The sequence below is a fragment of the Ochotona curzoniae genome, unplaced genomic scaffold (genome assembly GCF_017591425.1).
Source record: "Ochotona curzoniae isolate NIBS_2020 unplaced genomic scaffold, NIBS_Ocur_1.0 contig_3432, whole genome shotgun sequence".
Taxonomy (NCBI): Eukaryota; Metazoa; Chordata; class Mammalia; order Lagomorpha; family Ochotonidae; genus Ochotona; species Ochotona curzoniae.
The window spans coordinates 21,109,966-21,181,266 of NW_024465859.1; the positions used below are offsets into that span (position 1 = coordinate 21,109,966).

The 71,301-nt window shown below is 50.9% G+C and overlaps 1 protein-coding gene across 1 annotated transcript; it reads left to right on the top strand.

The window, feature by feature from the left end:
* Positions 1–50,997: 50,997 nt before the first annotated feature.
* SLC35C1 (solute carrier family 35 member C1) lies at positions 50,998–55,418 on the top strand. The gene is made up of 2 exons (XM_040980154.1): positions 50,998–52,033; positions 53,957–55,418. Exons 1-2 carry the CDS (start codon positions 51,496–51,498, stop codon positions 54,514–54,516), a joined length of 1,098 nt encoding a protein of 365 aa, XP_040836088.1. The 5' UTR covers positions 50,998–51,495; the 3' UTR covers positions 54,517–55,418.
* Positions 55,419–71,301: the final 15,883 nt, after the last annotated feature.

Consider the following 71,301-nt stretch of genomic DNA (forward strand, 5'->3'; position numbering starts at 1 on the left):
AATTCTCCACATGCAGTAACTCAACTGTCTACCACAAGCCCCCCCAAAAAATGTACCCTGAAGCCCCACCCCACTGTCCAACAGTGTCCCAGCCCCTAGCAACCACCGTCCTACTCTCCGCTAATAATAGTTCAACCTCCCATAGATTCCACATGAAAGTGAGCTCATGCAGTATCTTTGCAAAGGAACTGCCTGTTCCATATGCTATCTGCTTGCCAGAACAAGGCTGGAAAACTAAGTATGAGCCAGTTTTCATCATTCAACAGGTAAACAGCTGATGCTCACAGCTCAAAGAAAAACAGGCCACCCAGATACTGTTACCCAACCTAATAGAACCATATTCCAACTCTGGGTAATGCGTTCAGATGGTTAAATTCTGTAAGAAGTGTTGCTGCACACTTTTGAAGAGCACTCACCTTTTGCCGTGGCTTGCACTTGTGTTGCAAACTTACATGCCAAATGCATGTGTTGATGGCATTTGAAGGTAGGCCCTTTGGAAGGTCCCCAGGATTGAACACAACACTTTTTAAAATTTATTTATTTTTATTGGAAAGCTAGATTTTACAGAGGGAAAGAGAGACAGAGTGATCCTCCATCTGCTGGTTCACTCCCCAAATGGCTACAATAGTCACAGTTGAGCTGAACCACAAGCCAGGAGTTTCATCCAGGTCTCCTACAGGGGTGCAAGGACCCAAACACTTGGTCCATTCTCCATTGCTTTCCCAGGCATAGGAGCAGGGAGCCAGATCAGAAGTGGAGCACCCAGGATAAGAACCAGCGCCCCTGTGGAAGGACAGTGTCTGCTATGTCATGATACCAGCCACAAGGGTAGCATTGAAGGTGAGAGCTGTAAGCAGAGGTCACACAGCCCATTAATAGAGCGCCAAGATTCACACTCAGGTCTGTGCGACCCCCACCACGTCATTCTGGAAACACCTACCCCCTGACATATGTACACACACACAGAAACACCCACACCCACTCACACTGTGCTGAATTATTCAGAGAAGAGGTTTTTCACCTGCATGCTGTACTTCACTTTGCCTGCCCAGCCGCTGCCTCTCAGTGACACAATTCAAGACAGTAATACAAACGCTGTTGGTTCAGGAAAGCTGAGCCATGACTCTGAGCTGCTAAGGGGATGTATAATATTTATAGCAACTGAGAGTGAAGTACTAGACAAAAGGCGCTCAGGATGGTAGCAAAGGCCCTCGGGCCAGGGTTGGGGAGGGGAGCGAGAAAAACATCTCGGTGAGAAACTGTGGGATGCTTAGCAGACGGGACAACAAGCAGAAGGGACAGCTCGATGAGTCTGCATCCCAGTTAAAAATAATAATGAGGAGGAGCCAGCCTCACCCACTCCTACAAGCAGAGCTCTTCTACGCTTGCAATGCAACCACAAAAGGAACCCCATCCATGGCTGGGTGAGTTTCTAAACCGACACCCTAGCTTTTCACTGTTTTAGCTGGGCAAAGGTCAATTGATTTCCATCTATCTCCTTCCACAAACAACTGGAGGCTGCTTGTTCCATAGCGAAGACCATGCCAGATTGCTGATGTTGAAATCCAAGTGTTTTTATTGCCTCCGGGTAACCTTGCCCTTGGGTCTAGTAATCCCTTACTGACTCCGGACTGGGTCCTAAAGCTTGACTGGAATGACGGCAAACAAAGAGGCCAGCACACGAGCTGGAAAAACAGACACAACGGAACCAAGTCACTGAGCCAAGACCCTTCCAGTGCAGCCAGCTGCTAGTCAATCTTTCAGTAACCACAGGGCCCAGTGGAAAGCTGTGTCAGCCTTGGCTCGGGTCAACAAAATGACCCATAGACCCGTGAGAAATAGCAGATTGCTGTCTGAAGCCTTGGGTTTGGAGCTGGGCTGTTGGAAAACAGCAATTAACTGATAATAAGGACTCACGTTCCAAAAACACACAACCAGCAAGCACAAATGCTCAATTTTAAAGGGAAAAATTCTGCCATGTCCTAAATTGAATTCCCAGGGGCCACAAGACAGAAGGGCTGAATGATACAGGAAATTAATTAATGCCAAGATACAGGTCCAGAGAACAAAAGGCGTTTTTCACTTTCTTGCACGGATGCTAAAACCTTAAGACAAATCCCATCACTACCAATAGTCAGGCCACTGTACCTGATCATTTATAAACTTTCTGAACTGTTAACCCCAATTGATCCATAAATAAGTCTCCTTATGGACAGACTTCCTCTCCCAAAGCTCTCCCACTCCCCCATAAACCCCGCCCTCCCAGCTCAACCAAGACAGACTCAAGGTAAAGCATCTTGGCCTGCCTTCCTCCAATGTTTGTTAGGAACAAAATGCTCTCAGTTTTATTTCAGCAGACCTTTTCCAACTGGGGCTCGCTACTGGAAGTTGCAGCCAATCGTCTCAGGGCACTTCTTTTTTCCTGGCTGGCATGTGTAATGACTCAACAATCCTCAGAGATCCCTCAGCCACTAGAATCTGAGGTTAACAACATGTTCGGCACTGTCATCGTCCTGGGAAATACAAAGGGTGTGTTGTTTAGACACAATCACCTCTCAATGGGAGCTTCCTAGTTATCTGTGGCAAGACAGACCAAAGAAAAATACCAGCCGGGTCTACTTGAGCCATGTGAAAACTGTATACACCCTACTTCCTTGACAAGACTGAACTCAAAGTCTCCCATTCTTTTGACAGCTTCTAAATTGAAAGGTTAACTGGTGCCTCCTCTGGGATACTTCAGACCTTCATTTAAATCCCTACCCAGTGCCTTTCGTGGCTGGAGTCATGGCTGGCTGAAAAGGTCTCCTCCACTCATTGTCCAACCAATCAGTTCTTGCTTAGTCATCAAATAGACCTTTAACATCTGGTACAGCAATGTGAACCACTAAAAGAAATCTTGATGTTCAGGGACTAAAGGAATGAATGAATGCTCTAAAAGAAACCTCAGGTACAAGTGTGGTAATCAAGGAGGACTTCATGAAAGAAGCAGGAATGCAGATTGTTTACTGGAGGCTGAAGTCGAGAGTTCAGCACCTGTGGACAGAAGGCAGGGGGCCTGTGGATCGGAGTACGGAAAAGTTTGCATCCATATGCTGTGACAGTAAAATGGAGACTGCACCAAAAGTAACATGGAGCAAGTTTTTCCAAATGATGTTGGAAAATCAGGAAGAGGACAAGCTCAGGCACCATTCCAGCTGCTTCCGGGAACATGACCCAAGGTCACCTCTGCCCTTTCCCATCAGGAATCTGGAATGACTGGACCAACCAGAGAATTCTACTGTGCTCAGGAGTTCAAGATGCCTATCAACTACTGGGCTCCTGTCTCGTGGACATTTCTACAGTCCTTATCGTTGGTCTGTCATGTAGCCCTGTTTCCTTCTCAGCTTTCAGCATCCCATACAAACTCCCCCTGCGGCTGATTCAGAGCCAATTGAAGCCCTGTCTGGGGAAACGCAATTCCCAACCGTCCCAAGAAGTCCCTATCCCTTTTGCTCTGGGTTAAGGCACAGTACCACCTGTCTCTCGCTGAAATGCAGCATGTCCTGCCACTTGAGAAATTCAAGCTACAAACCGCAGAGGTTGAGAGTTCAGATTTTAATTTTTTTTTCTAAAACATGTAATGTCACAGCTGTCTCACAAACATCTTTCTTGTTCATGGCTGTTTGACATGATGGTCATGGCTGCACGTGTTCATAGAGAAGCCAGTATTCCTCCATCACAAACCTACTTCCATAAATATATATTTTTTAAAGATTTATTGTTGTTGGAAAGACAGAGTTACAGAGAGAAGGAGAGACAGATTTTTCATCTTCTGGTTCACATCTCAAATGGCCACAATGACTGGAACTGAGCCCATTCAAAGCCAGGAGCTTCTGGGTCTCCCACAAGGGTGCAATGGCACAACCATATTTTGCTATTTTCTCAGGGAGCTTGATGGGAAGTGGAGCAGCTGAAACATGAACTGGCAGCCATATGGAATGTGAGCACCACAGGCAGAAGATTAGCCGGGAATGCCACGGTGCCAGCCACTGCAAATATTTCTAATAACAGCTTTTGATCCCATTCCTTTATAGCCCTATGTATTTTTGAAAGATTTATTTTATTTTTAATGGAAAGCCAGATATACAAAGAGGAGGATAGACAAGAAGGAAGCTCTTTCATTCGTTGATTCTCTTCCCAAGCAGCAGCAATGGCCGGAGCTGAGCCAATCTGAAGCCAGGAGCCCAGAGCCTCCTCCAGGTCTTCTACACAGGTGCAGGCTCCCAAGGCTTTGGACTATCCTCAACTGCTTTCCCAGGCCACAAGCAGGGAGCTGGATGGGAAGCAGAGCCACTGGGATTAGAACCAGCAACCATATGGAATCCTGGCGCCTTTAAGGCGAGGACGTCAGCCACTAGGCTACCATGGGGGAGAGGGATATAAATCCTACGTGTTTCATGTTATGAAATCCTTTGTTCTTTTCTGAACTAAGGTCAGTAGTTTTTGTGAGGCCACCACACAGCGTGCACAGCACAAATACAGCCAAGGCTCTGCTCCCTCCCTTGGCTGGCTCATAGATTATCACTGCACAAAGAGTGACCAGCACAGACGTGGTGTGGAGTGCAGTCTTATACGAAATTCCTGGCTGGACAGAATGTTCCTTCCACCCTGCCTAGAGGACACGATGAAGTAAGAAGATAGCATTGTAGCATCACAATACGTCAGTGGGAAAAAAAAAAAAAGGAATCCCTGAACTATTAGACAAGCTCTAAGAATCTAGAAAATGTCAATGCTGGAAGTCTAACACCTCCTCCCAGGGTGGAACCCCAGGCTCTGGGGAGAGGACAGAGCCAGGGGCCTCCAGGAACCACACCCCACCACCACCACCACACACCACACACCACACACCACAGGTTAGTCCACATCCCAGATCAAAACTCTGGTTGGGCATCCTGGCTTCTGCTCCAGCTCCCTGCCAAGCACCTGGGAAGGCAGCGGATGATGGTCCAAGTCCTCGGGCCCCTGCCAATCACACGGGAAACCGAGCTAGAGTTCCTGACTCCTGGCTTCAGCTTGGCCCAGCCCTGCCTGCTGCAGCCATTTGGGAGTGGAATCTCTCTCTCTCTCTGCTTTCCCAATACATAACTAAATGAATATTTAAGAGAGCACACGAGAGAGAGGCCCTCAGGACAGCAATGAGGCCAGACACACTGTCAGTGGCCAGGCCCTTGAGGGGACAGGCCCTTTGGCCTCTGAGTTTCCGTGGCCATAAAAACTCTCCCAAAAAATGTGGGAGCAATGACGTGGCCTCCCAGATGTTGCAGACACAATAAAGGAGCGACCGTGTCTGTTTGGGAGCAGCGTGGAGGCCACCCTGATTAGATCAGTGGGCGTAGGGCTTGGCCCCCAAGGAGTTCTAGCTGAAGGAAGGTGGGAGAGGGCAGGACTAAGGAGGGGGAGAGCGGCTGAGAGTAATGAGGACCGGGAGCTAGAAGGGGACAGGCTGGATCCATCCAAGAGAGGAGGGCAGCTTCAAGACATCTCAGGGCAATCATCCAGGCATCCAGTGGGGCCTCACGAGGAGGACTCCAGCAAGAAGGGCAGGGGGACTGGGCCAGGGAGAGGGTGGAGTGTTATTCAGACCCTGGAAAGAGCGGGCAGGACTAAACTGCATCCATTGAGCAGACAAAGCTCCTGCAAATACTAACCAGCATTCAAGGAGATGTCTTTGAGGTCCAGAAGCCAGACTTTTCAAGAAAGGGGCTTGGAGACTGGGCCCAAGGAAGGAAGTTGCACAAGGCCTCTGGCCGTAGCCACCTGGGAGGGGCTGGGAGAGTTGTTAGCCTGAGCAGGCAGTTCCCACGGAGGGAGGGAGCTGGGCAGAGCAGCCAGGGGGCTGGGGAAGTTTGGGGCCAATGAAAGGCAAAGAGGGGGGGAGTGGGAGGAGGAGAGGCAAGGGAAGCTAGGCCCTTTGCAAAGCAACAGCAGCCAATTAAGTTTCTTTCCTCCCAGATGATCCAGTTTTTCATTAGAGAAAGAAGGAGACTGCAAATCTAGGGGATTTAAAGGTCGTGCACAAATCATGGAAACCTCGGGTTGAGTCCTTTCCCACCTAAATAATTTTTGTTTAGAGAACAGGCAAAACCATAGCAAGTCCCAAAATGGAACCGCTCAGCCACCCCTGACTGAGTGGCCTGCGGGTACTGTGAGCCCCTTTGCTAACACACAGCTGTGCCCACACCAAGCCCAGAGCCACCCAGGAGATGCTATGTGGACAGAGGAAGCAGGACAGAGGGAAGAACAGCCAGCCATGCCCCACTAGTCTACAGCTCAACAAAAGGACCCAGCGTGCAGTAGCATTGGCACTTTGCCTGTGCTTTGAACCTTAACCAGTAAGGCAGTCATGTCTCCCAGAAGCTCAGTGGTTATAAAGGTTTATCCCTAGGGGAGCATGACAAAGTGGAGGTGGTGGAACCTAACAGCAGTGTCCACAGGAAGGCGCTCTCACGTATGTTTTTTTCAAAAACCAGAGTTTTCATGGTGCTGTAATTTGCTGTTGATGTTGTTGTTGTTGTTGTTGTTGTTGTGATTGTTCTAACTCATACCAGTTATTGACCTTGTTTCATGGCTTCTCAATTATGGGAAAGTATAGTGATGGAGTACTGGGGTCTGTCATATACAGATGTGGGGGTATAATGGAACATGCATCCCTGCTTCTAGACAAAAGATGGAGTCCCAATGAAGCTGTTGGACATGCGTAGACAATGGGATGCTGGACTGTCTGACATTGTACCAACAATGTCGGTGCACACTTAAATAAGAGACTGATAGAATTATGATTCCTTATGAAGGACTATACCACAAAACCAAAATATAGGGGGCCAATGCTGTAGTGTGATGAATTAGTGTCATCTGCAGCACCACAGCATCCTATATGGGCACAAACATCCAGCTCCCTACTTGTGGCCTAGAAAAGAAGTCGAGGATGGCCCAAAGTCTTGGGACCTTGCAACTATGTGGGAGACCCAGAAGAAGCCAGGAGCTTCCAGAAGTACAGGATCCCAAGGCTTTGGCCTGTCCTCTACTGCTTTCCCAGTCTACAAGCAGGGAGCTAGAAGGAAAATAGAGCAGCCAGGATATGAACCAGCACCATATGGGATCCTGGCACATGCAAGGTAAGGACTTTAGACACTAGGCTACCATGCCAATCCCAAGTAAATACAATCATTTAAAAAGAGAGAGAGAAAGAGAAAGAAAGAAAGAAAGAAGACTCACCTGGCCATTTCTCAAGGTAAGGTGGGACCATGCTGTGCTCGTGGGGCCCTAGGCCCCAGCACTCAGGCCTCTGCCAGGAGGAGGCCTCAGGATGCCCTGGGCAGGCCATGGGGAAGGTTTTGCTCTGAGCATCAGCATGCTAACCTTCAGGTTAGTTTTTGCTTTTATCCAAAAATCATTCATCAGTCCTCTGAAGAGCTACACACAGTCCTCCCTCCACATCCATGAAGGGTCAGTCCTAGAGGTTGGCTCCGCAGGTGCCAACCTCATGGCAGCTCAAGTTCCTTGGATAAAATGCATTGTCTTCACCTACAAGGTAACACAGCTCCTCCCTATGCTCTAAATCTGCTCCAGTAGACTTAGCACGTCCAGCATCCTGGAAAGCTGGTTAAGCACTTGTTAGTTACATCACAACATTTATGGAATCCTGACAAGAACTGCAAAGTCTGGGCTGGGCACTAGGCCTGGCGGTCAAGACACTGAGTAGAACCTGGGTCCCCTCTTCATTTCCTGATTCCAGATTCCTGCTAATGCACACCCTGAGAGGCAGCAGGTGATGGTCAAGGAGCTGAGTCCCTACCTCCCACACGGGAGACCCAGATTAAGTTCCCAGCTCCTGGCTTTGACCTGGACCAACCTCAGCCACCATGAGCCTATAGGGAGTAAGCCAGCATAGGCAAGCTGTATCTCCCTGTTCAGACTCTGTGTGTGTCATTTGTAAAATTCTGTATATATTCAATACAATTGGATCCATGGTGGCTAAATGTGTGGACATAGACTGCGCGGCGAAAAGTCTTGTAGTGACAGCAACCAAGCTCTGGCTCCTATCACCCACCATGTCCCCAAAAGCTACTTCTCCTCTTCCCTGTTTCCCTATGTCTACACAGCAAGCTCACCCTTGTTCTTCCAGCTCTTGAATCTTCATCTTAACCTTAAGCTCAACATCTCAGTGCAGTACATGAGTTTTTCTTCTATTCCCTCTTTCCTCCCCATCCCTGCACCCCAACCCACCCTTCTGGTTCCAGAAATAATCTTATCTCAGTGGTTTTCAATCTATGGTCTTCATGTTCACTTTTACCACCGTATGAATCTATTTTATTGATTGGGCCAAGCCATTGACTATGATCCTATTTCCCTTCCTTTTGTTGTTGTTGTTGTTGTTGTTTTCCTGTTAATGATGACATTTTTCATCAACTTAGGTTGTTTGGCTTTATTTCTTTTAAACAATGAATCAAATCTTTCCATGACCTCAATATCGTTTTCCACATGACCAAACCTGTCAGATCATTTGTCAGCCTCGTTTATTTTCCTAGGGATAAACTTCCTCACCCCTGAGGCCTTTCTGACATCCTGTTGTGTTCGTCCAGTTTGCCCTCTGGACCCCAGCCCAGCTGTCCCCTTAACATGCCCAGCAGCGTTATGCCCATGTTCTCCTCCCCTCCTTCCTCCTGTGTTGGGAGTCCCGATTCCGGGGCCCCTCTTCTGTCTTGGCCCCGGTTGTAGTGGAGTAGTTTCCTGAGAAAAGCTATACGGGAAGCAAGTTCTTTATGGAAAGATCTTTCTCTCCCACTCCCTACCCCATTCATTTAAGAAGCCAAGCAGTAGTCAAGTTGACAGGGAAGGCTACGTGGAAGAACACCTCAGAGTTTTAAAAGGCGCTGCTCCCTTGTCTTCAAACTTCCACGTGCTGCTGTAAGGGAAATCGATGTTAGGAAAGTTACCAGAATCAAAATGGAGTGACTTGCATCAAGCCCTAGCCAAAGTCAATGATCTAAGCCAGGAGATGGTGAAGGAAGAACTTTATTCATGCGTGCTCACTCCCAAGAGCTCTGCCCTGGAGACTGCCAGAACCACAACCTTACCCAAAGACCACTTCCACCTTCCACCAAAAACAAGTCAACATCTTGCCCTGCATTGTGTTGTCTGGGATTGTTGTTTCAAAGGATTTCGTGGATTTCACCCGCTCGCACTGCAATGCTCAGCTGCTTCCAAACAACCTTAAATAACCTTAATTAGAGCACTGCTCCCTGATCGCCACTTTCCTCAACCACACCATCATCCTTCTAGATCCTTCCATCCTTGGTGTCCAGGGCTGGGAGGCAGCAGGGTAAGGCAGGTGAGGCACTCATTTAAGGTAGAAGGGAAAAAATCCAGCCATTCAAATGTCAATTGAATAAGTAAGAAAAAAAAATAGATCCAACCCTGACTCAGCCTGGCTAGTGGCAACTTGTCTTTATTTAAAATGTTACTGTTTTGTTCGTGATAGGTTCTTCATTCCTTTTTGAAGAGTGAATAGTGTGTGTATATGTGTATGTGTGCTTTAATCATGAGTTTTTCAGGGCACTTTGAATGCCCAAGGCAAGTGCCTGTCCCAGTCAGCTCGTTCCAGAAACTTCTCAGAATTGCTCTTGATTCCTGCCTCGAAGAGTCTGGCATGACAAGCCTGAATGCAGGGAAATTTTTGTTGTTGTTGTTTTGTTTTGTTTTTTTGCCTGCCTGTGTTGGGTACTTGGAAGACCCAACTGTCTGGGGACTCCTGTCCTTCATTTCCGGGGGATTTTCTTACATTGCTTCTTGCTAATTTCATTCCTGTTGGTGTTTCTGGATCTCTTGCATCGATGTTCCTACTGCGCATGCTTCTGGTGCACTTTTTCATCTGGCCCTTCTCTTTATCCTGACAGCATTTCGAGAGGATCTGTGATCCCATGGCCAGACACCCGGAGCCGGAGCGAGCCCTTCAGAGGACTTCATTTAGCCCTGCTCAGTCCTCCTGAGAAGGAACGCGGGAGGAATCCATGTTTCCTCTCCAGGCCTTGGAGACTATGGGGAGCACCAGGGCTCTCTGTGGCCTCCCGGGCTTGGCAGGAGCCTCGCTCCTCCATCACCTGTGTCCCTCTGCTCTTCTTCACTAAAACAGAACACCTGAGACTGGGGGCTTGTCAGGAAAATGGGGTTTATTTAGCCCATGATTTGGGAAGCTGAAAAAAGGTCCAACAACACAGCACCAGCTCCAGCGAGGGTCCCCTTGCTGTGCCAAGCCAGGCAGCTGCTGGCAGCACCACCCTGGCAGGAGGTGGTGGGAGGTGCCAATAGGAAGCCAGAGCCAAGGAGAGGAGCCAATAGGAAGCTAGAACCAAGGGGAGGTGCCCACAGGAAGCCAGAACCAAGAGGAGGAGCGGATATGAAGCCAGAGCCAGGCTCTTGCCCATGTGCTAGGCCCCATCCCCCCAATAGCACCACATTGGGGGACAAACCGCTGACAGAGGAACTTTTGGGGAGACTCACTCAGGCCAAAATCAAACCGCAGTACGTGGGGCCCTACACCTTCATGAGGCCAGGCTGTCACCTCCCCCACCTGCCTATCACCCCATCCCCTCTCCATTAGGACTCCTCAGAGATCTTGGGATCAAGTGCCGGTCGGGCTGAGGGCAGTGGCTTTCCCACAGGGAAGCTGGGGGACCCACCAGCAGGGTTGGGGGAAGAGGAGTGGACCTGTCCGTTGTTATGGCAACCGGGGCTCCCAAGACGGAGGCAAAAGAAAAGGCAGCCCTGCTCCAGAGTCGCCATGGCAACCCAGCTCCTTGAAGCCGGTGTTGAAGACAAAAACCACACACACACACTCCTACCCCCATCCCCAACATACACACACACTTCACTAAAGAAAGTACCCATGCCGCCTGTGGGTCCTTGACGCTTCAGAGAGGCCTGTGGAACAGATTGAGGTTTCCTGCACTTGCCATGAACTTCACTGCCTTCCACATGTCCCTGTATCACAGAAAGCCAAGGGTGGCTTTCCAAACACAGGTGCACATCCCCTTCCCCCTCATTCCTAGAACTCCGCCAGCAGAAATATCTGCTTCTTGATTTTGAAGTCACCAAGTGTCGCCAAGGACTGGATCACAGGAATGTATACACACATGCACAAGCTGGACACACAAGGACCCAGGCGAGCCTGCCCATGGAGCCCTGAGCTCACTTCACTCTTACTCTGAGCCCTGGGAAACGCTGCACGAACTGGGGACTACTTCTGCAATGTAAAAAAAAATGCTAAATATTTAGAAATGTGTAGGATGACTGGTCCTATAATGAGAGGAACGGAGGTGGACGACGAGTGTGCAGTGGGCTATAATAGGTGCAATGCCACAACCAAGGCACTGATGACAGGAACACTGAGGGAGAGAAGAAGCAAAAGGAGGAAGAGGAAGATGAGTGAGAAGAAGTCAGGTCTCCCAACTTGAGAAAAATTCCATCAGGCGAAGAAGGCAGGTGGGTTGGGAGGAGGCATTGCAACCAGAGAGGCACCAAGACTCGGAGGCAGGATGCTCGAATGTGAGCCTGGGCGGCTGTGCTATCGGCCACAGTCTGTGTGGGGCCAGAAGGGAGCTGGGACAAAGGCGTGCTGAGAGAGGACTCTCTGGTGGATGTGAGGGGAGAAGGACCACAGGAAGTTGTTGCAATCCCGATGGGGAGACGGGACGAGGCCCCCACACAGTGATGGGTGCTGGGCAAGAGACAGAGTAAGACAAAGTATTCCAACTAGACTGGCTAGTAATTCATTTATTGTTGTATTTATTTATTTTATTTCTCTTTTCCTTCCTTCCTTTCTTTCTTTCTTTCCTTTTTCAGATTTATTTCCTCATTTCCAAGGCAGAGAGACATAGAAAGTTCTTCCATCTACTGGTTCACTGCCGCCAAATGCCTGCAACAGCCAGGGCTGGGCCAAGCAAGGAGGCAAGAGCTCCATCCAGGTGTCCCCTGGAATGGCTTGGGTGCAACGACTTGGGCAACACCTGCAGCCTTCCGGGAGGCTTGGAGCAGAAGGCAGAGGAGGATTGGCCCCCCAGGCTGGCAATACAGGGTGCAGGTACCCCAGGCAGTGGCAGAACCAGCTCCACACAATGTCTCCCCACCCTCACTCCATGGGCTTAGAATCCATCACAGCTAAACAGGACTTCTCAGCTCCCAGATGTGGAAACCAGCCCAAGCTCGGGGAGTGAGGTGGGTTTATGACTTGTGGCTTTCTCAGGGCCTCTTGGGGAAGGTGGCTCCATCCTCCTGAGATGACGTTCTCTGCTCCTGATTTCAATATTCTCCAACAAAGTGGCAGGGACTGGCGAAGGAGCCCCGGCAGGAAGAAAGGAGGTAAGGAAAGCAGGCTTGATGTCCTATTTAGGTTTAAAGATAGATTCTATTCATTTGAAAGGCAGAGTTACAGAGAGAAGGAGAGACAAAGAGTTACCTTTCCTGTGCTGGTTCACTCCCCAAGTGGCCACAATGGCAAGGGCTGGGCCAGGCCAAAGCCAGGAGCCAGGAACTCCATGGGAGTCTCCAAAGCGCATAGACCATCCTCTGCTACTTTCTCAGGGGCATTAGCAGGGAGCTGGATGGGAAGCGGAGCTGAGGGGACGGTGATTTAATGTGCAGGACGACAACGCCAGTCCCATATCCTGTGATGTCTAGGTGATACAGGTCACTCTCTGAGATCCATGCCTCCTCTGAGGCAGTGCTCCAAGTAATTGCTTCAGACAGACAGTACAGGCCTGCAGAGACCTGGGGCAGTGCTGGGTGTGGGAGGAGTGGCTGGTGGTGGGCAGTGCTGGCCTACGAGATGCACCTGCCACCTGCTTCTCTGGGGTACCCTGTACTGCTATATACCAAGTCCCTATAATGGTGCCAGGGCAGAGCACTGGATTCAGGAGTCAAGTATCCCAGAAACTATCCTGCCAGTCAGCAGCAAAGCTTGGCACGGAGCACTCCCCCAAGGCATTGGGCCAATGGAGGTCCCGCACCATTGGGGGAAAGGCGGGACCCAGCACCCTTCTCCCAGAGGAGAGAGTGGGATGAGCCCAGGGGAGGGTGCACACGATGCTGCACTGCCCATGTGTCTGTGTTGGCAACATTGGCTAAATGAAGATACGGGGCTTATCTGGTCTTTCCTGAGTGGCATGGGACAACTCCACTCGCAGCATCCCCCAGCAGGCTGAATTCTTTCATGTCACTTGCCCAAAAGCAACCCCCAGGACAGATACTCCACAACCCAGAGGAAAGGCACGTATTCAGACTCAATTTATACTGCCTACCTGAGGCCAACCCCTCGGACGGAGCAGCCAGACCGCACCTGGAGCCACCCACACTGGTCCATGAAAAAGGTACCACACAAGGCCTGGTTCATGGTGTAGCATAGTGAGGCACCACCTGCAGTACTGGCATCCCATATGGGTCCCTGGTTCAAGTCCTGACTTCTCCATTCCCAAGCCAGCTCCCTGCCTGGGAAAGAAACAGAAGATGGCCCAAGGGCTTGGGTCCCTGCACTGACTACCTGAGGGTCTTGGAACAAACTCTGGCTCCTGACTTTAGTCCTACCCAGTCCTATCTGTTGCAGCCATTTGGGGGAGTGACCCAGTAAATGGAAGACCTCTTTCTCATTCTGTAGCTCTGGCTTTCAAATAAATAAAATATATTTTTTAAATGGGGCCCACAGGAGAAAAGGGCTGCTCATCAAATTAATCTAAGAACCGTATTTATGATTCAAGGCCCCTAGAAGTCCCTGTATTGACAACAGTTCCCAAACGTATGGCCATGGAACACACATTCCCCTCCCTGCCTTTTCTAGAAGCTTCTTTAATAGTCTGCAGAACTTGGCTCTGGGATGACACATTTTGGCAAATACTGACCCAACTGGCAGCCACAGAGCAGGAGCTAAACGAAGGACGCAGCCTTGGACCGAATCCTGCCCACATCGCTCAAATCACAGCCGAAGCAGCTGCCTCCTCCCGGGGCCTCCAACTAAAAGCTGATGAGGCCAAGTTGAGCAGGGCTGGCGGCCACGGCCCAGGGGGGCTGCCCCATCAAGGACTGAAGCTTGGCCATGACCACAAAATGTGGCTAGAGCTCAGGGAGCCAGCCGTGTTCAGGTGGGCGGCTGGGTGAGGCATCTGGAACAGGCCAGGCACAGATGTTCCGGCCATAGTTGGCTCCCAGCCTGGGCTGCTGCTCCCTTAATTCCAATATTTGGCTGTCACTCTTGCTTAATTCATATTCCAACGTCAACACTGCATAATCTCTGAAAGCCACCAAGCTGGGAAAGGGAAAAGGACAGGCTGATGAGAGGGGGTGGGAAAAAGACCCCAGGGGACAGCAAAGGGAGGGGAACAGGAAGCTCCCCCAAGACCCCAGCTCTGCCTCCACGGAGAGAAGAGGCGGGAGTCCCCTAGGCCCTCAGAAGCCACTGCATGAGGCTCCAGGCCAGAAGCCTTCCTACACCCAGGGAAGGGAGCAGTGGCGAGGCTGGACTGCCTGGGAGGAGCCCTTGGTGGGACCCTTGGGTCTAGCTGCTGCTCTGGCCCCTAATGAGCTGTGTGGCCTTAGACAAGCACCCGGCCTCTCCAGACTGCATCCATTCAGTGGAAAGGGTGATACATGGTGGGGAGGAGGCAGAGGAGCGTCTGACCTCCAGCACCCCCTCCCCATAACGCGGGGATTGGCACCCCACCTGGGACAGAGTCAGCCAGAGCAGCCAGAACAAGTTGGAGACTCTCGCTGCCCAGGCCCAGGCTTGCCTCCTCTCAGAAGGGTCACACAAGTGCTCTACAAGGAAGGGGAAGACTGCCATTAACCCATTTCACAGGGAGGAAACAAACTGCACACTGGGCCCACAGTCACACAGGGTCTGCCGGGTGAGGGAACCTAGCTTGGCTCCGGGTCTAACTGGTGATCTTAGGACTAAGCCACCTACCGTCCAGCCCCCTCCTTCCTCTTCTCTTTTGGGCGGCGGGAAGGGGTGCGGATGGGGGAGGGGGGTGTCAGCCTACTGCAGAAATGCGCTCCCTAGTGGGGACTCCTGTGCCCAATGTCAATGGGACCAGCTCTGTCTTAGCTGGGGTAGCTGGTTTTGGGTTTTGGTTGACTTCTGGGGTTCAGGATCAGGAAATCACAGACTTAAGATCTGTTTTCCCAAATTAGTTTCTCCAGAGACCATTTAAAAAAAATAGTTCTTCAACTGACTGCTTGTAAACACCTGAGTTTGTAAATGTCCCTTTCAACACTATTTTTGCTACAGTTCATAGATAATGATGTTCTAGCTTTTATCGTAATTTCTACAGCACCGCATGGATCTTGCAGTAGCATCTATTTCTTTTTTTTTAAGGTTTATTTATTTTTATTGGAAAGGCAGATATACAGAGGGGAGGAGAGACAGAGAGGAAGATCTTCCATCTAATGGCTCACTCCCCAAGCGGCTGCAACAGCAGGAGCTGAGCCAATCCGAAGCCAGGAGGCAGGAGCTTTTTCTGGGTCTCCCATGCCAGTACAGAGTCCCAGTGCTTTTGACCTGTTTTCCCAGGTCACAGGCAGGGAGCTGGATGGAAAGTAGGGCCACCAGGGTTAGAACTGGCACCCATATGAGTTGCCGGCGCGTTCAAGGCAAGGACTTCAGCCACTAGTCTATCACGCTGGGCCCAGTAGCATCTGTTTCTACAAGATGGTTTTTTATTTCCTTTTTCATCACTAGCAACAAAGTGGTATTTTTTTTAAGATTTATTTTATTTTTATTGGAAAGGCGGATATACAGAGAGAAAGATCTTCTGTCCGATGATTCACTCCCCAGGCAGCCGCAACGGCTGGAGCTGAGCTAATCTGAAGCCAGGAGCCTCTTCCGGGTCTCCCACGTGGGTGCAGGGTCCCAAAGCCTTGGGCCATCCTTGACTGCTTTTCCGGGCCACAGGCAGGGAGCTGGATGGGAAATGGGGCTGCCAGGATTAGAACCGGCGCCCATATGGGATCCTGGCACATGCAAGGCAAGGACCTTAACCACTGCACCATCGCACCGGGCCCCAAAATGGTATTTTTATAGCATGTTGGTTAACTTCATGTTGATGAGAACTTTCTGGTTTTCTCCCTGGACTGTTTTCTGGCTGTGTATCTAATGAGTTGTATCATAGAAGTGTAATGGAGGTTGACATGTCCAGATGTGGAAATATAGTGCAGTATGTCTCTCTGCATCCAGACCAAAGACGGACTCCCAGTGAAACAGTTGAAAATATCCTGACAGTAGGATGCTGGATTCTCCAACACTGTCCATCCCTACCGTGTCAGGAAACACTTCACTATCAATATGATGGATTTATGACTATTCATGAAGGACCACCCATTGTATCACTAGAGGGGAAGTCAGTAAAGGGAGGAGGGAACTTGGAGAGGGGGGATGGGAAATTCAAGAGCCTATGAAACTATATCATAAAACAATAAATAAAAGTAATTTTTTAAAAATAGTTCTAATTCACGGCCACTCATTTCATTGTACTTCAAAGACAGAGAACTTTCATTTGCTGGCTTGCTTTCCAAATGCAATAGCCAGGACTGGGCCAGGTAAAGTCAAGAGCTCAAAACTGAATCCAGGTCTCCCATGTGAATGGTAGGGGCCCAAGACGCTCAGGCCGTCACCTGCTGCCTCCTCGGGTGTGCAGGAGCAGAAAGCTGGGTAGCAAGCAGAGAAGCTGGGACTGGAGTCAAGTGTTGTAGCAGGGGATGCAGGAAGTCCCATGTGGTGGTTTAACCACCGTGCCACACACCAGCATGTCCCAGGAGAGAGGTCACATTGAAATTCACCTGCCAGAGCCCTGTGTCAGCCTCCCTGTTGGTTCTGAACAGGTTTGGGTAGAGGGGTCCTTTTTCCTGGCCCTTTGGACCCCTCCATTCCCAAGGTGGGCTTTGGCACAAAATATGGTTTGTTTTGAATGAGATAACTTCACAGAAAATGAAAAGTTCACAGAAAATGGAGTCAGAAGAAATTCATTTGGGTGCCAAATAATAATAATAATAATAAAGTTGGGGTTGGCATGAAGATTCCATTAGCTAATCTTCCACCTCCAAATGCCGGCATCCCATATGGGTGCCGGTTCACGTCCTGGCTGCTCCATTTTCCATCCATCTCCTACTTGTGGCCTGGGAAAGCAATAGAGGATGGCCCAAAGCCTTGGGACCCTGCACCCACATGGAAGACCCAGAAGAAGTTCCTGGCTCCTGACTTCGGATCAGCTAAGCTCCAGCTGTTGCGGCCATTTGGGGAGTAGAACCATTGGACAGAAGAGCTTCCTCTCTGCCTCTCCTCCTCTCTGTATATCTGCCTTTCCAATAAAAATAAGTCTTTATAAGAAAGAGAGAGTTCGGGCCCAGCGGCGTGGCCTAGCAGCTAAGTCCTCACCTTGAACGCGCCAGGATCCCATGTGGCCGTCAGTTCTAATCCTGGCAGCTCCACTTCCCATCCAGCTCCCTGCTTGTGACCTGGGAAAGCAGTCAAGGATGGCCCAAGGCTTTGGGTCCCTGTACCCCCGTGGGAGACCTGGAAGAGGTTCCTGGCTCCTGACTTCGGATCGGCGCAACACTGGCCATTACGGTCACTTGGGGAGTGAATCATTGGATGGAAGATCTTCCTCTCTGTCTCTCTATCTCTCTGTATATCTGACTTTGTAATAAAAATAAATAAGTCTTTAAAAAAAAGAAAGAGAGAGAGAGTTGAAATCCATGCATGGGGGGGAGGGGGTCTTCAACAAGTTCATGGGAAATGCATGGATTTCAAGATCTTTTCATGTCAAAATAATCTCTTGTTTAATGTTGTTCTCCCACCCAGTGTTCTGTTGTCTGCTCACATTAAGGGAGCCTGCCTTCCTCTGGGGAAGACTAGGCTGGTGACATCCACTCTGACAAATGCTCTCACTCTCTCCACAAGGAAGGAGAATTGGGAGCAAGAGATGCATGTCCCCCAGCCACAACCCACTCCATTTTACAGATTTGCAGATCAAGATGACTTAGCAGAAATGTTACCTCACCTGCCCAAGGACACTCACTCAGGAAGAAAATGATCGGGGTTGGCACCGAACCCAGGGCTTTTTCCCTCCACGGCCACCACGGTCATCTCACACAACCTAAGGAAAGAGAACAAAGGGACAGTGGAGAGGGGACGGAGGGAGAGTTAAGGGGTGACCAGACATCAGTCAGGTGCAACTGCAGAATCTACCTGTCCTAGAGCCAGAGCCAGGAAGGGCTTTGGGCACCACAGAGCTGGGAGCCACCCTCTCTCTTGCTCACAGGGTAGAGCAAAGCAACCTGTAAGTGAGGGAGTGGGGCAGGAAAGACCGTAAGGAGTGGTGGGGACTGCCACAAACTGAGAGGGTGGTGGGGGTTGGCAGGGAGAGATCTTCCATCTACTGGTTCTCTTTCCAAATGCCCACATAGCTGGGGCTGAGCCAGGCTGAAGCCAAGAGCTTGGAATTCAATCTTTGTCTTGTATGTGGGTGGTAGAGATCCTTACTGGTTTGCATGAAAGCCAGAGATGGAGGCAGACTGGGCAGGGCTGGGCAGCAGCACCCACCAGCATGAGCTGGATCTGGGGACAGCTTGGGCTGGGCCAGACTACAGCACCCACCAGCAAATGCCGAGATGAGGTGGGCCATGCCAGACTGGACTGCAGCACCCACCAGCACACATAAGATCCAGAGGTTAGGGGGAAGGCCTGAGAGGGGGGTGCTGAGCAGAAAGGAACCCCCACCCCCACTGGGCCACACTGCTCCCGCTAATGAGCATGAGAACTGGGCCCTAGAGGCAGAACTGGGCCCCAGAGGCAGACCAGGACAGACAGGACCACAACAGGTATTGGCCTACATGTGAGCTAGGTTAGGGTGAGAGCCAGGCTGGGCTAAATAACTGTATCCACTGTTGCAAGCAAGAGCCAGAGTAAGTACAGCTGGTCGGGCTTTGCCGCAGCATCAGTTGGCAAGTGTGGAAATGAGGGCAAGTCCTGTCAAACTAAACCACAAACCCACCTGGAAAGTGCAAAATCTGGGTCTGGGAATGGGCCCAGTAGAAAAACTGTGGGCACCTCTCTGATGGGCTGCAGCTCCCACTAGTGAGCAGAAGAACTGGGTCTGGGGATAGATCTGGCTGGACAGGCAGTAGCACCCACCAGCAGTGAGGGTAGGCTGGGTAGTGGGGTCAGTTGGGCTGAGCTATGCTGCAGCACCCATGGGTATGTACAAAAGCCGAATGAGATGTGGGACAAATCAGACAAGTCTGCTGCACATACTGGCATGCACAGGAATCATGCCTGGTGGGAGTTTTGGGGAATTGCTGCAACTAGGCTGCAGTTACCACTGGTGTACATGAAAGTGGGCAGGGTTGGGCTGGGCCATAGCATCCATTGGTTTGCATGAGTAATGGGGCTGGGAATAGAACTGATCCAACAACTGTAACTACCAGTGTGTGTGTAGGCTAATGTGGGTGACAAACTGAGCCAGATCCTTAAATGGCTAGTACACGAAGGAATCAGGTTTGGGGTCACCTCAGATGAGGTTTATTTGGAGACAACCCCCACCAATTGAACCTCTGGACTCAGAACTCCAACCACAGGGAGAATTGCAGGATCTCTGGACTGACCGTGAAGTGCATGAGTCAGAACTGGGCCTCCTCAGTTGCTGAAGACAGTGCAGCAGACAGCATGCCCAGATGCACATGGGGGATATGGCAGTTCACTGGGGCCTGCAGAGGACATCTAGTACCATAGCAGAGGATGGAGGACAGAAAAACCTGGACAACTCTCCCAGCCAAGCACTGACAGCAAGCATCTGGGCAAATGGAGACTCTGAGTTGGACTGTGTCAGCTAATGGACCTTGGAAGGATTCCTTGCCGCCATCCTGCAGCGACACTAAAATGACGAGGAATCTCAAGAGTCTGGAAAACAGGAACTGCCACCGCAACCGGCACACACACACACCGAACGAACACACGAACACAAACACAAACAAACACAAACGAATGAACGAGCAAACGAAAAGCCGGATCAAAAAGAGGGCGAACGTAAAGGGGAAAGGCGAATGAAAAGGTTTATTGCCGAAAGCGGGCTGCTTGTATACAGTTCTCCACCAATCACTTCTCCCTGTGGGTCCACTGGGCACTACCTGATAGGCCTGTAGTGATGACATAATCACAACATGGGCATCAGCCTATTCCCGTGACTTCCTGTTTGCCTACTGACGGGACAAATCCTACCTCCTGGCCCTCGGCCAGCCGCCATCTTGTGACTGCCTATCATACACGTGGAGTTGGCTGTTCCCCACAGTTCCTCATCCATGGAGCAATGAAATCAACAGCATCTCAGAACTATCAAGAACCCTCTGAGCATGCTCCACATCGGACACCCTGGGATGATACCCTGGATACTGACATGATTACGAAGCTGGATGCGGCTTCCTCCCTCCTCTCTCCTCTTCCCCCAGAGGAAGAAAAAAAAGAACATTTAGAAACTATGGTCTCATCTACTTTCCCCTATTCCTCAGCCGTTCCCACCCTAATCAGTGATCCACATGCACATGCATCCTTCTCAACTAGGTGAACATCATCAAAAATTAAGTTTTTAAAAATGCAAAAAGAAAAAGAAAAAGTCCATCTCCAAAGGTCCCATATTCCAAGGACAGCAACTGTCCAGAACAGGAAGTCCACTGCTGCTTGTCGTGAGCGGAAGGTAGGGCTGGCGGCACTGACTACAGGGGTGGGGGGTGGAACTGTGTCTGAGGGGTCAGGGAAAGCTCTGGAACTAGGTCATCAGGACAGGTGCATGGCCTTGTAAATACACAAAACCATGGAATGGGGCACTTCAAAAGAATGGGTTTTATGTGAATTCTCTCTTTAGAAAATACACAGCTCGGGACCAGGGGGTGCATGAAGCACAGCATCATGGCACAGTGGTTTATGCTACCACCCACAACATCAGCATCCCACATGGATTGTCAATTCAAGTCCTGGCTGCTCCACTTCTTATCTAGCTCCTAGTTATCCACCAAAGAAAGCAGAGGAAGATGGTCCGCGTGCTCGGGCTCCTGAATGCATATGAGAGATCCAGATGGAAGTCCAGGCTCCTGGCTTCTGCCTTGCTCAGCCCTAGTCACTGCAGACATTTGGGGAGTAAACAGGTGGATGAAAGATCTCTCTCTCTCTTTTTCTGTTCCTCCCTCTCTTTCTGTAACTCTGCCTTTCAAGTAAATAACTATTTAAGATTATGTAAATAAATAACTAAAAATGCACAGTTCAAAAGCATTGCACTTGTCTCACTCATTCATCCAGGGAAGGAAGCCAAGATGTGGGGGAAGCACTCAGACTGCCAGAGACCTGGGGGTGGGGAGGGTCACAGGGGCTTCACTGCCCCAGGACTTATCCTCTGCACAGCCTGGCCTGGGGCAGGTTTATGAGTGAGTCCATGAGTGAATGAATGAATGATATTTATATACCATGGACCATGTTGTCTCCCAGAACAGTCTCAAAGATGAGCAATTTGGTGATAAACACTCATACTCCCTGCTTCAGACTTCCTAGTTTGCAACCATACTCTAAATACTCAAAAAAAAAAAAAAATACTCAAAAAATATTCCCAGAAGGAAATGACAGTAGAGCAGAGGATCTCCAAAAAGGTCCTGGTGGGGTTGGCATTGTGCCATATTAAGTTAAGCAGCTAATTGCAATGCCAGCAACTTGTACCATCTGCCAATTTGAGTTCCATATCTGGTAGTCAGCGGATGATGGCTCAAAGACTGCCACCCACATGGGAGACCTAGATGAAGCTCCTGGCTCCTAGTTTCTGCCTGGCCCAGCCCTGGCTACTACCGTCATTTGGGGAGTAAACCAACAGATGGAAGACATCTCTCTATCTATCCATCTTCTCTCTGTATTGCCCTGCTTTTCACTTACATAAATAAATAAATCTTTTTTAAAAAACCTCATTCAGACCAATGGTATTGCTTGCCACTCCAGCATCTCATATAGGAGTACCAGTTCAATCCCAGCTGCTCTTCTTCCATTCCTGGAAAAGCAGCAGAAGATGCCCCTAGTAGCTGGGCCCCTGCATCCATGTAGAAGACCCACAGAAAATTCCTGGTTCCTGATTTCAGCCTGGCCCAGATCTAGCTGTTGCAAAATTTGGAGGAGTAAACCAATTGATAAAAACCCCTTTCTCTCTCTCTAACTTTCAAATAAAATGAAAAATAACTTTTCAGACTTATTCATTTATTTATTTGAAAGCACAATTACAGAAGGTGGGAGCAAATGACAGACAAATTTTTCATCTGCTGATTCACTCCCCAACAAGGCCACAACAGCAAGGACCTCACCAGGAGCAAGGAGCTTCATCCAGGTCTCCCTCGTGGCTGGCAGGGGTCCAGGCATTTGGCCACCCCCTCACCGTCTTCCCAGGTATGCTCACAGGGAGATGGATCAGAAAATGGGGCAGCAGCACTCAAACCGGTGCCCACATGGAATGCCAGCATTGCACGTGGTAGCTTAACTCAATACATCACAATACCAGTTCCAAGAAATATTTTTTAAACAATAATGAAAAGTTTTTTTTAAATCAGAGGGAAAATAATAAATTTGCTTTGGTAAGAAAATACTTTGAATTTTTCACATAATATAAAATTTTGTTTGAAGATCTCCTGACACACATAGATGTTAACTTATTTTGCACCAAAATCAGCATCATGTGACTCCATCTTCTGTGTGCATTTTGAGGTGCTCTTGTACCAGTACACGTATTACAGTGTTGCTTGTAACTGGGACAGGAACAAGTCTCAAGTCTCAACTGAGACCGAATTAAGGATCAGATATGACAGAGCCATGCAGTGAACTACCAGGCCCATACAGGGACCTGAGAGTTACAAAACAAGGGGGACATGATGACAGTTTCACGAAAGATACAGTTCAAGGGTGAACGGAATAGCGTCAAATGTATTCCCCCAGGTACCTTGCCCAGGTGACTCAAGTCAACATCATCAATGATAAATAACAGCACTTGTGGCCATCATGCCACCTCTGAGAACGACAGGCTACCCTGCAGTCACCTCTTACCTAAACTGCAGGATCTGCACTACAGAGGAGTTCTGAACACAAGGAATGACCGCTTCCCTACTAGAGGGCAAAGCCCGGGAAAGACACAGCAGGGAGAGCGAAGGGTCCCTCCTAGGGCCAGCCTAGGAGCCACAGCTGCCAGTGCCTGCCCGGTGGCGCTGGGACTATGCTATGTTTCACGGGACAGACAGAGGCTGCTGGCAGCAAGGTTCTGCAGGGAGAGCTGAAGAGAGGCCAAGGCCTCCAGTCCTAGCACACTCACATGGAATTCTGAGTTTTTTGGTTTGTTTTTGTTTTTGTTACTGCATTTCAGTGCTCTGCTTCTGATCTGAGATTTCCAAGTTTTGATCAGGATTTGCAATGGTTAGAAGTGATGACCGTGTTAGAGAAGGAGGAGGTGAGGTTGTGGGAGGAGGCGGCCATGGTGGCCATGTGCAGACTCGCAAACACAGGGGAGAACTGCTGTTGCAGCAACCTAAGAAATTCCCTAGGGACCCCTGCCAGCTTCCCCGCAGGCCCTGGATTCCCTGGAAGTTCCCTGAGGGAGGGAGGCACTGGTCCGTCTGTGATGTCCGGATCAAGCCCCACCTGACTCCCACCTCACCCCTGGACTACTGAGTCAGGCCAGCCACTCATTCCACTTCTGTAGGATTCGCACCCCTCCTCTCTCGCTTGGTGTCCTCAGGCAGGCAGCGTGTCCCCTAGCTGTCCAAAGTCAATTGGGCCAGCCAGGTGCACAGAGCTCTTTCCACGCATGCGCCAGCCCTGCACCGCACCAGCGGGAGAAGCCTGGGAGCTTGGAGCCATAGCCTTGCCTCTCCCCTCCTGGACCCACAGGGGTCCACTAGATGCATGCTCGCCATCCTGGGACTCCAGGCCACCTGGACAAGTCAGATCAAGAGGGGCAAGTGTAGGCAAGGAGTCACCTCTTTAAGGCCCAGGTCAGGGACAGCTGGGAGTGACTTCTCTCTCTTGGCGTTGCCCATAGCAAGTCAGATGGCCAAGCCGAAGAGGCAAAGAAGAGAGCCCACCCAGGGCAAGCTGCACCAAGCCAGCGGAGGGAGTGTAAGGTCTGCCACCCAACCAGCCGACCAAAGCCATCTGGCTGAACTGGCACCTGGAAGATCCAGGAAATGAGTCATGACGGGTAGGCCCTGGGTTCCAGCCCTGCCTAAATGAAGATTCAGTGTGAGGAGGTCATGGGTGGGGCCTGGAACTCTGCATCCCTACAAAGTTCCTAATGATGCTTGGCACTAGGCCCAGTGGCAAAGGTCAAGACTGAAGTGTGGGCCAGGTGGAGGGGCAGGTGCTTGGTCTGAGGTTCAAGATGCAGCAAACTGGAATGCATTCACCTCCCATCAGGGAGACTGCCTCAGTCCCATCTCCACTGCCCAGCCCACTGCCCATCTCCGCTACCCAGTCTCACTACCCAGCCCCACTGACCATCTCCACTACTGCCCAGCCCCGCTGCCCTTCTCTGCTGCCCAGTCCTGCTGCCTGCTAGCACAGGCTCCAAGTCCTGACCATCCACATGGGAGACCAGGATGGAGTTTTGGCTGTAGCCTAGCTCAGCCCCAGCTCTCTCTCTCTCTCTCTCTCTCTCTCTCTCTCTCTCTCTCTCTCTTTTGCTCCCTCTCTCTCGCTCCCTCTCTCTGCCAAGTAGTTGTAGGACCAGTTACGTAGTATATCAGCTTAATCCTCTGCCTGCAGCATCAGCAACCCATATGAACCCCAGGTTGTGTCCTGGCTGCCCCACTGTTAAGGCCTGGCAGGGTAGCAGAAGATGGCTCAAGTCCTTAGGCTCCTGCACGCACAAGAGAGACCCAGGAAGAAGCTCCTGGTCCCAAGTTTTGGACCCACTCAGCTCTGGCCATGGGAACCTTTTGGTGAATGAACCATCAAGTGCAAGATCTTTATTTATATCTCTCTCCCTCTACCCCTCCCCCGACCCAGCACTGACTTAGATATATATTAAAGGCTGAAATCGAGAGTCTCTCAGCTTTCCTCTACCCTATCCTCACTCATAAGATGCCGGCTGCACCTGCCGCGCAGACTTGGGTCAGCTCGGCAGCCTCAGGACACAGTGCACAGGGCATCTCACCGTCCCGCCTGTGCACCTCCCATCTTCTCCCCTATGGTCCTAGGAAAGGATTCAGGAGACCCTGGGAAGTGAACACGTGAAGAGCGCGGCCTCCCTACCAATCAGCAAGACCGACCCCACTGCGGTTCTCAGGCAACTGAGCATACCTCGCACGGCAAGAGTGGCCGCGTTAAGTGATGCTTAGCCCACTTGTAGCAGTTCCCAAGAGAGACGCGCAGGTAGCAGCTCGAGCTGTCTCCTGCGGAGACCTGGACAGGAGCCTGGAGCTTCACAACCCACCTGACTTCGACATCCCACCTTGGTCTCACGGCGCTTCCCAGCAAGGCGTGCAATTCCAACACTGTCCACGAGAGGGGGCCTACGAACCGGCGCTCCCCGCTGCCCGCAGAGACCCGGGAGCCGAGAGCGTGAGCGCCTGGGACGACCGAGGTCCTGGCGCTTCACCCAACTCACAGCTCCGGAGCCCCGCGTGGGCGCCTGGACCCCCAGCTCCACAGGACCTCCTGTTCCCCGGCGCACCAGACCCTACCTACTGTCTGCTTGTCCTCCTACCCCCGCCCCCGCCCAGGTGCCCCTGCCCTAAGGCGCGGCCGCCTCCGCCACTATTTGATTAGCATCGCCGTTGGCCTTCCCTCTGTGCGCGGCCCTTGTTGGATTCGGTGAGCCGGGCGCAGGTGGCGAGGTGGAGGAAAAGCGGAAATGCCACCCGAGCAGCCCACCTCCCCGGCTCCCAGCGGCGTGTGGTTGCTGCCCTCCAGTGGCGCTCGGCGCCCATCGCGCCCGCCTCCCGTGGCCCTCACCGGACCCACGTCCCAGGCTTCCCCAGCCCTGCCAGAGGCGCCTCTGTGGGACTCGGATGTGCGCGGCACCGGGTGTTGGAACGGCTAAGACAATCCCCTGGGAGCTAGATCTCCATTGGGCCGAAGGGAGGAAGATGCCCTCGCATCCCCAGCGCACCCCACACCCTCCCACACGCACATACACCCGCGTTCCCGCATGGCAGGTGGGCAAACGTGCAGGGCATTTGTCTTTCAAATCTCTTCTCTGATCTTGCTTTCGTGTCCCTTCTAAAGCTTCCGCTTGGAGCTAGCGGACTTTGGCGAAGTGCGTAAAGCCGATTAAAGCCGCTACCTGCAGCGCTGCCAACCCATAGAACATCCCATATGGACGCCAGTTCCACTTCTGATCCTGTTTCCTACTAATGCGCCTGGGAACGCAAGAGAAAGATGGCCCGAAAGCTCCGGCTCTGCACCCACGTGGAAGACCTGGACGGAGTTCCAGGCTCCTGGCTTCAGCCTGGCCCAGCCATCATGGCCATGTGGGGGTGTGAAACGATGGATGGAAAATCCGGCACCCATATGGGATCTTACGGCACCCATATGGCACTTAGAGGTGGAGGATTAGCCAGTTGAGCCAATACACTGACCCCAACCTGATACTTTCTTGATCTCAATGCTCTAGTCATTTTCAGTGCGTTGTGCTTGCCCTTCTTGTTTGGCACATTTCTATGAGGTGCCCGCTCTCTCCTCCCCTGTGAGGGAGTAGACACATTTGGTGGTGTTTGTGCAAACAGAGGTAAAGAAGTGAAGTGGACATGAATGGTTGAAAATGGATTTTTAAAATGTAGCAACCTAGGAAGCAGTCCAAATTGCCTTTTCAAAAATGCATACAAAAATTGTGGAATCTCCCTGGGGGCTCTGAGCTTCCTGGAACGTGAACCCAAGGGCGTCAGCACTCATTTTCTACCAGATTCCTTTCAGCGGATTCCCTCAGAACCTAGACGCTTTGTTTTTTTTTTTAATTTATAATAACATCAGATAAACTCATAACCAGCATAAAGTCTGTGAGAAAGCAAAAACCCCGGACCGGCGTGATGAAGCAGCAAGTTAAGCCTCCATCAGCAGTGACGGCATCCCATATGGACGCCGGTTCTAATCCCAGTGGCTCCACTCCCCATCCAGCTCCCTGCTTGTGGCCCGGGAAAGCAGTCGATGATGGCCCAAAGTCTTGGGACCCTGTACTCACATGGGAGATCTGGAAGAAGCTCATGGTTCCTGGCTTCGGATCCGCTCAGCTCCAATCTTTGCAGTCGTTTGGGGAGTGAAGCAGCAGATGGAAGATTTCCCTGTCTCTCCTCTCTGTAGATCTGCCTTTCCAATAAATAAATATTTAAAAGATTACTGTGCACAGACTTGGGTGCAGTCCCCTCATGACAAATGTGAATATCTGTGCATCAGCCCCCCGCAATCAACAGGACACAGAACATTTCCATCACCTGAGTCCATTCATGCTGAGACCACCCCAGCCTCAGCCAATCCAGGCCCAGAGTCTGTACTTGCCTATTCCAGAATTTCACGGAACAGACCCACCCAAGGCATTCTCTTCTGTCTCGTACTCTGCTCTACCTGTTCTATTGCCTGCTCTTGGCAACTCCTCATTTCCTTGAGTAGCATTCCACGCCTCACACCAAGTAAACACCTGGTTGTATGAAGATGCCTTCCTGTGCTTGCTTATTCCATTGCTTCTTGATGGATGGTGGAGTTTGCTCTAATTTTCTTTTTTATTGAAGTGTTTTTATTTTAAAGGCAAACCAGAGACAGAGAGCCGCCATCTACTGGTTGCCTCCCCAAATGCCTGCAACAGCCAGGGCTGGGCCACACCAAAGCTGTGGGGCTTGGGAATGCAACCCAGGGTTCCCCACGGGCAGCAGGGACCCACTCCTTGGGCCAGCACTGCTGCATCCCATACTGCATTTTAGCAGGAAGCAGAGCCCAGTCTAAAACCCAAGCACTCTAATCTAACCACTAGGCCAAACTTCTGCGCCTGGCTTTCTCTAATCTTTTGCTATTAGAAATGAAGCCACTGGGGCAGCTAAGAAAAAAGGAAGGCCAGCCCCGCCCGTGTCTCAGCACAGGGAGCTCAGCTGTCCTCACCCTCATAGAGCACCTCTCACCAGAGCCGACGAAAGCCCAGGTCATCATCTTGGACCTGTGGACCCTCATCACCGTAAGTTATCCAGCCTCTGGTATTTTGCTGTAGGGACAAAAATCGCACAAATACACTGGGCATTTCATATAAATAGGCTCATGCAATATTTGATCTTCTACTGCTCCATTCACTTCATATGCAATATTTTCAAAGTGCCTTGCAAATATTCTGCAGAGAGAGTTTTAGCTCTCATATGTAGCTCCTTGATACATTTTGAAGTGATTTTCCTATGTATGTTGACAGGAGATACCCATTTGTCCAATCATGATTTTAAAGCTATTTATTCATTTACTAACTTGAAAGACAGAATCAGAGGAAGAAGGAGAAACTCTTCCATGAATTGAATCGCTCCCTGGATGGCCACAGTGACCTAGCTGGACCCAAGCTGAAGTCACATTTCTGGAATTCCACTCGGGCCTCACACATTGGTGGCAGGAGTTAGCACTTGGGCTAGCATCTGCTGCTTTCTAAGGTGCATTATCCAAGCACCCAGAACTCAGCACCCAGATATGTGATGCCAGCATTGCAATCAGTGGCTTGACCTACTGCCCTACAACACCAGCTCCCAAACACCATTTTTCAAGAGACTATTTCTCACCAGCGATGATCCTGACCCCTTTTTAGAAAATCCATTTCAGAACTCTGCATTCCCTTCTGCTGATCCATGTGTCTGTCATTACGCGCTGCTCAGATGACTGTGGCCTCGGGCTAAACCTGGAATCAGCAAGTAAGAGTCCTCTAAATTTGCTCTTCAAGATTGTTTTGCCCATTCTGGGTCCCCTGCAATTTCACACGAAGTCTAAGATCAGCTTTTACATTTCTGCAAGAAGACCTTTGGGATTTCAATAAGGGCCGCAGTGAGTAACTTCAGTCAATTGAGGTTGCATTGTCTTCTTAACCGCATTTTGCCTTCCAGCCCATGAAAACAGAGTTCCTCTCCACTCACTTATGGCCTCAACTTGGTTCTGCAATGTTGTGTAGCCTTAAGTGCTATAAGCTGTTGGTTGAAATTACTCCGAGTATTGTATTCTTTTGATGCTATTACTAATAAAATTTTTTTCCTTAATTTCCTCCTTTCCTTTAAAAAAATGTTGGTTTTTTTTTTTTTTTTTAAGGAGAGAGATCTTCCATCTTCTGATTCACTCCTCAAATGGCTGCAGTGGTGCCAGGGTCCAAGCACTAGGACCATCCTTTGCTGCTTTCCTAGGCATTTTAGCCAGAAGCTGGATTCGAAGTGGAGCAGCCGGGATTTGAACTGGTACCCTTATGCGATGGCAGCACCGGGAGTGGCAGCTTTACACACTACACCTCAGTGGCATCCCCATCATTTCCCTTTTGAATTGCCTCTTACTGGTGTATGGAAGCTCAGCTGATTTGCATGTGTGGATTCTGTCTGCTGTCATGCCATGTTGGTGAATGTGTTCATTAGGTCCTACAGAGAACTCAGCGGGATTTGTAAGAAACATACAAGAGTGGGTCATCCCTAAGTTGAAATGATTTCACGTCCTCCTTTCTGGCTGCTCTGGCTAGAACTGCAAGCACAAGGTTGGACAGGAGTGGTCAAAGCAGACGTCCCTGGCCTTGTTCTTTTTTTTTTTTTTTTAAGATGTATTTATTTTATTGGAAAGGCAGATACAGAGAGGAGGAGAGACAGAGAGGAAGATCTTCCGTCCGATGACTCTCTCCCCAAGTGACCACAATGGCTGGTGCTGTGTCGATCCGAAGCCAGAAGCCAGGAACTTCTTCCGGGTATCCCATGCAGGTACAGGGTCCCAAGGCATAGGGGCGTCCTCTATTGCTTTCCCATGCCACAAGCAGGGAGCTAGATGGGAAGTGGCGCTGCCAGGATTAGAAACGGTGCCTATATGGGATCCTGGCGTATTCAAGACGAGGACCTTAACCATTACGCTATGGCACCAGGACCAGTCCTGGCCTTGTTCTTGATCTTAGGGCAAAACCTTCCATCTTTCGCTGTGGTATGGGTCATTTCCTGGCAGCTTTTCACAAACTCTCTTTATCTTATTGAAGAAGTTGCCTTTCTGTTCCCAGTTTTTCTGGGTGTTTCAGCCATGCACAGTGTTACGCACAGCCACGTGCTCACTCTGCATCAAGCTGACATGGTCTTCTCCCTGCTGATGCTTTACGGTGGCTAAGCTGTACTGAACAACCAGGAAGTTCCTGGTTTTAATCCAACTTGATACTGCTGCATAACCTTCTCAATGTGCTGATGAACTTGCTAGCATTCCGCTGAGAATGTCTACATGGGCCCACACAGGACGTTGACCTCTGGCTCTCTCTCTCCTTGTGATGTCTGTTTTTCTTTGATATCAGAGCAAGGCTGTCCTTAGAAAATGAGGCAGGAGAGTTCTCTCCTTTTTGAAGGAATTTGAGAAAGATTGGAGTTCATTCTTTAGGTGTTTGGTTGCATCAACCAGGGAGGTTACCTGGTTCTGGGCTTTGGGGAGGATTTGGATTATAAAGCAATTTTGTATTTGCTCTTGATCTGTTCTGATTTCTTTCTTTCCCCCTTGAGTGGGTTTTGGCAGTCCGTGTGTTTCTAAGAATTTGCACATTCCACCCAAGTTATCTAATTTGTTAACTTGCAGTTGTTCACAGTGTGTTATAACCTCTTGCTTTCAGAAATTCTGTGATGATGTCCCCCACTTCCACTCCTGATTTTAGACATTTCAACCTTCTGTCTCTGTCATTTTCATGGCTTGTCTGTTTTGTGCAGCTTTTCAGAGGCAGCTTGTGGTTTCACTGATTTTTTTTTTCTATTGGTTTTCTAGTCTTTATTTTATTTTCTACCACCATAAGCTTTATTATGTCTCTTCCTTTTACCAATTTTGGGGTTAACCTGTTCTCATTTTCTGGTGCCTCAGGATGTAAAGGTGAGCTTCTGGCCAGAGATTTGTCTTCTTTTTAATGTAGGCATCTCTAGCTATGAATTTCCCCTACAGCACAGCTTTTGCTGCATCTGTTTGGCTTTTGTATGATGTCGCTTCATCTTCCATCTCAAACTATTTTCTGATTTTACTTGTCATTTCTTCTTTGACCAGCCACTTGTTTGAATGTATTGCCTTATGTTCTTGGGTCTGTGGATGCCCTGAGATGAACTTTGTCAATCAATAGACCTTGGGAAAATTTTCTCAGCCTGAGCAAGAAATCAATAACTTGGGCCCAGTGCGAAGGCTCAGTGTTCAAATCCCACATAGGCACCAGTTGCAACCCCCATCCCTAGGTGCTAATGTGGTTAACAGCAGGAAGCAGCCTCCCTCCCTCCTCCCCTGTGGACACAGAAGGAAAAAAAAAAAACTGACTCCACCCATCTTCCTTGATTATACCCTAATCAGAGAGGCCCACATGGCTGTGCATTCCTCTCAGTTATGCAAACAATATTAAAAATAAAATAAATTTTTTTAAAGAAAGAAAGAAAAAAATACATACATATTGCTTTGTTTCCATATGCTCATGGATTCTCCAGCTTTCTCTTCCTGATTTTTGGTTCTGTTCATTTGGTTGGAAAAGTAAGAAGTATGCCTTTGAAGTTTTCAGTGTTACTGAGACAGGCCTGTGGCCAGGCGGTCTGCCTTGGAGGATGCTCCCTGTGCACTGCAGAAGAGTGTGCGTTCTGTGTTGGACAGGTGGAATGAGCACTCCACGTAAGTCGGTGGCGATGTGTGATGTTGTTTGGGTTTCTAGTTCCCTAGTTGCTCTGTTCGTTACTGAAAATGGAGTCTCCAACAATTGTTGCAGGATTCATGTCACCCTTCATAACTCACATACTGAATCCGTCATACCCACTGTGACTACCTTTGGAGATGACATCGCCAAGGAAGTGATGAACAGTTAGTTAGCAAACTCCTAAGGGCCTCTCCCTCCCTTTCTCCCCGCCCTTCACACACACACCACAAACAGACGACAGGAGGAACACGCGAAGATGCCTACCATGAAATCCACTTTGCTGTCACCTTATTCTTGGACTTCCCAGGCTCTAGGATTTTGAGAAATAAATACACATTGTGGGGATCAGTCATACATTGTGTGCACAGTGAGTTAAGCCACCATCTGCAGCCCCAACATCCCTTAAGGAAGCCACTTGGAGTCCTGCCTGCTCCACTTCCTGTCCAGCTCCCAGCTAATAGACTAGGAAAGCAGCAGAAGATGGTGCAAGTGTTTGGGCCCCTGCACCTGCATGGGAGAGCTGAAAGAAGAAGCTCCAGGATCCTGGCTCCTGGCTCCAACCTGGCCGAGCTCCAGTTGTTGTCGCCATTTGGAATGAACCAGTGGTTGGAAGATATCACTGCCTTTGTCTCTCCCTTCCACACTGTAATTTGACTTTCAAATTAGTTCATCTTTTTTTAAAGAGAGCAACCAGGCCCAGCATGGTAGCCTAGTAGCTAAAGTCCTCACTTTGCATCTGCCAACATTCCATATAGGTGCCGGTTCATGTCCTGGAGGCCCCATTTCCCATACAGCTCCCTGCTTGTGATCTGGGAAAGCTGTCAAGGATGGCCCAAAGCCTTGGGACCCTGCACCTGTGTGGGAGACCCAGAAGAAGCTCCAGGCTCCTGGCTTCATAAGAATAAATAAATCTTAAGAAAAAATATAAAGAGAGGGATCACATCCTTATTTTTCACCATCTTTTTTTTTTCCTTAACTGTTTGCATTTGTCTTCTAAGCCTGAATGGAAGTTAATTTGCCAGATTTTGCTGTACCTTGATCAAGAATTTCCCTTCCTTAGAAAAGACTGATCTGGAAAAGGCAGACATTTTGCTTTCAACTGATCTCACCAGATACAATAATTCCCAAATAGATACTCTTTTGAGAGATTGGTAGTCTATTTAGAATTAAATGACTGAAGTTAAATATAGGCTTTAAAAATCATTTTGTTTCATATTAAAAACACTATTGTGCCAGACAATTCTATAAAGATTGGGATTACAAAAGATAATTAAGCTTCTATTATACTGCCTAGTAGTCTTATTTAAATCTGCATAAACATTTATTGGTCCCAGTTGAATAAAGCAGTCGTCCAGCTGACATACTCTGATAGTCATGTGACATCTGCCTATTTTCCCATTGATTTAAATATTTGACACTCGATGATTACCTTTGCGCACCAAATTAATGACTCATGATAATTATTTATTATCGTACCATTTTACCCTGAGACAAACACATGCGTATTCACCAACTATTTGAAATAATTCCAACACAGAAAGCCCAAAAGGGGACCATTCAGCTCTAATGACATCCCAAATGCACACCTGCACAGAAATGGGCATTCAACTGTTAGTACTAAGTCTAAATGACCTGCCCCACGTGTGCTCCCACCGTAATTACATTGCCTCAATAGCATGCCCCTCCTCCGATCACCAGATCTCTTATAATTCCAGAAAAGACGCAAAAATAAACTCAACTGCTATAGCTTAGATATTAATTTAAGGATTCCCCCCCAAAAAAAGTCCATGTTCATAGGTGAAGACGCCCAAAGGCCTGTATTAGGCATTGTACAAGGGTGAAGCTGAATCCAGTTATGGTGTTTAGAATGGCGTCTGCAGGGTTAAATCCAGCAACTTTGTAAGAGGAGATACAGACAGACATATCTGCTCCCTCCCGCAATGTGGCACTCTGTGCCATCTCAGAAGTCTGTGACCAATGCCTGACCTTGGCTGCAAACTTCTAAAACCATGAACCCAAAATAAAACTCCTTCCTTCGTAAGTAGCCTGCTTCAGGTCCTTCATCGTAGTCACAAACATCATAGTAATCCAAACCTTTCAAGGACTGCAGCCAGCATTGACTGTGTCCTCTCCCAAGGCAGTTTTCATCTACATTAGGGTGTCAGCTCTCCAGTAGACCAGGGACAGTCCTACAACCCAGCCTTTCATTTACTCAGTCAACAAATTGTTGAACACCTCCTATGCACTGTTCTGTTTGCTAGGACGCAGAGGTCCAGTGGTAAGCAAGACAGCATGTGGGTACAGAGAGAAACAGTTAGTGAGCTACTCTCTTGTATCTAGAATGCACTTGACACCATTGTGCTTGACCCTTTTCCACACCCTCACCCTGCAGCTAAGTACTCTCATCCCACTCAGAGTAGCCCAGGAAGTTGCCTTGGCCAATCGGATAACGACAGAGCACCAACTGTGAGCATGGATCTCTGGAGACCTTATCATGATTGTCTCTCTCAGGTCTCCGACCATCCTAAATAAGAACAAATTCATGCTAGCGTTTAAAAGAACAGGAGGCTCCCTCAGGCAGGGCCCATTCACCCCACCCAAGGTCATCCAAAATCAGCTTGTTGTAGTCTGCTGACCACTAAAAAGGTATGAGAATCCCAGCCAAGATCAGCAGAATGACTCCACTGGCCACAGACTCACGACCTAACATTCAAAGAGCTTTGTTACACAGCAGGAGCTAACCGATGCAGAGAGCTAGTGCAATGGTAAGGATGCCCAGTACCAACAGGGCTCACAGGAACTGCCGAAAAGCTAGCACAGGAGACACAAGCAGAAAGGTAGTGGTAGCAACTATACAACAGATGTTATGCTGAGCCATACATGATCAGCATTCTTTTTTAACGATTGAGAAATCTTCAATCCACCAGATGACTCCCAAAGTGCCTACACCAGCGAGGGCTGGAGCAGAACAGAGTCAGGTGCCAGGAACTCCATCTGGGTCTCCCACTTAGATGGCAGGAAACAAGTATTTAGGCCATTATCTGTCACTACCTCCCCACCAAGCACATTAGGAGGAAGCTGGATCAAAAACACAAGAGTAGGTACCAGCATGATAACCTAATGGCTAAATCCTCATCACACCAACATGCCATACGGGCACCAGTTTGTGTCCCAGCTGCTCTACTTCCTATTAGCTCTCTGTTCGTAGCCATGAAAGACCAACAGAAAATGACTCAAAGCCTGGGGACCCTGTGCCTATGTGGGAGACCAGGAAGAAGATCCTGGATTCTGGCTTCTGATCAGCCCAGCTGCGGGGTTACAGCCACTTGGGGAGTGAACTAGCACATGGAAGATCTCCCTCTATCTCCTCTCTGGAAACCTGCCTTTCCAATAAAAACAAGTAAATTTAAGAAAGAAAGAAAAAAAAGAAAAGGAAGGAAGAAAAAAGAGAGAGAGAAAGGAAGAAAGGAAGAAGGCCCAATGTGGTAGCCTAGCAGCTAAAGTCCTCACCTTGAACATACCAGGATCCCACATGGGCACTGCTTCTAATCCTGGCAGCCCTACTTTCCATCCGGCGACTTGCTTGTGACCTGGGAAAGCAGTCGAGGAAGACCTGCATCAATGTGGGGGGCCTGGGAAAGGCTCCTGGCTCCTGGCTCCTGGCTTCGGATCAGCTCAGCCCCGGCCGTTGCGGTCATTTGGGGAGTGAATCATCGGACGGAAGATCTTCCTCTCTGTCTTTCCTACTCTCTGTATATCTGGCTTTCCAATAAAAATAAAATGAATCTGAAGGAAGGAAGGAAGGAAAGAAGGAAGGAAGGAAGGAAGGAAGGAAGGAAGGAAGGAAGGAAGGAAGGAAGGAAGGAAGGAAGGAAGGAAGGAAGGAAAGAAAGAAAGAAAGAAAGAAAGAAAGAAAGAAAGAAAGAAAGAAAGAAAGAAAGAAAGAAAGAAAGAAAGAAAGAAAGAAAGAAAGAGAGAAGGGAAAGAAGGGAAGAAGAATGGAGGGAGGGAGAAAGAAGGGAGGAAGGGAGGGGAGAGGGAGGGAGGGAGAGTAGATGGGACTCAAACCAGGTACTTTGATATGGGCATATAAGTAGCTTCAAAACAACGTCTCCCCAAGCCATTCATTTACAACTAAAGCATTTATATCTCAGAGAAGCTACCTAACTTGCCATGGCCATGCAGCTTGCAAAATGATAAACCCAGGACTTGAACCTGGGTCAATCTGTCTGACTCTGCTGGGTGGAAGTTTTCATTGTCCTCCCTCTACCAGGCAGAGAGGGTGTCTAGAAAGTAATGGAATGGTTCTTCATGTGGATTCTGTGTTTCCAAACTTGGAATTGTTTGGCTCAGTTCATTTATGTATTTGTTCACTCTTTCATGCCATCTGGATAACAAATTTGTATTCGCCAGTAATCACCTGAACAGTGAACGAAGAAGCAGACAGAGGAGGAGGCTAACACAGAGTCAGGGAGCAGACAGAGGAGCCTTGGGAAGATGCTAATGACTTAAGCCATCTTCAAACCTTTGAGCACTCATGCCACCTCACCCTACCTCTACATTCCACCTGCCAGGCTTACAGCAAAGACCCAAAGAAGGAAACCAACCTTGACCTGCATCCACCCGCTGGCAGCCCTTCTCCAAACACACCAGTATTTGCACATTCTTGTCCACACTTCCTGCTGCCCTGCCCTGTTCCTTCTTCCAACTCCTTTTGTGGAACTCAGGTCAGGGACTGGCAGGTGGGACCAGGAGAACTTGGACTTTTCCCCTGGAGCTGCCCAGTTGCTTCCCTGGCCCCTCATCCTGGAGAAATGGAGATGCCCACCATGATGGGATTTTGTCACTGCCAGCAACAGATACAACAGGCCCCAGCCAACTTAGGTAAAAAGGGGGTTATCAGGAAAAGTACCGGGGAGGTCCCAGAATAGAGGAGCAATAGCCAGGTAGTCCTGGTTACAGAAAGCAACCTGTGGGTTTCTACCCGGTGCTGCTGCCCGCCATGAATGTGCTGTGGCCAGCTTCCTGCTTTCTCGTGGCAGTTGCCACAGAAAGTGGAAAAGCAGACAATCCGTAATCCTCCTGTCTGGGCTGATGGTGCTGGCAGATCACAACAGACAACACGGGACACTTTGTACCTCCTGGAAGAAAGTGGAGGTGTTCTCCCCAGGTGCCACCTGAGTAGACTCTCTTTGCACCTCATGTTAGCCCAGCTTTTGCTACTATGATGAAACACTTGCGACAGCTTAGCTTTTAAAGCAAAGAGCTTCCTCGCAACTCATGGTTCTCCATGTGTAAGGTCTAGGGGCTCCATCTGGTGATGACCTTTTTCTTTTTTTAAGATTTTTTTATTATTATTACAAAGTCAGATATACAGAGAGGATGAGAGACAGAGAGGAAGATCTTCCATCTGATGATTCACTCCCCAAGTGACCACAATAGCCAGAGCTGAGCTCATCCAAAGCCAGGAGTCAGGAGCCTCCTCCAGATCTCCCACATGGGTGCAGGGTCCTGAGGCTTTGGGCCATCCTCAACTGCCTTCCCAGGCTACAAGCTGAATGGGAAGCTGGGCAGTGGGGCCACCGGGATTAGATCCGGCACCCATATGGGATATTGGCAAGGACTTTAGCCACTAGGCCACCACACTGGGCCCGGCAATGGCCTTCTTATTAGCACAGTTCCAGAACAGTGCAGGGGACATGGAACACACATGTCTCCAGTCTCCATATATGTATGCTTTCATGTGTCTGTCTGAACTCTCTCCTCTTCTTACCAGGGCACATGTACTTAGTCACAAAGGCCCCTCCCTAATGACCTAACCAAGGAGGATCTCTGGCATGCCAAGAAGTGGCCTCCACATCTGGAGGAGCAGCTGGACTTGATGGACACTCAGAGGAACTCAGCCAGGAAGATGATTTCCCGAATAACCCTGCTCCACAGTCAGATGATGTCCCTGCCTCTTAGCCCCTGGGGATGAAATGTCAACACATAAAGCCCTAGAGGGCGCTAAAGCCACACCCAGACCCCAGTACATCTCGTCGAGCTGGCCTGCCCTGGGAGGAGGCCTGCTCAGAGGGTCTCCCCAGGGATGTGAGGTCAGTCCAGAGCCCTGGAGGTGTGGGGGCAAAGGGAGAAGGAACCCTGAGCTAGTGAGACCCACAGAGCAAAGGGGAAAACAAGGGCTCTGTGTACCTGCCAGGTATTCTGCCCCTGTCCCTGATCCAGTGCAGGCCCAAAGCAATGTAGGCATTGAGGGTCTGCATTCCTTCCCCTTCTTACAACAAAGCCTTATAAATTCTACTTGGGATGGACACCCCACCCCCACTCCCAGTGCACCTTCTCTGGGCAGGGCGAGGTTGGCAGAGTGGAGGAGCAGGCCGAGGCAGAGTGGCCATGGAGAAGCTTACAATGCAGGGCTCAAGCCACCTGCTGGTTGTCCACCTGCCACAATGATGGGTTAAGTGTGGCCTTACAATCGGAGTGAACATCAAGACTTTGGAGGAACAGCGATGTTTGTTTCTTTGTTTGTTTGTTTGTTTCCCCATCAGACTTAACTGAGAGACTGCCAGATCTGGAATGGCTGAGGCCATTTTTCTCTTGTCCCATGGAGCCTTAGAATAAAGCCAAAACTTAGGAGGGAACCAAGACCAGGATCTCACATGGACAGGGAACTGCTGGATCCAGCCACACCTGCATCTCTCCTTGGCCTTTCTAAGCGAAGTGAACCACCGAACACCACCTGCCTTCCACCACCACCCCACCTTACCACCTGCCTATGGTCTGGGCTGACTCAGAATCTTCTACCCAAAGTCATCAAGCCTGTCTCCCCTCCCATTTTTCTGATGGGAAGATTGAGGTGCAGAAAAGTAGAGCAATTATCCAGTCTCAAGACTACAGCTGCCACAGGGAGAACCAGCAGTATGCAAGGCTTCCCACCCAGGCTCGCTGTGCCCCTGAGGGATCAGCGTCCTGGGCTTGCTGGCGGAGGGGGTAAGTGTTCACTCAGCTGCCAGAACCCTCCCTGTAGCCAGGACCGAGACAACACTGTAGCTGCCGCCATTCACACAACACTGGTTTGGTACAGATCTTTGCTTCTCAGAGTTCCTGGAACAAATCACTCCAAACTGAGTCACTCACAACAACAAAACTATCTTTACTCCCACTTCAGGAGGTCTCACATCCCAAATCAGAAAGGGGCCTGGTGCTGTGGTGCAGAGCAGGGGGGATCACCGCTTGCCACATCAGTATCCTGGATCAGCACCAGTTCGAGGCCCCGCTGCTCCACTTCCCATCCAGCTCCCTGTTAATGCACCTAAGGGAAGCAGTGGAGGACGGCTCAAGCACTGGGCCCCTGCGCCCACATAGGAGACCTGGAAGACTCCCTTGGCTCCTGGCTTCAGCCTGATCCAGTTCCAGCAATTACAGCCATTTGGAGAGTGAAACAGCTGATGGAAGATTCTCTCTCCTCTCTTTTTTTGTTTGTTTGTTTGCTTTTCAAATAGACAAATCTTGTTTAAAACAAAAGATAGAACCCAGAACGGTAGCCTAGTGATTAAAGTCCTTACCTTGCATGTGCCAGGATATCATAGGGGCACCAGCTCTAATCCCGGTGGTCCTGCTTCCCATCCAGCACCCTGCTTGTGGCCTGGGGAAAGCAGCCGAGGATAGTCTAAAGTCCTGGGACCCTGCACCTGTGTGGGAAACCTGGAAGAGGCTCCCAGATCCTAACTTCAGATCGGCTCAGCTCTGGCCGTTGTGGCACTTGGGGAATGAATCAACAGGCAGAGGATCTTCCTCTCTGTGTATCTGACTTTCCGATAAAAATAAAATAAAGCACTTTTTAAAAAACATATAAGATAGCAGGTCCATCATGATGGCTCAGTGGCTAAATCTTCACCTTGCAAGCACCAGGATTCCATATGGTGTCGGTTCATGTCCCTGCTGCTCCGCTTCCCATCCAGCTCCCTGCCTATGGCCTGGAAAATCACTGGAGGATGGGCCAAAGTCTTGAGACTCAGCACCCATGTCAGAGACCTTGAAGAAACACCTGGCTCCTAGCTTCAGATTGGCTCCGCTCTGGCCATTGCGATCAGGTGGGGAGTAAACCAGCAGATGGAAGATCTTTCTGTCTCTCCTTCTCTTTGTAAATCTGATCTGCCTTTCCAATAAAAAAAGTAAATCTTTTTTTAAAAAGTGAAAAAAAAAAGACCAGGGCCCATCATGGTGGCATACCTGGCTAATCCTCAGCCTGCAGCGCCAGCGTCTCATACGGGTGCTGATTCAAGTCCCAGGGGCACCACTTCCATTCCACTCCCTGCTGGTGGCCTGGGAAAGCAGAGGAGGATGGCTTGAGGAGGATGGGACCCCGCACTCATGTGGAAGACCTAGGAGGGGCTCCTGGCTCTCGGCTTAGTGCAGTGCACTAAGTGCAGTGCAGTTTTGGCCGTAGGAGCCATTTGCAGAGTGAACCCACCAGTGGATGGAAGAGATTTCTGTCTCTCTCTATCTCTTTCTCTCTGTAATTCTGACTTTCAAGTAAAATAAATACACACACAGGGAGTAGCAGAGTAACAGGAACTGTTAAGCCGATCAGCCAGACAGGGTTCAAATCCCAGCTTGGTCGCAGTCATAAGTCACCTTGCTTCCCTGGACCTCAGTGTCCCCTCCCATAAAATGGGACGATAAGAGTGACCATCACATGGGGCCGATCAGGAGGATGGATCCACGTCATGATGTGGCCTGGGGCACAGCACAGAGCAAACGGCAGAAGCTGCTGGCCATGTTTTACCTACACTGTCCTCTCTCCCAAGGGCGTTACAGCTCAGACCAAGACATGCCAGTGCTAACAGAAAGGAAGGAAGGAAGGAAGGAAGGAAGGAAGGAAGGAAGGAAGGAAGGAAGGAAGGAAGGAAGGAAGGAAGGAAGGAAGGAAGAGGAAGGGAAGAGAGGAAGGAAAGAGAAGAAAGGAAAGAAAGAAAGAAAGGAAGAAAGAAAGGAAGGAAAGAAAGGAAAGAAAGAAGGAAGGAAGGAAGGAAGGAAGGAAGGAAGGAAGGAAGGAAGGAAGGAAGAAAGAAAGAAAGAAAGAAAGAAAGAAAGAAAGAAAGAAAGAAAGAAAGAAAGAAAGAAAGAAAGAAAGAAAGAAAGAAAGAAAGAAAGAAAGAAAGAAAGAAAGAAAGAGCAAAGCAGACAGTGGATCTTCCAGAGGGCTCCCAAATGCCAGGGAGGCATGCTGTCAGGACTGGGGCACTCTGAGCCGAGGTCCCTGCTTGCCCCTCAGCAGCCAGCAGCGGGACACAGTGCTGCAATGCTAGAGGCCCCCACGGAGCTGGGAGGCCAGTCGGAACCTGCCAGCTCTGGGCTGAGTTGAGCTCACAGAAAGAAATGAACTTGAGCTAGGAGTCAAACCAGTCTGGGGTTCTAAATCCAGCTCTCACCTCCACCGGGTGGGGAGTGGGGTGGCCTGGGGCCAATGACATGAAACCTCCGGATCTCAGCCGCCTCATCTGTGAACAGAGACCGCAGGGACAAACTCCAGCTCCTGGGCCGTGGTGCAGAACAGCCTGGTGTGTAGCGGCTTGCCCAGTGGGCTGGGCACTGCCACTCACTGTCACAGATCACAAAGGTGCTCAACTGGGAAAGCATGGCTCCTGCTTAGGGTATGTTCCAGAAGTTGCAGGAGGAAAGGTGCTCAAGATACCAAACATCCTGCCAAACAACCACACCTCAAGCCAGGGGCTTGGCGGAAGCTTCTGGAATTCTTACCACCTTGAGCTTTTCTGCTTCCCAGCACCCTCAAGCCCATCCTTGCAGCCTCTGCATTGGTGCCCCTGCCCAGCAGCCCCACCTTCCCCAGCTGCCAGAAGCCAGCTCCAGCTCGAGTTCGGAGCTCGAGAAAGGTGTGCGGAGTCGGCAATAAGGAAAGACACGGACACTGTCACATGGCGCCCTCTTGCAACAGCTCAAGAAGAAGCTGTCCTTTTTATTTACTTAGACACATCACAAACCTCTGCACAAACTTTTTTTGTCTAACTTTTTGTCTTTAACTTCAGAACTAAACCGGCGTGCACAGATGTTCAATTAATGAATTTTTACTTCATGGTCAACTGGATGTTCTTAGAGATAATTCTGTAATTTACTAGAATTAGTTTCTTCAGAGCAAGCCATTATTCATTCTTCAGTAGTAGCCGTTAGGTGACAGCCAGGACTCCAAGGCCGAGGCACAGATGGTTACCTACTAATTAGTAAAACATTCCTACTATATTTTATTTTCACGACTTATCTATCACTTAATGGGAGAAATACATCAAAAGAGAAAAAACATAAGGATCTAAGACAAAATGTTCCAAACATTAAATCCCCTACAACTGCAGCCTCTACAACCTCATAAACAATCAAACAATAATCAAAAGTATATCTCTATGATATTAACAAAATCACCCTATAATTCCTCTAGTTAAAAACTCTGAAAGCAGCTAAAACAACTACATTTTCTATGCTCTAAAGCATTGCAAGGACAGGCGAACCTTTAGGGTCACAGTAACTATATTTTTGCCATAGCAGTTTCTGCTCATACTCCCATCACTTGCGTTACTATGTAAGGTTCTTATCAAGCCATTCCCAGAAGGCATGCTACATGTCTAAGCCAGATTCCAGGGCAATGGGTAGGAACACAATAAAATGTCCAGAAATGGCTTGGACTTAATTGTACTCATGTGTAGTTAAAGGCCCACTCACCAGGACATTATCAAGAACATTAACTCCCAAGTTCACATCAATTACAAAAGCCATCTCACAGGGGCAAACAATGCCTCAACAGATAGCAGAATTCCTAGTGGGGAGCTTGAGTGTCCATGCAAAAAGGGGGTGAAACCGCGTCAAGGTGATCTGAGACAGATCCACCCGGCCCTGCCAAACAGCTGGAAGCTCCCCGGGCCCTGCCAAGCAGGGGAGCTGTTCTCTTCACACCTTTGTATCATCCACACCTATGCACGGACCCCAGCATCCAGCCTTCCTGGAAACTGCGACGTGAGCTCTAGCAACACCCGATTCCCCAGGATTCCACCGCTCCAGGCAGGACTGTGTTTGGTTGTGGAAAACAGAATGACGCCCTCTAGTGGCTCACACCCACATGGGTTACACACCTCCCATAATAGGGGAGGGGGATGAATGCCTCTGGCCCACCACCCTTAGCTTTTCTCTTTGTAGCTTTTGTCTCACGGTCACAAGGTAGCTGCTGCCATTCCAAACCTCAGCCACGCATTACAGGCAGAATAAATAAAAGGAAGCAACCAAGACTGCACCTTGACAGGTGCTGGCCTGCATAGTAAGATGCCCACATCCCGTACCAGAGGATAAGGTCTGAGTCCCAGCTCCAGTTTCCAGCTGAGGCGAATCCTGGGAGGCCGCAGTGGGTGGCTCTAGTTGCTTGGATCTCTGATATTCTTGTGAGAAACCTCAATGGACTTGGGCTTTCCCCTGTCCCAGGCCCAACCACTGTACACATCTGGGGAGGGAACCAGGGATGCAAGCTCTTTCTATCATCTCTAGCCATGCTTCTCAAACAAACAAACAAACAAAAACCTTTATCCAGAGAAGGCAAGGGTTCCCAGGAATCCTCAGTTTACAACCCATCAGCTAAAAGTGTGTCACACAGTCCCCTGTGGCAAGAAAAGCCTGGAGAATCAGTAACTACAGGTGGACATGTTGACTCAGCAGCAAAATGCAAGTGATGGGGGCCAGCGCCGGGGTCTAAGGGGCTAAGGTCCCTCCTTCAATGCCAGCATCCCACAGGGGCACCACTTCATGTCTGGTCTGCTCCACTTCCAACCCAGCTCCCTGCTAACGACCTGAGAAGGCAGCAGAAGTTGGCCCAACGGCTTGGGCCCTACACCCGTATGGGAGACCCAGGAGAAGCTCCAGGCTCCTGGCTTCAATCGCCCAGCTTTGGCTGTTGCGATCATGTGGGGCATAAACAGCAGATGGAAGACTCACCCCCACCCCTCTCTTGCTCTCGCTGTCTCTCTCCTTCTCTGTGTAACTCAGTCTTTCAAAAAAAACATTAATTAATTAATTAAATCTGTTTTTAAAAATACAGTTAATGATGATAAGGAAGAAGGCTCAGTCAGCAAGCAGCAAATCAAATCCGGCCCCTTTCCTATTTTTATAAAAAAAGTTTTATGGAAACACAGCTGTTTACAACACTATAAAAACTTAATAACTACGGTGAACAGTTCTGAGAGCTACTATGGGACGCAGAGTCTAAGGCACGTACTCTCTGGCCTCTTACAGGAAACTTCGCTACGCCCTGGGGTGGGTCTCAGTGACTGGTGCCCAAGGAGAGAATGAATATTTTTTTTTCCTGAGAATAATCTATTATTTTCAAAAGAGTGCCCTCGCAACAGCCCCTAAATCAGAACATTTTAGCTCTGCAAGATGTTTTTTTTAACTTTTTCCATTTTTTATTGTATTTTTTACAATCTTTACATAGTTAATTAGGGTACAAGTTCAAGGGCTACAGAAAAGTGGGTAAAACTATTATTTCCATATTGTTTCGTTCATGTATCTGAGGTAAAGGGGGATATTAAGGAAGAAGCCCTACCCAGTCTCCCACTCACCCCAGGTCCTAGCTTCTGCCGGCTGGTGCTACAGCTAAGCCCAAACAACCCTCAACCACTCTAATTTTGTTTGCACCAGTAGGAATAATCAGCCCAGCCTGACTTTTCCCTGATCTAGGCCACATGAGGCGCACAGGTGTTGTAGCCCTGCTTAGTTTGGTCTGCCCCCATCCCAGCTCATGCTCTCCAGTGGGAGTAGCTATCCAGCAAGGGAACCCGCCCATATTCCCCCTGCTGGCTCTGCCCCCTCCAGTCCTGGTTCTCATGTGTGCTGGTTGGGTGCTGCGGTCACATCTGGTACAGGTATCCTCACCTTGGCATTCTGTATTGTGTAATGGTTTTTGTCACGACCGAACCAGGCCCAACCCACTCTGCTCCAGTGCTCAGATTTGCCAATGGATGACATGAAATGATTCAGCCTGGTCTGCCCCCAACCCATGCCAAATGTATGCCAGTGGGAAACTTTCCATGGCTTGTTCTGGGTTATTTCCTATCATGCTTCTTGTGCTTACCTGCTGGGTCTGTGTCCTGTCAGAGTTGTTGCCCAGGTTCCTCCATCAGAAACTCTCCCAATGTCAGATTTCGCACATACCAGGGGTCCATGAGCCAGCCCTATTCAGTTCACCTCCTGTCCTAGTAGGAACAGTGGTTTTTCCTGACTGGCCTTCACACCAATCTGGTTCTTGCCATTGCATGTTTCAGCCCAGCCACAGCTCATCCATACCCACATACAGCTCACACAAGGCTCAGTAGGGATTGAGACCTAGCCTAGTCTGTCCCACATCTATCCTGGTCCTCCAGGACACCAGACGGTGTTGGAGTCTGGCCCAGTTTGGTGCGTCCTGTCCCAGTCCACACTTGTGCCAAGGGAGACTACAACCATTTCCTGATCAGAACACAGCCCCAATTCTAGCCCATACACTCCTTGGTGGGAAACTCAACCCAGCTAGGGTGTCCCCTTAGCTCCCTAGCCAGTCCTGTTCCCAGCCATAGATCACTTGCATGCCAGTGGTTGCTCTGACTCAGCTTGGCACAGCTCCTCACCTGTCCCGACCTCTGCCTTAGACACTGTGGCTTAGCGTCCCTGGCTCACACAGACCAGTAGGTGCAAGAGCCAACTCAGCATGACCGGTGCTTCATCCTGATTTCTAGTTTTGCTTTTGGGCTAAGGTTTGTTCAGTCCTGCCTGGTACACCCCATTCCATTACCAATTCACACATTGGCCAGCCATTGGAGCTACTTTGCCCAGCTTGTCCAACCCCCAGGTCTGGATCATGTGTTCACCAGCAGGAGCTATGACCCGCCAGGGCATTTTCCCAAGTTCCTCCACTTGACCCACTCCCAGACACAGTTCTCATACATGCCATTGAGTTTTAGGCCAGTGTCTGGCATAATCTGGCCTTCCATTTGGCCTTGTATGAGCTGGTGAATGTTGCAGCCTGGCCCACCCCACAACCTATTCAGGATGCACATTTGGGTGCTGCTGCCTTGACCAGTCCAGACTGTTGTTGGTTCCTTTACCTGTGATTGATGACAGGCTCCTTGGTCACAACTAGCTTAGTCCATCACCACCCCAACTCTTGAGCTAACCAGTGGGTCTAGAATTATCACAGGGTTTGGCTCACACATCCCCCATAGAATCTACCCCCAGATATGGTTCTCTCGAGTGCTAGTTAATGTCATGGCCCTGCCTAATGTGACCCGTCTCCTGATCCATCATCATGTCAGGTAATAGGATACGATTCTGCTATATAAGCCCGAGTCTTAGGTTTTGCATGGACTGCTGTTCAGTGGTCAGCATTGTTCAGTGATCATAAGTTCTTCAAAGGAAAAGTTATTCTGTTGTTGGGAATCTTTAGGATTGATTCATATCCCAGAGGCACAGTGGGTTCAATGTGGAGCTACCTTAGCAGCTATTTAAAGAATCAAAACCTCAGAGCTCCTGGTAGGGTGGCCAGCAGGCGAAGCCTGGCGCAAAATGGTGCCCAGGCAGGCCTGGAGACAGCTCACCATGTGCACGTGGTGGCTGGAATCAGGGATCTGGGCATGGAGACTCCCCGGCCTGGCACCCACCAGCAGCCAGTGGGCTGCCAGAAGTTTCAACCCCCAGGTCCAAGGTCACATCCCTCCCCAATCCCCCGTTCAATGATGGTGGCGTTGGGCCCCGGGCCTGCCCAGCTCCCAAGACTTCCCCCCTCAGTGTACTCACCCTGAAGGGAGCAGCCCCTGGAGCCCAGGCAGACCCGGGGACAGCTCACCACATGTACGCAGTGGCTGGAGTCAGGGATCTGAACATCAGTTCTGCTAAATGTTAATCCCTGTCTGCTTGCAGGAGCTCTGGGGTCCAAGAATGGAGCCTCTTCTGTCCACCATGACCAGCAGAAATGGTGTCCCGCTAACATCCCTAGTGATGCTCAACAACCCGACCATGTTGCCCACATGCCAATCATCACTGCCAAGACCTTAAGCTTCAACTCTTATGGAGCTGTCATTCTTTAAGGAAAACTCAAAAGCAAAATGTATGTGCACAGCACACAACTTCTGAGCCTTCAAGTCTCCAAGAAACACCCCAGATCCTCCTTCCGTTATAAGAAACCAAAACGGGGTGCGATGGCTCAGTGGCTAAATCCTCACCTTGCAAGCACCAGGAAGCCATATGGGCACCAGTTCGTGTCCTGGCTGCTCCACTTCCCACTCAGCTTCCTGCTTGTGGCCTGGGAAAGCAGTGGAGGATGGCCCAAAGCCTTGGGATTCTGCATCCATGTGGGAGACCTGGAGGAAGCTCCTGGCTCCTGGCTGATTAGCTCAGCTCCAGCTATTGGGACCAGTTAGGGAATAAACCAGCAGATGGAAAAGCTTTGTCTGTTTCTCTTTCTCTTCCTTCTCTCTCTCTCTCCTCTCTATAAATTTGCCTTTCCAATAAAAATAAATAAATCTTAGGGGAAAAAAAAAAAAAGATTAGAATCTGAGAAACTGGTTACACCGGTCTGTGACAACCACAATCCAAGGGAGTGACACGAAAGGCAGGAGTCCAGGGACCATGAAAGAAGAGACTGGCCAGAGGAGAGCCCAGACTGGCCCCCATACACTTTGCCGTTAGGTTCCACTTGTCACCACGTCAGCTAAGAAGTCATTTCCTGAGGCCCAGTGTGGTAGCCTAATGGCTAAAGTCCTCACCTTATGTGTGCCGGAATCCCTTTTGGGTGCCCCTGGCTTCACATCAGCTCAGCTCCAGCCATTGTGACTACTTGAGGAGTGAAATCATCGGACAGAAGAGCTTCCTCTCTGTCTCTCCTTCTCTCTGTGTATCTGCCTTTCCAATAAAAATAAATAAATCTTTTTTAAAAAAAAAAAAAATCACTTACTAGGCCCAGCACCATGACCTAGCAGCTAAAGCCCTTGCCTTGAATGTGCTGGGATCCCATATGGATGTCGGTTCTAATCCCAGCAGCTCCACTTCCCATCCAGCTCCCTGCTTGTGGGCCTGGGAAAGCAGTCCAGCATGGCCCAAAGCCTCAGGACCCTGCACCCATGTGGGAGACCTGGAAGAAGTTCCTGGTTCCGGGCCCGGCGTGGTGGCACAGTGGTCCTCGGCAGCCCCACTTCCCTTCCAGCTCCCTGCCTGTGGCCTGGGAAAGCAGTCGAGGACGGCCCAAAGCTTTGGGACCCTGCACCCGCGTGGGAGACCCGGAAGAGGCTCCTGGCTTCGGATCGGCATAGCACCGGCCGTTGCGCTCACTTGGGGAGTGAATCATCGGATGGAAGATCTTCCTCTCTGTATATCCGCCTTTCCAATAAAAAATAATAATAAAAATAAATCTTTAAAAAAAAAAAAAAGAAGTTCCTGGTTCCCAGCTTAGGATCGGCGCAGCACCAGCCGTTGCAGTCACTTGGCTACTGAATCATTGGATGGAAGATCTTCCTCTCCATCTCTCCTCGTCTCTATATATCTGACTTTGTAATAAAAACAAATAAATCTTTTTTTAAAAAATCACTTCCTGGTCATAGGTCAAGGAGAAGGCTTTTCCAGGTAGCCAGGGCCTCACGAAGGCACGTTCGCTCCATCAGTGATATGTCAGAGTGGATGCCCCAGCTTGGGAGGGAAGAGATGGGGAGCAAGCAGGCACTGTGCCAACAGGCTGACCTGGCCACTGTCAAAGGGCTGCTCCAGAAGGAGACTCAGAACTACTCACTCCCTCCTGTAAGTCTGTACTCACCCGCCTCACTCCCCCACAGAGCGGACCAGGTGGCCACATGGTGTCCTGCAGGTGGAGCTCAACCCATGAGAGGAAGCAGGAAGGAGGAAAGGAAAGTCAAGGCCACAGGCCAAAGGGCTGGAGGAGAAGTGGGTGTGGGCAGGGCAGGTGGACTGCGCTGCCGGACAGTGTTGATTTCCAGTAGCCCCTACCCCCCGCTCCCCAGCTCTCCATCACCCCACCAGGGGCTGGGTTAAGCTCCAGGGTCTGTGCCATTAGCAGAGTTCCTGTGTACCGCACAGGTGGTACCTCCTTATTATAGAAAGGTACAAATTCACAGAAGAAAACCCCAATGAACTGTCACTTGCCTCTGCCCACAGTTACCAACACATGGCTGTCCTGTTTCACCTACCAAACTTTTTGTTACTATTTTGTTAAGATGGATTCATTCTTTTCATTAGAAAGGCAGTCACAGAGAGAGAATCTTCAACCCACTGGTTCACACCCTCAAATGGACACAACCACCAGGGCTGAAGCACACCGAAGCCAGGAGCCAAGACCCCCCTATGTGGGTGCAGGCCTGGGCCATTTTTAGCTGTTTTCCCAGGCATATTAGCAGGGAGCTGGATGGGAAGTGGAGCAGCCGAACTTGAACCTGTACTCATAAGGGATGCCAGAGGCAGTTGCTTAACCCAGTGTGTCACAGCACCTGTCCCCTACCAGGCTTTTTTTTTTTTTTTTTTTAAGCTTTTTTGGTTTGTACCTGAGTAGTTGTAAGCAAATAACAGGTGTGGTATCAGCCCACCGGGACAATTCAACATGTTAAACAAAAATCACCAGAGGCTACCAGGTCTCCACACCATGTCCCAACAATACAACGCAAACCCAAAGGGGGCCACCCCTGCAAAATGCCACAGCATCAAGTCACAAGCTGTGACGGGCTCCAAAGCACGCAAATTCATCCTGTAGACGGGAGATCCCAGTCCTCACAAGTCACTGCTACGAGGAAGCCCTCCCGGCTTCATCCGCGCAGGGAAGGGCACGGGAAACAACCTGGAGTTGGCCCAGCGCTTTATTCCAGCCCCTAGCTTCCAAAACCCGTCGTGGGAACCTCTCAGGGTTTCCTGGAATCGCCCTCAAAACCAGCCCAATCTCCTAATGAAGAGACGATATTAAATGGAGTTTGGAAAATGACAAACATTATCCTCCCTAGCTTAACCACGACAGCTGCGGTCTTGAGCAAGGAGTTTGTGTCCGGAATCCTAGTTTCAAGGGGCAAGAACATGCAGACTTGTGGAGTCCTGGCGGGACCCGGGGGAGGGAGACTGAAACCCCTGGCCTGGTCCCCAACACGGGGCGGGGGAGGGGGTCTCGCACGCGTTACTGGCCAGAAGACAGAAGCCGACCGTTGCCCGCACGCCAGCCTCTGGCAGCGCAGGCCGGCCGCACGGTGGGCAGAAGATGCAGCTGGCTAAAGAAACATGGCAGCGGCGGTAATCGAATAGGGGTGGAGGGTGGGGGGCGCACGGAGGGCAGAGGATGACCTGGGAAGGGGCTGCTCCCACGGTCTACGGGGATAACCGGCCCGCCCCCCGCCGCCGCTCCCATCAGGGACCTCCACGTGGCGAGCCGGCCTGCGAGACGGGCTCAGTGCCCGCGCCCCGGGGACCGAGAGCAGGAAGTCGTCCCCGGCGGGCGCGGCGCGGCAGGTGCAGCCCTGGGCGACGCCCGGCACACTGCAGGAGGTGAGAGCCTGGTCGCCTTTGCTGTCCGCGAGTGCATTCCGGGACGCCGCAGGAGCTGCTCGCGCCTGGGCCCGGAGGGATGTGGTATTTTCTGGGACCCTGAGGGTTTGGGGTGTTGCATGGAGGCTAGGGATTCCGGGCGGGTAGCGGATGGATGCGGTGGCAAGGCGAACAGACTTAAGTCTAGCAGGGACTGGGGTAGGCTCCTATTTCTGGAGCTGGAGCTGGCGGGCGGAGAGGGGTGGTACTCGGACTTGGTCGGTGAACTAGCCGGGGTGCGGGTACGGGGAAGATGAAGGGGAGGAGGGGCACGAAGAAGCTTCTGGAACAGTGAGCTGGTGCTGCGGATGGCGCCAAGGTGGGGGCTGGCTAGGGGGTCTCTGGAAGCCGATGGTTTTCTGCTGCTTGCTGGGGTTCTGGGGGGCTAGGGAGCAGAGGGGCGTCCCAGATCCGGAGAGAGGGGCAGGTGGAAGCCGGGGCGCTGCGTCTAGGGGAGCAGGCGGAGCTGAGGCTGGACGCGGGAGCAGGATAGAGCCCCTAGTCCAGAGAAGGGGGTTGTGCATGAGGCTGGAGTCTGCCAAGGGCAAAAACTGTCCAGCGGGTAGCCGAAGGCCAGGACAGGGCGGAGACATCCTAGAGACCCACATCACGCGCCCATCCTCCTCCTCCTCCGGGCGCGCGGGCTCTTTAAGCAGGGGGCTGGGGGCGTGTCAGGAAATGCGGCCTGGACCCGCCCCGGCCGGGAGGCGGCCGCGGATGTCCGGCGCCAACCCGTGGTCTCGCCGGCCCGAGCAGCAGCAGCAGCAGGCCTCCCGACCTCCGTCCACCTGCGCCTGCTCTCATGAGTCGCTCGGACCGGGAGCCGGGTGTGCAGCAGCACCGGCGGCCTCACCCCCGTGCAGCCTGTGACCCCAAGAGGCCCGCGGAGGCGTCTGCCGGCCAGCCCCTGGGTCCCCGCTGAGGCTCCGCGCTCCTGCCTGGGGGGGCTCCGTTCCGGCCTGCCTTGACCCCGGGCTCCTCTGTCGCCATGAACAGGGCCCCGCTGAAGCGATCCCGAATCCTGCACATGGCGCTCACAGGGGCCTCCGATCCCTCGGGAGATGCGGAGGCGGGCGGTGGGCAGAAGCCATTTCTGCTGCGAGCCGTGCAGATCGCGCTGGTCGTCTGCCTGTACTGGGTCATCTCTATCTCCATGGTGTTCCTCAACAAGTACCTGCTCGACAGCCCCTCCCTGCGGCTGGACGCCCCCATCTTCGTCACCTTCTACCAGTGCCTGGTGACCACGCTGCTGTGCAAGGGCCTCAGCGCGCTGGCCACCTGCTGCCCCGGGACCCTGGACTTCCCCACCCTGCACCTGGACCTTGGCGTGGCCCGCAGCGTGCTGCCCCTGTCGTTGGTCTTCATCGGCATGATCACCTTTAATAACCTCTGCCTCAAGTACGTGGGCGTGGCTTTCTACAACGTGGGCCGCTCGCTCACCACCGTCTTCAACGTGCTGCTCTCCTACCTGCTGCTGAAGCACACCACCTCGTTCTACGCCTTGCTCACCTGCGGAGTCATCATTGGTGAGTGGCTGGGGCTGGGGCAGGGGGAGAAGCGGGAGGGTTGCAGCCCTACAGAATAACCCTGCTGGGCTGCTCTGGGCAGGCTGCATCCCTGCGAGGCCCAGGGGGACCAGCAGCAACCTGCTTAAGCTCAGCCAGCAAGGTAGGGGACCACGTGCTCCGGACGGCTGACGGTTGTGGCACCAGCAGCAGGTTAAGCCATGGCTTGGGTTTCCTCGCTGATGCACCTGCGAGGCAGGAGGCGATGATGGCTCAAAGCCCTGAGTCACCCACGGGGGAGATTGCCCAGCTTTGGCCTGGCCCAGCCCTGGCTATTGTGAGCACTTGGAAAGTGAACCAGTGGATGAGGAATTCTCCTTCCCACCCTCTCCCTCTGCTTCTTCCTCCCTCCTCTTCTTAAACTCCTCTCCTTCCTCCTCTCTCTCCCTGACTTGTAAATAAGTGAAAATGCATAATTAGCATTGTTTCAAAAAATGTGCCAGGCATGCTCCTGACAGGGAGGGGGATTTTATACAAGGAAAAGCCAAGTCATGGAGAAATCAAGGAACTTAGCCAAGATTCCACAGCATCTATGTGGAAGGGCAGGGATCACGCCCTTGGCCGCTGGGGAGTCCGAGAACTGTCACTGGTGCCCTGATCTTGCCACTGCCCAAAGGTCTTGTTTGAGAGGCCTCGGCTGCCTGCCCAGACTTGACCTTCAGAAAACAAGGAGTGGTAGAGAGACCCTGCACCCATTGCTGCTCCTGTACCATCTCCTTTCCCCCCCACCCCCACTGGGTGGGGATGTAGCCCTGTCCCCTCTTAGATGAGGAAAGTGAGGTGCAGAGAGGGGGTTGGCACAAGCTAAGAAAGTAGCCTAGGCTGGGAGCCCTCAGGGGCCTGTACTTCTCACCCTTCTGCCCTTGTGATCTGTCGGAGGGTAGAGCAGCAACCATCCGCTCCAAATGAACCCATTGCAGGTTTCTAACCTGATCAGTATCCACAGCTATTTTATGAGACAGCGGGCCCGATTAAACATTCCTATCATTGCAAGGTGCTTCATTGGGCGGCAGAGTCCGAGAAACCCCAGCCTCCTGTCCTCCGACTCCAAGTCCTCCCCTGGGCTCCGTCCTGTGGCACTGAGTTCCTGGGTGGCAGCTGTTCCCATTTTCTTTTTCCTAGTGCTGTGACAATCCCCTGATTTGGCCTACATTTCCTTTCTGGGGCCTCGAAGCACTAGGTAGGGGAAGATGGGACCCATCCCCTGCCACCTGTCCTAGAAAATGTGTCCCCTTGTTGAGCCACTGCTGTGTCTGGAACTGCTCAGTTATCTAGGGCCTGAAGGGACTGTGGAGGGGAGGTTGGAGTGGGAGGAGCTTCCCGAGACCCCTCCCCACAGAACTTGCCTGAAACCTGGTCCCCCACCCCTAGCTTAATGTCTCAGGCATCTCCATTGTTTATGGGTGTGAAGTGGGCAAGGATCCCCAGCCCAAGTTCCACCAGGAATTCATGGTGCTGGTGGTAAGACAGCGTGTGAGACCAAGGGAGCCAGAGGTCAGGGAGGCCAGTGCTCCCTGCTGCCCCAGGACCTTGTCCCCTAGCTGTTCCCTGTCTCCTTCCTTCCTCTTTGTGGAAAAAACCTCTCCTCCACCCCCACCTAACATGCCTGAGAATTCAGGTCCAGAGTCCAGTGCTACCGGGAGTCCTGGGGCTCAGGGTGCCACGTGCAAGTTCATGGCTTCATGCAGCCAGCACCACTGTCATTAGAGGAAGAACAGGATTTCTGCTTTCCCCCTTGGTGATGGGGGGGCTCCAGTGCTCTGGGCCATGTTTACCAGGGGAGACCCCAGGGCAGCATTGGCGAGGCACGGTACCGTAGTCAGTGAACTTCAGTGACATGCTGTGCCCAACCTTGCCCTCACTCTCCTCCTCTCCCCACTACAGGTGGCTTCTGGCTGGGCGTGGACCAGGAGGGGGCCGAGGGCACGCTGTCTCTGGCAGGCACCGTCTTCGGGGTGCTGGCCAGCCTCTGCGTCTCCCTCAACGCCATTTACACCAAGAAGGTGCTGCCGGCTGTGGATGGCAGCATCTGGCGCCTGACTTTCTACAACAACCTCAATGCCTGCGTGCTTTTCCTGCCCCTGCTGCTGCTCCTCGGGGAGCTGCAGGCCCTCCGTGACTTTGCCCAGCTCGGCAGCGCCCACTTCTGGGGCATGATGACCCTGGGCGGCCTGTTCGGCTTCGCCATCGGCTACGTGACGGGCCTGCAGATCAAGTTCACCAGTCCCTTGACCCACAACGTGTCGGGCACAGCCAAGGCCTGCGCGCAGACCGTGTTGGCCGTGCTCTACTACGAAGAGACCAAGAGCTTCCTGTGGTGGACCAGCAACCTCATGGTGCTGGGGGGCTCCTCCGCCTACACCTGGGTCAGAGGCTGGGAAATGCAGAAGGTTCAGCATGACCCCAGCCCCAAGGAGAGTGAGAAGAGCGCCATGGGGGTGTGAGCTCCTACGGACACCCCCAGGGATAGAGTCCAACTTGGGGGAACGGAGAGGGCATCATGGCCCTGCAAGGCGCTAGGGTGCTGCATGGCCATGCCCAGCAGAACCCAGTGGCTGCTGGCTCTCTCTCCTCCCCAGGAGAGCCCTCAGTGGCATCAGCACCCACTGCTGTCCCCTCCCTGGGGCCTGTCTACCTCCACCTCCCCTGTGGGGTCGGTGCGGCCTGCAGCTTTGGTTTGCAGTAGCAAACCCTGAAAAGTCCTCAGTCCTACTCAGGGTAGACCAGGAAGTCCCCCCACCACAGCCAACTGAGGGGGGCACAGCTCCAGAGCCTGGGTCCCTCAAACCCACCTTCCTTTGGCGAATGGCAGGAAATGGGCTGGTGCTCCCTCTCCCATGCTGAGACAAGGCCCACGGAAGGGGAAGTGGGGCACTGAGTGTCCTTGTGGCTGAACTTGGCACCACTCCTCTCCCCGTCCAGGGCATCTGTGAATGAGATGGATCCAGAGGAAGGGCTCCCCCCACCCATCTGCACCCAATCCTTGGGACACGAGACCCCACACGGGTTCTTCAAAGTCATGAACACTCCCTGACCAGACACCAGATGTCCCTGCTTGGCCTCTCGGCCCCTAAGGGGCCACCACACCCTCTGACCTCCAGCACCTGTTACTGCCACCTGGTTCAGGAAGGTGCCCCTCCCTTGTTCCAACTCCACCTCAACCAAAAAATCTTTGTCCCCGGGTGGGGCTGACAGAGCCCGGGTCAGGTTCCTGGTGCCACACCCCTCCCCCAGCCCTCAGCAGGGGAGGTGCTGTCACCTGACAGAGCCTGAGGTTGGGGCTAAAGGAACCTGCTTGTCCACCGTCTGGGTCCTTGGGTTACCAGGTGGCTCAGGAAGAGCAGGTGATTGTTCCCCCATCCCCTTGCTGTGTGTTCACCAGACAGGAGCACAGAGCAGCCCCCTGAGCTGGTCCCTCCAAGGGCCCTGCCTCCTCAGACCAGCAGGTGAACTGAGGGAGGGAGGCACAGATGGAGACAGTAACACCTCGTGACCTCGGGTGACTTCCAGCCCTGCCCCTCCTTGTGGACTCTTGTGCCTGGGTCTACTGGGGTGATTCTGGAAGTTTCTAGCATCCCCTTCCCCACAACCCCAGGTGGTTTTGGTGAAATGGGGGGAAGGGGAGTCGCAATGATGGCCTCAGCAGCAACGTGTGACTGCAGAATAAACAGTGACACGTCCTCTGTGTGTGGGGGCTGAGTGAGGGGCCGCAAGGCTGGAGGGGACTTGGGAGTGAGGCCCGTGGGAGAACTGCAGGTCTGCCCCGTCAGGCCTGGTTCCAGCAGGGCAGCCTTTGTAGGACCCCGGTCTCTTGGGGCAAGGACTCCTGGGGGAGGTAGGCAGGAGAGCCAGACCCTGGTTGTACACTGTGCTCACTACCCTCTATTTTCCCCAACCACAGCCCTGTACCTGTGCTAGGGAATCACCACCGAGCTCCCATTTCACAGATGAGGACACTGAGGTGGGGGGGCGGAGTCCAAGGGCTCTGCCTCCAGAGCATACCTACTTAACCACCACAGGATTTTCCACCACACCACGCCCCACCGGGTAACTCCTTTCTGCACCTAGCACCTTTTTGTGAGCTGCTAGTGCGGGCCAGGCATTGGGGTAGGCGGTGCTCACATGGAGGCCAAGTTGGCCACACGTGGTTCCTGGTAAACCCGCAACAAGGCCTTATAGCAGGCACCGCCATGGCAGCACTTTACCTGGAGCACGCGGGATGGGGTAACCAGGTCCAAGTGAGGGGCCAGTGCATCCAGCTCTTTTTCACCAAGGCCGGAATGTTGGAGCGCAGGCTCCCTGGAAGTGAACAACTCCTACAGCAGCACGGAGGTAACCGAGTAAAGCTGGGGATGGCGCACACCAGGGTATGCTGGGGGGCTTGGGGACAAGCATACAGAAAAGGCAGGGGGGAGTGGGATAAAGGGACCCTGAGTGCAGACTCAGTCTTTTAGGTGGGTGACCCCCAGCTAGGTCCCCTCAACAGCACAGGGACAGGGCCCCGCGACCCCCAGCTCATCTCTGTGGTTTCCCAGGGGGTCTAAGGTGACCTCCAGGGAACTAGATGTCCTCGGCAAGCCCCTGAGCCTTCTGTGCTTTGTTTTTCCTACCTGAGACATGGGGGTTATCCTTGTCCATCCCACCACACAAGACATGAACTAATGATGTCGAGTAATCGGCATTGTACGAGGGAGTCATGGGCTGTTACACTGACACCAACCAGCAACAGCCTATACTAACAATGCAGCCACAACTAGGGATATTGTCTCTGCACCACCTGGCTGGCCTCACACGTGCCAACCACACTCCCACCTGAATGCCTGGGGCATTCACACCCCAGATTTCCAAGACATTGGATTTTCCCCCCTACCAACCAAACTGAAGGAGTATCCCAGCCTGCTCTTATTTTTTGCACTTCCTATACCTTTTGTCTTTTTGTTTTCTGTCACTTTTCTCACACTGAGCCACTGTGCTATTCTGGGTCTCTCTGCTGGGTGCCTGGCTCACAGCGGGTACCCAAAATATTGATGGAAAGATGTCTTGTGCTTTTTAGATATTATAATATTAATATTCAAAAAGTTGCAGCCAGAAGCAGCTGAGATGAGATGAGGCAGGCTGCTATCTGGGCTGATGGCCTGGATGGAGCAGCAGGTGCTTTGAAGGCCTAAGGGCAACATGTGAACCCTAAATGTTCCTGCTGGCAGGGCATTCCAGAGTCATGCAAAGGGAGGATGAGTCTTGGACACATAGATACCCCTGCCTGTAAGGATCCCTTGCTGGCTGGAGGAGATGACACATGCCCATTTGTATCCCCACACATCACGGTAACAGTTGGGCTGTTACCAACGGATGGGCAAAAGAAGGGCTGTGCCAGGGGTGGCGTTGCTGCGCAATGGCTTAGCTGCTGCTTGTGACACCTGCAACCCACCCGAGCACCTGTGGGAGTCCCAACTGTTGCATTTCTGATCCAGCTCCCTGCTAATACATCGGAAAAAGCAGCAGAGGATGAGCCAAGTCTAGGCAAGGACAGCTCAAGACAGGAGGCTGGACTAGAGCCCCTGGCTCCTGGCTTCAGCCTAACCTGGCAACAGTTACTGTAGCCTTGTGGGGAGTGGTGGTTGAGAGGTATTTCTCCCAGTTCCTCCAGAACTCTGAGCAAGAAATCTCTTGCTTATAAATTACCCAAGCTATGCTTTGTAAAACCTTTAAGTGAAAAAAAAAAAAAAAAAAAGCACTGTATTTGAAAGAGAGAGACAGATCTTCCATTTCGTGGTTCACTCTTCTCTCCACTTCTCCTCCCTCACCCCTAAGTGCTCATTAACACCCAGAACTGGCCTGGCCAGCCCGATACACAGTCCACATCTCCCAAATGGAAGGCAGGGATGCAAGCAGTTGAAACACCAGGTACTGTCTCTTAGGATGTGCAAGTTGTACGTGCTGGAAGGTGTAACTGGGAATGGAGCTGCGACTCATACCCAGGCACTCTGATAAAGGCTGTGGGTGCCCAAGGGGACATGTTGACCACCACACCAAAGGAGTTTTGTTGCACTTCTCCTCACCAGATCCAACAGGCTGGCTCTTGGCCCCAATACTCTTTTGCCACCTCCCATGGAGGCCAAGTCTTCCACCCCTGATTTGGGGTGGGCTTCTATTGCTTCAACCGGCAGAAACAACCAGCAATAAAACTAGGGGACTGCAAGGCTGGGTCACAAAATACCATCTGATTTCTGTCTTCTTCCCAGGATACTCAAGCTAGGGAAAGCCCCCCAGCATGTGTAAGGGGGCTGTCCAGCCAGGGCCCATGATGCTAGATGGCCCCAGCTATGCTCCCCACTGACAGCTGACCCTGTGGCTCAAGTTTGAGCTATCAGGCAGCTACTGCAGCCCCAGCCCAGTTCTGACGGCACCTGCCTGAGACTTGAGACTGAAACCACGGAGTTGTGCCCTGCCTAAGACACATGATCATGAGCAGAACAAAGTTGCCTGGTTGGAGTTTAGGGGTAACATGTTAGGTGGCTGTCATATTCAAAATAGGCTGATTCCTCGATGCTGTGTCATTGCAGAATGACCTGAACATCTCCTGAATATTGCAGAGTCCTAACCCAACTAACCCACAGGCTCAAACTCCCAGACCTGGGCCCATCTCTCAATCTTAGTCCTCCCTGGCCTTTTGATGGCAAATTCCTTCCCCATAGTCTGGGCCTTGTCCATGAATCCTTCCTTGGTCTTTCCCCAGCCCACCACTGCCCCCAGTTCATCCCTCTGAAAGGCTATTGGTTTGTTATTATTATTATTATTATTTTATTGGAAAGGCGGATATACAGAGAAGAGGAGAGACAGAGAGGAAGATTTTTCATCCAATGATTCACTCCCCTAGTGAGCTGCAATGGCTGGAGCTGAGCCAATCCAAAGCCAGGAGCCAGGAGCTTCTTCCGGGTCTCCCACGTGGGTACAGGGTCCCAAAGATTTGGGCCGTCCTCGACTGATTTCCCAGGTCACAAGCAGGGAGCTGGATGGGAAGTAGGGCTGCCGGGATTAGAACCAGTGCCCATATGGGATCCAGGAGCGTTCAAGGCAAGGACTTTAACCACTACACTATCGTGCCAGGCCCAAGGCTATTGATTTCTGCTCCAAAGAGTTACTCTACCTGGCTCTGGCCGTACTGTCCCCCCACTGAAAGCTGCAGCTTTCCTTGCCACCAGCCCTACAGGCTCTGTCACTTGTCATCCTTTTTGTGCCTTTACAAACTTTGTCTTGAGTGTCAATTCTTACTTCTTGTCAACAGCAAGAAGAACCTTCTTTAAACAACAACAAAAAAAGGATTTTTAAAAGAATATTTATTTTTATTAGAAAGGCAGATCAGATTTACAGAGAGGAGAGACAAAGAGATCTTGCATCTGCTGGTTCACTCCCCTAATGGCTGCAATGGCTGGAACTGAGCTGATCCAAAGCCAGGAGCCAAGAGCTTCTTCTGGGCCTCCCATGCAGTGGCAGGGTCCCAAGGTTTTGGGCAGTCCTCCACTGCTTTCCCAGACCATAGGGTAGAGGATTAACCTGTTGAACCACTACACTGGCCTCTAGAGGAACCTACTTAAAATGTAAATGTAAACAAAGCACCATGGCCTCGGGAAGAAATCCAAACCTCTTGGGACACAGTCACGGGGTGTGGCCCCCCACCTTAGAGAGGTGCCATCCAAAGGAGCCACTGACTTGATGTGTCATCGTAGAGGTGAGAACCTGCTCTCTCTACCTCCTTTTCTGGCTAGGATGTTTGTCCTCCCCTGCAAGGTGAGCGTCCGAAGGAACAGAGGTCTCTTTCTTTCTTTTCTCTTTTCCTAGCTTATCTGGGCCCAGCCTAATGAAGAGTGATGTAAGCAGAAGACTTTCAGGAGCCTCTAGAGTGGACAAGGCTGGGCACGGTCCACAAACAAGGCTCCACCCAGGCTGCTGAGCCCCCAGTGTTACAATTCCTCCACCAGGCTGTCGCCCAGGACTCACCCTGGACTTCCATGTGGGAGCTGGATAGAAGCTTCTCAGAACAAAGCCTGAACTGATTTGTCAACTGAGCAGACTCCTTGCTTGATCTCTTTGTCTTTTTTTTTTTTAAGAGTTATTTATTTTATTGGAAAGAGCTGAGCTGAACTGATCCAAAGCCAGGATCCAGGAGCTTCTTCCAGGTCTTCCACATGGGTGCAGGGTCCCAAAGCTTTGCACCATCTTTAGCTGCTTTCCCAGGCTACAAGTAGGGAGCTGGATGGGAAGTGATGCAGCCAGGATATGGACCAGTCCTCATACGGTGTTGCAAGGCAAGAACTTGAGCCACTAGACTACTGATTTTTTTAAAGACATGTATTTTTTTTTTTAACTGCAGTTACAGAGAGAGAAGGCGAAACAGAGATCTTCCCATCCACTGATCATCGCCTAAATGGTCGCGATGACCAGAGCTAGGGGTCTGAAGCTGGAGCAAGAGCTTCTTCTAGGTCTCCCCTGTGAGTACAGGGGCACAAGGACTTGAGCCATCCTCTCCTTCTCTCTTGTGCCGTAAACAGAGAGCTGGATCAGAAGTGGAGCAGCTGGGACATGAATCAATGTTCATATGGGATGCTGGCATAGCTGGAGTTTTAACGTGCTATGCTGTGCCATGGCACCAGCCTCTCATTTGTTTTTTCCCTAACCTCACTCTATAACTATCACCATCCCTTTAAAAACCCCTCTTCCTGCTTATGAGTTAGAAAGAGCATATTTTTGGAGCAAGATGACAGCTTCTTGAAACAAATTCTTTCCTCACCAGTACTTATCTCTGATGAACTGATTATCCAAGCAGCAAGCAGCACAGGCCTGATTATTTGGTGACAAAATGAGAATAGGCAGGCATATTCCCCAGGGTGGGCGGGGGTGAGTAAGAGAGAGAAACAAACAGGGAGAGAGAACGGGCCACCCTCTGGTCCACTCCCCAAATGGCCACAATAGCTGGGACTGGGGCCAGGCCAGAGCCAAGAGCCAGAAACCTCGCCCAGGCCTCCCACATGGCAGGTCCCAAGCACCTGAGCCATCACTTGCTACATATTAGCAGGAAGCTGGATCAGGAGCAGAGCTGAGCCTGGATCCCAGGCACTCGGATATGGGCTGTGCATGGCAAGCAGCATTTTAACCCTCTGTACCACACAACTTTTCCCTATGCGTAAGTTTCAAGTGCAAGTTTAGTGCTATCTCCTTCTATTTCTGTCTCTGCCATTCAAGGCTGCAGGAAGAAGGCTCAAACGGCAGCCCTGGGCCTTGAACATGCCAGCCTTCGAAACTGTGGACAGAAGTCTCTGTTCTTTGCAGATGTTCCAGTCCCAGCTGTTCTGTCCTGACTGCAAGGGACAGCCAAGTCCCTGTGCTTCCCTGGCTTCTGGAGTTGAGCTAAATGCAGCTCCTCAAACATCTAAGCCAGGGGCGCTGCAACAGCTGGCCTGGCTGCAGGAAGGCAGAGCCGGGATGGGAAAGTGAAAGAAGGAGCAGGTGCCCAGGTGGGGGCAGGGGCAGGCTGTCACCAACTCCCAGCAGTGAATGGACAAACTTGGAACTGCCACTGAGCTTGGAAATGAAGTGCAGGCCCAGGTCCCCGCCCAACACATCAGGAGAGGCTTGCCACAGCCCATGCAGCCCAAGGTTACTGTGACAGCATCCAGAGCCACCCAACACCCTCTCCCACTCATCAGAACAATCACAATGCCTTCTAAATTAATTAACTATTTGAAAAGCAGAGATGGAGACAGAAGTCTTTCTTCCCTGGCTTGCTCCCCAAATGTCCAGGATGGCTGGAATTGGATTAGGCTAAAGCCAGGAACATGAAATTGCACCTTCTCACCCACAGCATCTGCCTGCTTCCCCTGCCTCCTCGCAGACCCTATCTCTTCCTCCACCCAGCACAGTGCTCCCTGACCTGCTCCAGGCCTCCCTCCCACCCATCGTCTCAGATTCTCCCCTTTTTCCTTGGCTCCCCTCCTGATTTTCCAAACATCTTTGTCCTCTGGACTTCCCAACTACTGTAGGAAACAAGCCTGTGTCATGCAGACTGGTCACAAATTTCCAGGGCCCGGCGAGGTGGCCTAGCAGCTAAAGTCCTCACCTTGAATGTACCAGCATCCCATATGGGCACTGGTTCTAATCCCAGCAGCCCTACTTCCCATCCAGCTCCCTGCTTGTGGCCTGGGAGAGCAGCTAAGGATGGTGCAAAGCCTTGGGACCTGCACCCACATGGGAGACCTGGAAGAAGTTCCTGGATCCTGCACCAATCCTTTAGATTGGTGCAGCACCGGCCGTTGCAGTCACTTGGAGAGTGAATCACCGGATGGAAGATCTTCCTCTCTGTCTCTCCTCCTCTCTGTATATCTGACTTTACGATTAAAATAAAATAAATCTTTAAAACAAATGTTGGCCTGGGAACACCTCAGACAAAGTCTCTTTGGGGATCTCTGCAATCGAACTGCCAGACTCAGAACCCTAACCATGAAAAGACAGAAGACAGAACAAGTCAGTCAACCACCTCAGCCATATGTTGGCAGTGAAAAACTGGGCAAACGGAGACTCTAAGTTGGACTATGTCAATCAGTGGATTCAACGACCTCACTGTGCTTGGAGTGGCGAGATTGGCAGCAATTTATAACTGTTGAACTATCAAACCCACTTGCGCAAGACCCTCGGAGCATGCCCCACATCCGGGACCTGGGGTGAGTGGGAGACTGGGTGGGGCTTCTTCCTTAATATCCCCCTTTACCTCAGATACATGAAGGAAACAATGTGGAAATAATAGTGTTACCCACTTTCTTGTAGCCCTTGAACCTTTGTACCCTAATTAACTATGTAAAGATTGTAAAAAAATATAATACAAAAAATGGAAAAAGTTAAAAAAAAATGTTGGCTCCTTTTGCCACCCGTTTCCAGCCTACAAATTTTAGAATCAGCTGGCTCAGGATTAGGACCCTCTTCCAGATCTGCCACCCTTCAGTTGGGTGACTGTGCACGAAGCAAGTCATGCTCAGCTGCCTCAATTTCCCCAACGCTTCCTGGCCACATGACGACAAAGGCAAACAATTGGATCCCTGAGTCTCTGTGCAGGGAGTGGATAACATCATGTATGTTGTGTGCTTAGCACTGTCTGTTACCGAAACAGCATATGGGATCCTCCCACAGAGGCTCACAGCAGAAAGAATGGATATGGGGAGCACTGCACCCTCCATAGCCAAGCTGGGTCTGCGCATTGAGTTCCGTGCTCAGCCAGAGCTGCCTTGCAGTCTGCAGGGTGAGAGCAGCATTGGCAGGAACTAGAAATGCCTGGCACCTCTGTGTCCATGCCCGCTGTCCTCACCTGCTGGCATGGTCTCTGCTGCCTCGGGGACAGCTGCCAAGGGTTGTGAGGGGCTGCAGTGAGTGGGACCTCGCCAGGTTCAGGAGCCCTGGCTTGGTGCTCATCGTTTTCACTCTCAAGCTCCGTGGGCCTGTATTGGGTAGGAGCGGCTAGGATTCATCGTGTCATCTCCTGAGTGTTAAACAAAGGTCTTGCCTCACACACATGTGGGCCAAAGGCAGCCCCAGGCCACCGGCCACAGCCTGTCTCAGAACACACGTGGATGGGAAGCTCATGGCACATGTGGGAGGCTGGGTGGGACTCAGCACCTGGAGGGCAAGGACAGCAGCATCTCTGTGGAACAGAGCCAATGAGCTGCCTGCACCAGCTAGGCTGCCCTCTTTCTCCTCCTCCAGGGAAGAGAAGTTTCCAGAAGAGAATATCCCAGGCCACTTCAACGATCTTTCAGCAGCAATTGCTAGAGGACAGGCTCTTTGCGTGTGTTAGAAGTTGTACTGCTCTTATTTAAATACATACATACATATATACTTGAAAGGCAACATTTCAGAGATAGAGAAAGAAACTTCAAGCTACTGATTCACTTTCCCAAATAGCCAGGTCTAAATCAGGCCGAAGTCAGGAGGCAGCGGCCCAAACATTTGAGCCATCCTGCTGCTTGCCTAGATACATGAGCAGGGAGCTGGGTGGGAAGCAGAATACCAGGGTTTCAAACCAGTGCTCTGGTGGGATGCTGGTGTTGCAAGCAGGAAGGCTTAACCCACGGTGCCACACCACTGGCCCTCAATGCCCTTAATCCATGGTGTTCTTACTAGTGGGTAGGGAAACAGGGGGAACCCAAAAGTTCGGCAGCTATTTTGTTACTGCTGATAACAACAGTGAGTAGAACCATCACAATAACAAGTCTTCTATTATTGAGTAGGCCTTCATGGTAAGAAGGAAAAAAGAATTGTACCCCATTATGTCCCATCAGCTGTACCCCTGCTCCCCCACTCCCACTCCCAGTCTCTAGGAGCCCAGTTCCTACTCACAGCAGGTGCAGAGGCGCGAGTAACTGCAGCACGGTAGCAGCAGTGACTGCCTCCTCTTGGTACCCAGAGAATCCCCATCCTGCTCAGCTGACCTTGCCTCCCCTTCCCCACCTCCAGTCCCAAGGGTGACTGTACTGGCTCCAAATCACATCAGTGATTGGCCACCCACGGGCCAAGTGTTGCAGTGTGGCTCCACTCTGGCAGTTCCACTTCCTAACAAGCTCCCTGTTCATGAGCCTGGGAAAGCAACAGAAAATGGTCCGTGTGCTTGGGCCCCTGCTACCCATGTGGGAGACCCAAATACAGCTCCCTGATTCCACTGAGGCCGTTTGGGGAGTGAGCCAATCAACAAAAGCTCACTCTCTAACTCTACCTTTCCAATAAACAAATAGTTTTTAAAACTTGACTTGTCCACTTCAATGAGTGCATTCTCAGCTTGTGAATTATATTTCAATAAAGCTGTTAAAAAAAAAACAGTATAATTGCACCCATGGCAATGGCTGAATGGCTAAATCCTCACCTTGCAAGCACCAGGATCCTATATGGGCATCAGTGTATTTCCCAGCTGTCCCACTTCCCATCCAGCTCCCTGCTTGTGGCCTGGGGAAGCAGTCAAGGACAGCCCCAATCCTTGAGACCCTGCACTCCTGTAGGAGAGCTAGAAGAAGCTCCTGGCCCTTGGCTTTGGATCAGCTTAGCTCGGTCATTGCAGCCACTCGGGGAGTGAACCAGTGGAGGAAGATCTTTGTGTTTCCTTCTCTCTGAAAATCTGTTTCCAATAAAAATAATTTTTAAAAAGATTCATTGACCTTTATTATAAAAAGTCAGATTTATAGAGAAGGAGAGATGGAAAGAAAGGCCTTCCATCTGCTGGTTCGCTCCCCAAGTGACCATATTGACGGGAGCTGAGCAAGTCCGAAGCCAGGAGCTTCTTCCAGGCCTCCCATGTGGGTGCAAGGTCCCAAGGCTTTGGGTCATCCTCTATTGCTTTCCCAGGGCACAAGAAGGGAGCTGGATGGGAAGCAGAGCAGCCAGGACACAAACTGGTGCCTATATGAGATCCTGGAGCATGCAAGGTGAGAACTTTAGCCAGTAGGCTACCTTGCCAAGCCCCAAAATAAATAAATCTGTTTTTTTTAAGAAGTCAAGTGATTGCTTTTTGCATCTGGTCATGTGTGAGTACACATCATGTTTGCACAATGATTAAATTGCCTAGGATGTGTTCCAGTCATTCACCGACACCCAGAGCAGCACTGCCCCCATGAACAAAAGGCAGAAGCATCTTAGGGGATTGTCAGTGGGTGAGTGGATGAACAAAATGTGGTGCACGGGTCCAGTGGAGCATGACTCAGCCATGGAAAGCAACAAAGCGCTGAGACGCGCTGTGACCTTGGTGAACTGCAGGAGCCAGACGGGAAGGACCGGTCGAGTGTGATCCCACATCCGTGAGGCATGTTCATGACAGGAAGAACAGAGGCCGGGGTGGATGAGAAAGTGGCTAGAAGCAAGAGTTGCATAGAACTGCAAATGTACTTAACAGGATGTATACTGTACCACAGTTTTCAAAGTGTTATGAAAGTGAATGGGGTAAGGCAGAGCATGAGCATGGCTGGGCCAGCGTGATAAGAGAACAATGATAATGGGGACAGCCTCAGAGAGAGAGAGCTAGAGCCCAGACATCACACAGAGCTGCCAAGGGAGGGACTGTGGATGGCCACACTGTCCCCACCATACCACCCACGGTGAGCCACCTGCAGTCAGGGCTACCCCCAACCCTGGGGAGGTATTTACTCTGTCCCCACCACCCCACCTACCTACTCAGACAAGGCTGGCACTCTGAGCACCGAGGAGATGTGAAAGGAGTGAATGAGCCCACCAGCTTCTACTGTAGAATCCTGGAATCCATTACAAGTTGTCTTTATTTAAATTTGAATTTATGTAAAAAAAATAAAATAAATTTGAATTTATGTCCCCAGCTATGGGCAGCCAATGCAGGCTGGCATTCTGGGCCTGGTTGATGCCAACTCTGTGTCAACTATAACAATGTGCCTGCATTTTGTGTATCCTGTTTTTAATTTTAAAGATCTGGGGGAAGGGAACAGAGCATACACTGTGCCACCATGGGTACACGCCAACCAGGGCCATCCCACTGCCACCACCTTGTGTGCATTGTAGAGGGGGCATGCATTGCTACCAGCCAAGAGACTAGGGACTAGTCAGGATGGGCTCCACTGAGGGCTTGTTTGACATATAGAAAATTATTTCTGGGGGTTTCCACAAACAAGAGTACTGCACCTGCAGATAATTGAGGGAGCTGAGACAAGATGGATCAGAAGGGGAGTCCAGAGGGCCTCACTGGGTCAAGCCAAAGCACCTGCCAGCACACACAAGAGACAGGGCTGGGGTTGGGCTGAGTTAGGCTATAGCATACACTGGTGAGAGCTGGAGGCAGACCAGGCCAGGCTAGGCTGTAGGACCTGCCAGTGATTGCCAAAGCTAGCAATGGGCCACACTAGGCTGGACCACCAGCATGTGTGAGAAATGGAGCTAGGAACAGGCCAGTTAAGGGATCTTGGGAGATAGCCCTGCGAAGCCATAACATTCATCAGTGTGTAGAATAGCCAAGACAGGGTGGATCAGGCTGGGCTAGGCTATAGCACCCACTGGCACATGTAAAAACCAGGGCTGGGGGCAGGATGTGCTGGTCTAGGCCATAGCACCATCAGTACATGTAAAAACTGAAGCTGAGAGCAGACAACATAGGGTTTATAGGAGTCACCCCAACTAGGCCACAGTATCTGCCAGTGCACACAAGAACTAGGGCTGGAGGTAAGCCAGGCCAGGCTAGGCCACAGCACCTACTGGCATTCACAAAAACCAGGGTTGGGGGTGGGTCCAGGTAGGGGGGGTTCTTTAGGATCACCCCAACTAAGTCACAGCACTCCCTGATGCACACTAGAATCAGGGGCAGGCTGGGCTGGACTAGGCTACAGCACCAACTGGATCATGCAAAAGCCAGGGCTGGGGCGGGACTGACCCGGGAGCTGTACCCACTGGTGTGTGTGTTAGCTGGTACAACGGGCAGATTGACCCTGACTGTGTGCCAGCTGGCACACATGGGAGCAAGGTCTGAGGACTTGCCAGGCGAAGTTTCTTACAGGCTCCCCAACTAGACCTCTGTGTTCAATCCCTGAACTTAAAAAAAAAAAATCCCATAGACACGTGGTCTGACCCCAGAGTACATGTAGGACTAGGCCAGGCCACTTGCTGATCCTCACGCAAGAATGGAGTGCACACTCAGATACTCATGAATAAGATAGCCAGCTCATCTAAGCCAACAGAAAGGCTCAACTATGTCATCGACTGAGGAAAGGAAGGGCAGGTTAAACAGCATTCCAGGCTCCATTACAAACCCCTAGGTCCTTGGGCACACAGAGGTAGTCAAGGACAGCCGGGCTGTAGAAACAATCTCTCACCTCTGCTGTAATGAAGACAACAACTTCTCAGAACAATCAAGACCGCTCAGGTAACACCCTTGGAACATTCTTCCCTTCATGGGGGCCTCGAAGGTGACATCACATGACCATCTCTCACACTGGGCGCTAATGTAGTGTGTCAGCAGCACACTTGCTCCTGCCGCCCCTCTACCTCACAGGAGGGAAAACTGAACCATTTATCTCTCTCATCTTTCTTCCTTACTCCAACTGTCTCCATCCCAATAAGAGGCCCACACAAGCCTGCAACCTGCTCACCTTCGTAATAAATATTGAAACAAAATTTAAAAATTGAAAATAAACAAAAAATAGATAAATTTGCACATATGATGTATCATATTTGGAAGCCAGGGAGGTCGATACAGGCAAAGGTCTTCCTGCCACTGGTTCACTCTCCCAAGTACCCACACCAGCGGGGACTTTCTAAGTTGTCGAAGATGCCCTTTTATACCTTTATAACTGGCAAGCAAAATTCCACTAAGGAAATGCATTTGCTGGCTCAGTTCAGATCCCTGGGGCACACACACCCTTCTCCATTACACAGGTCTTTGTCCTCTAGCTCTAAAAGAATAAACATATATGTGTATTTATTTTTATTGGAAAGGCAGATTAGATCCTACGGAAAGAAGGAGAGACTGATCTTCCATCTTCCAGTGGCCACAATGGCTGGGGCTGAGCTGATCTGAAGCTAGAGGCCAGGAGCTTCTTCTGGGTTTCCCACGCAGGTGCAAGGTCCCAAGGCTTTGAGCTATCCTCTGTTCTTTCCCAGGGCACGAGCAGGGTGCTGGATGGAAAGCTGAACAGCCAGGACACAAACTGGTGCCCATATGGGATGCCGGCATTTGCAAGATGAGGATTTAGCCACTGAATCTAACTCAGTCATTCTTAAGAGGTAGCAATGTGGTGCTTGTCACCTCTCATACCTCCAGCAAAGAAGAGTTTAGGTTCACAAGACCGAAGCTGAGAAAATCATTTAGCTGAGCCACTAACAAAACCCTTACCTGAGGCCCCATGGCAGGCGTTGTGTGTGGAAGCAGGGCATTACACAACCAGCAACAGCCTTAAATGGGAGCTAAGATCATTATCTCTATGTTCAAGTTCAGGAAACAAGAGCTCAGAGATCAGTAATTTGCTACACGTCACTAGGCAGAACTTGAACCCAAGTCTATGTGATTCCAAGTGCCATGAAAGGTCCCTGGCCTGCGTACAAGCCCCCCCACACACACCCCTGAGCTTCCAGAACTTTCTTGAGCCTGTGAAATTTCTTCTTGCAAACAGAGAGGGAGGTAGCAATGAGACTAAGAGAGAGAGACAGAGACAGATCTTTTGTCCACTGGTTTACCCCCAATATGCCCACCACAGCCAGGACTGGGTCAGGCTGAAGCCAGGAGCCAGGACCCCATCACATAACTCCAAGCATTCAGCTATGACATGAGGCATCCCATTAGCCATTTTCACCGCCATGCCCAACATCCACGCCACTCTCCTAAGGTATAGGTTACCATGGCCACCTGTCCCTGCTGCCTTGGTTGGAGCCCTTCCTCCAGTTCTTGCTTTCATGTGTTGACACCTTAGAAATAAAGACTCCATTGCCAAGGCCAGCCCTTGTCCCCCAGGGGGGCACTAAATGCTACCTCCCTGCACAGCTGAAGGTGCCGAGGTCCTCCACTGACTGACAGCCACAGCCCAGCTGCCAAGGAACACCCACAACGTTCCAGTCATGATGGGCGCAGTGGTGGTCAGGAGAGAAAATCCCTCTCTGGTCCCTTTGCTCAAGGTCACCAAAGCAGGTGGTCACCTGGCAGGAGGCCAGAGCCTGCCCCACTGCCCCTTACTCCACCACTCCACGCCCACTGGCTCCTCCCTGCCCTGGATGAAAACCTGGGTGTGTCCTTCAGGGCTCAGTGCCCAAAGGTCAAGCTTCCTCAACTTGAGGACAGGTAGAACCAGCTCAGGAGGTCCCTGCTCTCCCTCCCAGCGGATGGCACAGCAGAACCACCTTGAGGGTTGGGGCAGGCGGGGGAGGGGAGAGTGTTTGCTGCAGTCAGAGAGAAAAGAGGGACCCACGTGTGGCTGCTGAACACACCACTCCAGAGGCTGCCAGAGCCGTCACCTTCATGTCTTAAGCTTCTACCCCGAAGTGGAACACGCAAGGGGAGGACTCCTGAAGGCACCCATCTCAATGGGGTCCCACAGAAGGAACACACCTCAGCAAATGCTGCCCATGCCGAGAAACAAACCAGAGGAAGACATTGTAGTTAAGCCACAGCTCCGATGCCTGCATTCCATAGGGCGTTCTTGGGATGGCGTCCTGCCAAATTCAGCTCCATCAAGCCTTCTACCCTTATCCATTCTGGGGCCGGTGCTGTGGTATAGTAAGCAAAGTCCCCACTCCAGCTCTGGCATCCCATGTGGCCATCAATTCATGTCCCAGCTGCTCTACTTCCTATCTGGCTCCCTGCTAATGCACCTGGGAAAGCAGCAGACGATGGCTCGATTCCTTGGACCCCTGTACCAACATGGTAGACACAGAAGAAGCTCCTGCCTCCTGGCTTCAGACCAGCCCAGCTGTGGTCATGGAGGTCGTTTGGGGAGTAAGTGGAAGAGCTCTGTCTCTCTTCTCTCTGTAACATCTGCTTTTCAAATAAAAATAAATAAATCTCTTTTTACAGTTGAAGTAGTGAGGCTGGTCCAAAGCCAGGAGCTTCTCTGCTTCTTTCAGGTCTCCCATGTGGATCTGGGGGCCCATGGGCCATCCTGCGCTGCTTTCCCAGGCCATTAGCAGGAAGCTGGATCAGAAGCAGAGAAGTTGGGACATGAACTGGCATCCATATAGAATGCCGGCACTTGCAGGTAAAGGATTATCCTGTTGAGTCACAGCACCAGGCTCCTAAAAGTAAATAACTCCTAAAAAAAAAAATAATAATAATAAAAATTTCATCCATGGTGGATGGTGTATGAAGGCAACTCATTGTGATTTGAATCTTCATTTCCATAAGCTCTTCTTTTCTTGATGGTTTGGGTTTCATTTTATGTATTTTTTTTTTACTCTTACTCTCTATTTTTTTTATTTGAAAGAGAAATGGAGAGGTTGTTCTGATCACTGGTTCACTCCCCAGGTGCCCGCCACTGGCAGACGTGAGCCAGGCCAAACCATGGGCTCAGAACTCAATCCTGGGCTCTCCTGTACACAGCAGCGACCCAGCTTCTTGCAGCATGGGTGCTAGCAACGGAAGGAGGGCAGGGACTGGCACCCAGCATTCTGATGTGGGGTACAAACATTGGAAATGGCATCTGCACCACCCCACCAAGGAGCAGCCTCTGTGTGTTCAGCAGCCACTGGCCCATCCCCCC

Bases quoted from the DNA above. Each gene is read 5' to 3' on its own strand.
- SLC35C1 (XM_040980154.1), top strand. From the start codon at position 51,496: ATGAACAGGGCCCCGCTGAAGCGATCCCGAATCCTGCACATGGCGCTC. The intron at 52,034-53,956 runs GTGAGTGGCTGG...TCCCCACTACAG, and splicing joins CACCTGCGGAGTCATCATTG to GTGGCTTCTGGCTGGGCGTG.